General features: G+C 46.7%; 1 protein-coding gene across 4 annotated transcripts; it reads right to left on the bottom strand.

Annotated features, from left to right (window-relative positions):
* Positions 1–28,029: 28,029 nt before the first annotated feature.
* On the bottom strand, positions 28,030–65,806 carry BRPF3 (bromodomain and PHD finger containing 3). 4 transcript variants are annotated; one of them, XM_055406374.2, is made up of 13 exons: positions 65,663–65,806; positions 60,638–62,093; positions 57,151–57,307; positions 54,444–54,575; positions 52,566–52,694; positions 51,961–52,273; positions 50,956–51,258; positions 48,622–49,131; positions 45,217–45,310; positions 40,945–41,042; positions 38,047–38,144; positions 34,152–34,306; positions 28,030–32,898 (listed from the first exon to the last, which is right to left on the bottom strand). In XM_055406374.2, exons 2-13 carry the CDS (start codon positions 62,086–62,088, stop codon positions 32,715–32,717), a joined length of 3,624 nt encoding a protein of 1,207 aa, XP_055262349.2. In that variant the 5' UTR covers positions 62,089–62,093; positions 65,663–65,806; the 3' UTR covers positions 28,030–32,714. The 4 variants fall into 4 exon arrangements, with proteins under 4 accessions (XP_055262349.2, XP_055262345.2, XP_055262348.2 ...); XM_055406370.2 differs by having other exon boundaries at positions 60,638–62,114; positions 65,640–65,780; XM_055406373.2 differs by having other exon boundaries at positions 65,640–65,780.
* Between the last annotated feature and the right edge of the window lie 5,805 nt (positions 65,807–71,611).

Genomic DNA, 71,611 nt, shown 5'->3' with positions numbered 1-71,611 from the left:
AATGTTGCCAATTTGAAGGGTGGGCTTCCCAGGTGATTCAGTGGGAAAGAATCCACCTGCCAATGCAGGAGACGCAAGACACACGGGTTTGGTCCCTGGAGTAGGAAATGACACCCAACTCCAGTATTCTTGCCTGGAAAATTCCACGGGCAGAGAAGCCTGGCGGGCTTCAGTCCACAGGGCCTCAAAGAATCAGACATGGCTAAACGACTGAGCAACAATGATCTGAAGGGTGTGAACTCACTGTTGTTCCACTGATATTTTCCTGATTATTTATGAGACTAGGCATCATCTCATATTTCGTGTCCTTCCAGATTCCTCTTCTCTGAATTACTTATTCTTAGCCTTTCCCCACTGGGGTGAGGGCAGTTAATAATGTGTAGTCACGGATGCTAATATTAGCTCCACTAAATGCATTGCAAATATCCTTTCCCAGTTTGTGACCTGTCTTTTGACTTTTTTATGATGTCTCTATGGTACGAAATTTTAAAATTTTAATGTAGTAAAATGTATCATTCTTTCCCTTTATGGCTTGAGTGCTTGTATCTTTAAGTCATAAAGATGCCCTCTCATATTAAATAGAGTCTTGGTTATTTTAAATGATTTATGTATCAAGCCTAAGCTATTCATTTAATCTCCCTTGAAAAACTGCCTTCTGGTTTGTCGCCACAAGTTTTAAAATATTGGCTTGGCCTAAAATTTCCTTCAGTTTTTTAAGTAAAAATAAAAGACATACTTTGCATTTTCACCAAGAACTTTATTGAACAACAGGTTCACTGCTTTGTTCCACTCAGTTCAGTTCAGTTTAGTCGCTCAGTCTTGTCCGACTCTTAGACACCCCATGAACCACAGCACGCCAGGCCTCCCTGTCCATCACCAACTCCTGGAGTTCACTCAAACTCATGTCCATCGAGTCAGTGATGCCATCCAGCCATCTCATTCTCTGTCATCCCCATCTCCTCCCACCCCCAATCGCTCCCAGCATCAGAGTCTTTTCCAGTGAGTCAACTCGTCGCATGAGGTGGCTGAAGTATTGGAGTTTCAGCTTTAGCATAAGTCCTTCCAATGAACACCCAGGATTGATCTCTAGAATGGACTGGTTGGATCTCCTTGCAGTCCAAGGGACTCTCAAGAGTCTTCTCTAGCACCACAGTTCAAAAGCATCAATTCTTCGGCGATCAGCTTTCTTCACAGTCCAACTCTCACATCCATACATGACCACAGGAAAAACCATAGCCTTGACCTCGTGCCATTTTTCAGACAGCTTCATAAAAATTCCATCTTCCCAAAATGTCTTATCTTTTTTAAGCGAAGAATTGTTCCAAGTGCCTTTTTTCAGTCTTACAGGAACTGAAACATTTTCCATTAAGAAAATTGCATAAAGACTGAAATAAATGGACATGGGAATGAGGAATGCCTGGTGAATATGGCGGATGAATCAGAACTTTCCAGTCAAGCTAGTAACAGTTTTTGCCTGGTCATTAGAGAAACATGGAGTCTTGCATTATCCTTGTGGGAGATTATGCATTTTCTGTTGACTAATTCCAGAAGCTTTTCATGAAGTGCTATCTTTAGTTGGTCTAGTTGGAAGCAGTGGTGGTGGTGGTGGTGGTTGAGTTGCTAAGTCGTGTCCGACTCTTGTGACCCCATGGACTGTAGCCTGCCAGGCTCCTCTGTCCATGGGATTCTCCAGGCAAGAATACTGAAGTGGGTTGCCATTTCCTTCTCCAATTGGAAGCAGTACTTGTTGGAATTAATCGTTTGGTTTTCCAGAAGGAGCTCATAATAGAGCCCCCTTCCTATCCCACATAGAGACATCATCCTCTTCTTTGGATGAAGACTGGTCTTTGGTGTGGTTGGTGGTGGTTCATTTTGCTTGTCCCACAGTCTCTTCTGTTCCACATTATTGTACAATATCCACTTTTCATTGCCCATCACAATTTGTTTTAAAAATGGAACATTTTCATTATGTTTAAGTAGAGAATTGCATGTGGAAATATGATCAAGAAGGTCTTCATCTCTTATATGAAACTCAAACATCAAAGTGATGAAAATAACCAAGCTGGTGCAAATGATTTTCAGTGCTTGATTTGGATATTTTGAGCATGTCAGCTATCTCTCACATGGTAATAACGCTGATTGTTCTCAGTTAATGTTTCAATTTGCTTGCTATCTACTTCAACTGGTATACCTGTCTGTGGAGAATGGTCTAGTGAGATATCTCCAGCACAAAACTTCTCAAACTGCTTTGACACATTTCGTCAGTCACAGCACCTTTTCCATACACTGCACAAACATTTTCTTGCGTTTCAGTTGCGTTTTTACTTTTCTCATATAAAGCAAACTATGCTGAAAATGTTGCTTTTTTTCTTCTATCTTCAATATTAAAACGGCTACACAAAATTCACCAATTTTGATGATTTTTTAAAAATGCACACTGATAATGATAGCTGTCACAATACAATCTAACAAAACTTCAAGTTAAAGACAACTAAGCGCTACTACAGCCAACTTACGGAAAGAAATGAATGAATATTTTGACCAACCCAATAAACGCTTGCAGGGATTTATCCTGCAGACATACTGATAAGATTCCCTCCATCTCCTCAGTATATGCACAGGGTAGTTAAATAGAGCACCAATTGTAATAGCAAAAATCTAGAAAGTAACCTAAGTATCAGTGGAAACTAGTTAAATTAATTATAGTCAGTATTCATATATCACATAATGTAATTCTCTGCAGCCATAGAAAAGAATAAGGGAGATCTGGATGTACTCACATGGAAAGTTCTCCAAGATATATTGGTAAATAGAGAGCATTTAAAGAACAGAGGATCCAAAGAATAAATGTAATATGCTACCGTTTATGTCAAAAAGGGGGAAAAAAGATTTTCTATGTGTGCGCACGTAAAATTTCGGAAAGAAAACTACTGAGGGTGGCTACTTCTGAGGAGGCGGACCAGGGTTTGAGGGTGGGAGGGAAACCTATTTTTCATTGCCAGTCTTTTCTGTTTTCATTGTTACTTGCATTACGGTAAACAAAGAAGAATTGCCGTAGGTGGTGCCATTAGCTGTAAACTGCTATTTGTTTTGGCATTTGGAATATTCTGAGGTGAAGAGGGCCTTTTGTTCCAATAGCTGAGAAGAAATTGAATTATTAGAAATGGGGCAGGAGCCTGGGCATCATTAGGACAGTTTGATTACATGTGTTCTTTCTGCAGCTGGGTCTGAAGACATAAAGGGCAGTGCTTACAGCCACGTGCTGGTTGATGAGATCCAGGCTTGCCTTTGTCTGGGGGAGGGGGAGTTGTCTGGGAACCAAGGGGAAGTGTCTTAGGCGATGAGACGTTGTCTGTGGGATGGGCGTGGGGTTGGGGGGAGACAGAGGGAAAAGGACAGAAGGTTGTGAGGCAGCTGGACTTGCCCAGGTCCCTGCAGTCCTGGGACCAGCTGTCTGAGTTGCAGCCTGGGCCACGGAAGGCTCTGAATCCCCCAGCTGCAGAGTAGGAATAGGCTCCACACCCCTTCCCGAGGGGAGGAGGTGAGCCCCCACCTCAAAGGCATAGGCAGGCAATCCTCTGGAGAGGAGGAAAAGCTAGGCTCAACCTAGAAAAATTCTCACCCAATCAGTGGGAACTTTTTTTTTTTCAATCAGTGGGAATTAAAGGCACCCCAAGTTTACCCTTACTGAGATTTGAGAAGGGAAAGGGATTGGGTCAGCATCCACAGAACAAAGATAAAATGTACCCCAGGGTCAAGTCCAACAACCTTCCTTAAGGCAGCACAGTGTAGTTGGGCAGGGACCTGGGCTCTCTGGGTTCAAATCACTGCTGTGTCAATTCCAAGTTACTTAACATCTCAGTGCCTTAATTTTCTTATTCATAAAATGGGAAAATAATAGTCACCTCCTAGAGGGTGTCCTGGCTTACGTGCTTATGAAGTATTAACCTTCGTAATTCCCCATTTACCACCTCTGTAAATTCACTGTAGCTGGCGCCCAGGGCAGTGGCAGTCAGCATGTTGGGGGGTTGGGTCTGTATCTGAGGTGGATGCACGTTAACCAAACTCACAAACCTGACTAACAAGCTGTAACCAACTCGTTCATTCACACAGGCCAGGGCTTGTAGGAGGATCCATCATCACCTCGATCTTCACTCTTTTCCCCATGGGAGAGCCCAGACTATACTCAGAGGCCCCTTGAGGGAATGGGGACACTTCTATGCTCTTATTTATTTCTCTGGCTGCTCCCACTGCGTGACTGTCTGCCTCATAGGGGCGGGCACTTTAGTACATCAGAGGCTGGCAATTCATGGTTGTCAAATAAATACCTGCTGAATGAGTAAACGGTCAACACGTGTTCCCTGACATAACCAAACACTGGAAGCAACCTGAATGCCCAACAACAAGCTGTTATTAAATCGTGACCCAGTCACCCCACAAAACCAAAGAGTCATTGAAAAGGATGATTTTAGCGATTGTTTAAGATAGAGAAACGCTTGTGATGTAATCTTAGAAAAACAAAAGAAATCAAAATGGTCTGGGAGTGATGTGGTGATCTTGATATTTTGTTAAGTGAAAAAGCAAGATTCCAGAAAAGGAATATGATATGATGCCATTCGTGTGAAAATGGAGGCAAAGATTGTAAGACTTATCTTCTAACTGTAAGCACAAAATACTTCTGACCAACAAACCAAGTGACTGAAAACACCTGAGCCTCTAGGAAGGGGATGGAGAGGTGGACAGCTGGGAACAAGCCACTGACAACTTATGTACCCTCTGAATGTTGAAGCTGAGTGTGCTTCTGATTCAAAAAAATCAACTAATTTAAAATACTTTCTGGGGGACTCGCCTGGTGGCCCAGTAGTTAGGAATCCACCTTACAATGCAGGGGACAAGGGTTCGATCCCTGGCCAGGGAATTAACGTTCTGCATGCTCGCACGCTGCAACTACTGAGCCCATGTGCCCTAGAGCCCACATGCCACGACCACAGAGAGTGCAAGCGCTGCTGCAAAAAATCCTGCCTGACTCAATGAAGATCCCACCTGCTATTATACAACCAGGGCCTGACGCTGCCAAACAGACGAAAAAACCACTTTCTGGTACATACCAAAGTAAAATAGATCAACACATTTTTTTTTCCTACTATATTCCTCAACACTAAGGCACAGATCTTTTTTAAGCTTTTTTATTTATTTATTTTATTTCTGTCTGCGCTGGGTCATCATTCCTGCACGTGGGCTTTCTCTAGTTGCAGCGAGCGGGGTGCTACTCTCTAGTGGTAGGGTGCAGGCTTCCCACTGCAGTCTCTTGAGACTGTCGTGAGAGAATCACAACAAGTGGATTCTCTTGTTGTGGAGCACAGGCTCTAGGGTGTGAGGGCTCAGTGGTTGTGGAGCTCAGGCTTCATTGCTCCACGGCATGTGGAATCTTCCCGGATCAAGGATCGAATGTGTGTCCCCAGCATTAGCAGGCAGATTCTTATCCACTGTACCACCATGGAAGTCCTAAGGCACCATTCTAACTCACATTTTAAAGTTTCTGATGTCGGAATACATCTCAATCGGTGGGCATTCCTAACATGTTCTTGGGATGGGTTTTCCTGCCCCTAAAAAGGAGAGTGAAAGGTTGGCTTGAAGCTCAACATTCAGAAAACAAAGATCATGGCATCTGGTCCCATCACTTCATGGGAAATAGACGGGGAAACAGTGGAAACAGTGTCAGACTTTATTTTTGGGGGCTCCAAAATCACTGCGGATGCTGATTGCAGCCATGAAATTAAAAGATGCTTACTCCTTGGAAGGAAAGTTATGACCAACCTGCTGCTGCTGCTGCTAAGTCACTTCAGTCGTGTCCGACTCTGTGTGACCCCATAGATGGAAGCCCACCAGGCTCCCCCGTCCCTGGGATTTTCAAGGCAAGAACACTGGAGTGGCTTGCCATTGCCTTCTCCAACCTAGATAGTATACTAAAAAGCAGAGCCATTACTTTGCCAACCAAGGTCCGTCTAGTCAAGGCTGTGGTTTTTCCAGTGGTCATGTATGGATGTGAGAGTTGGACTGTGAAGAAGGCTGATCGCCGAAGAATTGATGCTTTTGAACTGTGGTGCTGGAGAAGACTCTTGAGAGTCCCTTGGACTGCAAGGAGATCCAACCAGTCCATTCTAAAGGAGATCAATCCTGTGTGTTCATTGGAAGGACTGATGCTAAAGCTGAAATTCCAATACTTTGGCCACCTCATGCGACGAGTTGACTCACTGGAAAAAGACTCTGATGCTGCAAAGGATTGGGGGCAGGAGGAGAAGGGGACGACAGAGAATGAGATGGCTGGATGGCATCACCGACTCGATGGACATGAGTTTGGGTGAACTCCGGGAGTTGGTGATAGACAGGGAGGCCTGGCGTGCTGTGATTCATGGGGTCGCGGAGAGTCAGACACGACTGAGCGACTGAGCTGAGCTGAGCTGAAAAAGCATTTACTAAATTAATATTGAGTTTTTAAATCAATGATATTTTAGGATCAAGGAAACACAGTATATAAAAACGTGTCATCTGGAACGAAACTGTAACAGTATAAACCATTGTGTGATGGTATGGTGGGGATCTTCCTTTCTCAAAATAGTCCTGACTGATACTTTACATCATCTTTTCAAAAGTTTTTTAAAAATACACTTTTTAACAGTTTTCAGGAGATAATCAATGGTTTTAGAGGGAGTGATCCCCCAGCACCAGGGTATAGATAACCCACTAAGCTGTTTAGTTCAGTTCAATCGCTCAGTTGTGTCTGACTCTTTGCAACCCCATGAACCTCAGCACGCCAGTCCTCCCTGTCCATCACCAATTCCCGGAGTCCACCCAAACCCTTGTTCGTCGAGTCGATCTCATCCTCTGTCGTCCCTTTCTCCTCCTGCCCTCAATCTTTCCCAGCATCAGGGTCTTTTCCAATGAGTCAGTTCTTCACATCAGGTGACCAAAGTACTGGAGTTTCAGCTTCAGCATCAGTCCTTCCAATGAACACCCAGGACTGATCTCCTTTAGAATGGACCGGTTGGATCTCCTTGCAGTCCAAGAGACTCTCAAGAGTCTTCTCCAACACCACAGTTCAAAAGCATCAATTCTTCAACGCTCAGCTTTCTTTATAGTCCAACTCTCACATGCATACATGACCACTGGAAAAACCATAGCCTTGACTAGACAGACCTTTGTGGACAAAGTAATGTCTCTGCTTTTTAATATGCTATCTAGTTGGTCATAACTTTCCTTCCAAGGAGTAAGCGTCTTTTAATTTCATGGCTGCAATCAGCATCTGCAGTGATTTTGGAGCCCCAAAAAATAAAGTCTGACACTGTTTCCACTATTTCCCCATCCATTTGCCACAAAGAGATGGGACTGGACACCATGATCTTAGTTTTCTGAATGTTGAGCTTCAAGCCAACATTTTCACTCTCCTCTTTCACTTTCATCTAGAGGCTTTTGAGTTCCTCTTCACTTTCTGCCATAAGAGTGGTGTCATCTGCATGTCTGAGGTTATTGATATTTCTCCCGGCAATCTTGATTCCAGCTTGTGCTTCTTCCAGCCCAGTGTTCCTCATGATGTACTCTGCATATAAGCTAAATAAGCAGGGTGACAATATACAGCCTTGACGTACTCTTTTTCCTATTTGGAACCAGTCTGTTGTTCCATGTCCAGTTCTAACTGTTGCTTCCTGACCTGCATACAGGTTTCTCAAGAGGCAGGTCAGGTGGTCTGGTATTCCCATCTCTTTCAGAATGTTCCACAGTTTATTGTGATCCACAAGTCAAAGGCTTTGGCATAGTCAATAAAGCAGAAATAGATGTTTTCTGGAACTCTCTTGCTTTTTCGATGACCCAATGGATGTTGGCAATTTGATCTCTGGTTCCTCTGCCTTTTCTAAAACCAGCTTGAACATCTGGAAGTTCACGGTTCACGTATTACTGAAGCCTGGCTTGGAGAATTTTAAGCATCACTTCACTAGCGTGTGAGATGAGTGCAATTGTGTGGTAGTTTGAGCATTCTTTGGCATTGCCTTTCTTTGGGATTGGAATAAAAACTGATTTTTTCCAATCCTGTGGCCACTGTTGAGTTTTCCAAATTTGCTGGCATATTGAATGCAGCACTTTCACAGCATCATCTTTTAGGATTTGAAATAGCTCAACTGGAATTCCATCACCTCCACTAGCTTTGTTTATAGTGATGCTTCCTAAGGCCCACTTGACTTCACATTCCAGGATGTCTGGCTCTAGGTGAGTGATCTCACCATAGTGATTATCTGGGTCGTGAAGATCTTTTTTGTGCAGTTCTTCTGTGTATTCTTGCCACCTCTTCTTAATATCTTGTGCTTCTCTTGGGTCCCTACCATTTCTGTCCTTTATTATAAACCTACAATAATTACCACTTCCTCAGCTTAGCTTAGTTTAAATAATTATCAGACAAAGCTCTGGGCCCTAACTCTATCTGTGGTGACAAGGAAAGACCAATTATCCTTGGACTTTTCCTGAGACGTCCATCTTCCAGGGATAGTTTGTCAAACCCGAGATAACACTTACTTGGCCACTGTGGGTATCTATTCCAACAATCAGTTCGGACCTTGAGTTTTGATCGTATGACATGTGGGATACACTAACAGCTGTCCAACTGATGATTTGAAGTCTGACAGGAACTGCCTCTTAGGAAATTTCATGTTTGCAAATTGCTACCAGCTTTTGTTACTCAAAGTGTGGTGTGTGAACAAGCAGCAGCGGTTCATACTTCAGACCTACTGAGTCTAAGGTCTGCTTTTAACAAGACTCCCAAGTGATTCAGATGCGCGTGAGAGTTTGAGACCTTCTGTAAGCCATCAAGTGCAATATAGATGTCAGCTGTACTTCATGAATAAAAACAAAGTCAATAATAATTTCTTAATCTGTTTTCAGAGATCCCCACATTATCACCTCATTTGGTTTTTATAGCAAAGTACTAAGAGAGTTTTAAAATCCTGATATATAGGATGGGAAACAAGATTCAAAGAATTAAAGTGAAACTTACTACATTGAGTTTTGATTAGCCCTTTAACTGGGCAAAGGGTTGCTAATTCATTGCTCAGGTACTCCTGTGGTTTTTCGATGATGCAGACATCTGATGTCTAGCCAAAATGGGAGGTAAGCCCCTCATATCCCTTTGAACATCCTTTTCCAGTCTCTGCTAGGATTGTGTTCCTTTCTCAACACCCAGGACTGTCCTTCCCTCAGGAGGAGACAGATGATAGTTTGTCCGGCCCCTCTTGCTGCTTATCTGGGGGCCCAGAGTGGTCTCAACCTGTGGAGGGTGGGAGAGGCAGGTAAGGGAGTCTGAGACCAAGGTTGAATGTTAAGTAGCCTCCACAGCCAGTATAACACGTTGCTGGCCTAGGAAGCCAGACAGGTCCTTACATCAGCCCTGTGAGGACTTTTGAATTTGAACTCCAATTAAAATGGCCTATTCTGGACTTCCCTGGTGGTGCGGCAGATAAGAATCCACCTGCAAAGGCAAGGGACGCAGGTTCGATCCCTGGTCCGGGAGGGTTTCACATGATGCAGAGCAACTAAAGCCCGTGTGCCACAACTACTGAGCCTGCATGCTAGAGCCCGAGAGCCTCAACTCCTGCGCCCGTGTGCTGCAACTCAGGAAGCCTGGAGCCTGTGCTCTGCACCAGAGAAGCCACTGCAACGGGAAGCCCGTGCACCTCCACGAAGAGTAGCCCCCGCTCCACGCAACTAGAAAAAGCCTGAGCACAGTAACAAAGACCCAGTGCAACCAAAAGTAAATTAATTTTTTAAAAAGGAAGAATGGTCCATTCTACTCAGAGGACCAAGACTTGGAGGAGATTAAGTTATGCTTGAAAATAATTCAGGATAGGTGAGAAAAGAGCAGAAACATTTATTTCTTAAGAAACCTAATTATTACTTAAACCTAAGTTTATTTTTTTAAATCATCACGTTGGATTATTGGCTATTTAATTGTTGCTTTGTTCAGCTGTTTGATGAGACATTGGAGTTTTGTTTCTAGAAAAGATGAGGAAACTGATTGCTTTCTAGCTCGTTAACTGTATCTCCAAATTAAGCCCTGTATTCAGACCACAGGAGCTCAGAACAGGAGCAGCCTGCCTGGACTGTTAGGAACCTAAGATGAAAAGAAGAGTCCTGAGGGCTAAGCTTACAAGGTGGAAATAGCCATAATATATACTAAGTTATTCCTGAGTCAGGCGATCCAATCTTCAGTCACGACTGAAGTGACTTGGCAGCAAAGTTCATCTGGCAGGGACTTCCCTAGTGGTCCTGTGGTTAAGACTGTGCTCCTGATGCCAGGACCCTGAGGTCGATCCCTGGTCAGGGAACTAGATGCTGCATGCTGCAACTAAGAGGCCACAGCCGTCAACCAAGATCCCAAGAGCCACAACTCAGAGCCGGAATGGCCAAAAAAAAAAGGATGTTTGACACTAAACTGCGTCCCTCTATTGCCTTTCATCTAATATGTGGAAATGGTTGAAATAAAGTTAAAAATGGAAGTCACAAGGCAAAGGTTATTATTAAAGTACTGCTGCTGCTGCTGCTAAGTCACTTCAGTCGTGTCCGACTCTGTGAGACCCCATAGACAACAGTCCACCAGTCTCCGCCGTTCCTGGGATTCTCCAGGCTAGCTATAAAATTTAGGGGCTTCCCTGGTGGCTCAGAGGTTAAAGCGTCTGCCTGCAATGCGGGAGATCTGGGTTCGATCCCTGGGTCGGGAAGATCCCCTGGAGAAGGAAACGGTAACCCACTCCAGTATTCTTGCCTGGAGAATCCCATGGACGGAGAAGCCTGGTAGGCTACAGTCCACGGGGTCGCATAGAGTCGGACACGACTGAGCGACTGAACGGAACGGAACTGCTGTTGCTGCTGCTAAGTCACTTCAGTTTTGTCCGACTCTGTGCGACCCCACAGACAACAGCCCACCAGTCTCCGCCGTTCCTGGGATTCTCCAGGCTAGCTATAAAATTTAGGGGCTTCCCTGGTGGCTCAGAGGTTAAAGCGTCTGCCTGCAATGCGGGAGATCTGGGTTCGATCCCTGGGTCGGGAAGATCCCCTGGAGAAGGAAATAGCAACCCACTCCAGTATTCTTGCCTGGAGAATCCCATGGACAGAGCCTGATGGGCTACAGTCCATGGGGTCGCAAAGAGTCGGATACGGCTGAGCGACTTCACTTCAGCTATAAAATTTGGTCTAAGATATATCAGGAAAGTCCTGCCTAGATGATCATAATCTCCTTTATCCATCCAAACCCACAGCCCAGCCATCCTTCAAGTCCGGGGCCAGCTCCCCATCCCTCCCTCCTCACAACTCCTACAGTACAGGTTGGCCCTTGGCATAGGCTGCTGTGTAGGTGCTTTCATTCAGAATGTATCTCTCTTGCTGGGATCCTTAATATCAGTGACTGGGTTTTAAACCTCTTTCATTCTACACAGCACACAGCTCAACCCCTGCACCCGATCAGTCACCCAGTCTTACTGACTTTACTTCCAAGCTTTCCTTAGCTCTATTCTTTCCTTTCTGTGCCTCCAATTAAGCCTCATTTCTCACATGGGTTCCTGCCATAATTGTAGCAACCAGTTCTGTATCAGTTATGGATGCATTAGGCTGCAAGTAACAGTAAAGAGTCGGACATGACTGAGCGACTGAACTGAACAGTAAAGTCAATCTGCAGTGATTAAACAATGAGGAAAGGGTATCTTTTTTTTTGGCTGTGCTGGGTCTTTGTTGCTGCGTGCAGGCTTTCTCTTGTTGTGATGAGCAGGGGCTACTCTCCAGTTGTGGCTTCTCATTGTGTTGGCTTCTCTTGCTGTAGAGCATAGACTGCAGTAGTTGCACCCCACAGGGTTAGTTGCCCTGAGGCATGTGGGATCTTAGTTCCTGGACCAGGCATTGAACCGGTGTCCTCTGCATTGCAAGGTGGATTTTTAACCACTGAACCATCAGGGAAGCCCAAGGCTGGTTTTTTTTTTATGTGTGAGAAAAGCCTTTTCCAGAAAGGGCTCCGGAAGACTCTCTCAGGGTCCACTAGCCAGCACTGGGTCATACGCTCATGCCTTAGCTGCAAGGAAGGCTGGGAAAGCCATCATTTGTCGTTTTCAGTCTCATTAGTGGGATGCAGACTCTGTCAGCAGGAAGAAGAAAAGAGTAAAGGGGCAGTTTCTGTTAGTGTAGGGAACCAATACACTTGATTTTAGCCCAAAGGCCAGGAAACAATGGTAGGGAACCAGTACTGTTAGCCCCAAACTTCCTGCCTTGGGTCTCCCCACTCTTTATTACATCCCCAACACTGCCACAACTTATTCATTCATTCATTTAACTAATGTTTAATTCATTGTATTTGTCAAGTTTGGCAAGTTTATATTCCAGCAACAAACAGCAAGGGGGAAGACAGAGCATAGAAATTGGCACCACCTTTTACCTACTTCCATCTGAAAGTGACATTTATCGATTCTGCTTACATTTCTTTGGTTAAAGCAAGTCCTGTGGCCACACCTAACTTCAAAAAGGCATGGAAGTGAGCTTATTCTTCAGTGCAGGGCAAGCAGCACTAACAGTTAACCAAATCCATTGACTATTTACTAAGAGAGGTGCTAGAGAGGTATTGGTGAGCAGAGTATCTATTTTGAAAGCATTTTCAAAAGACTAGGAGGAATCGTCTACCACTTCCATTATGCACTCAGGCTAACATCTGGAGACTTCAGTTGTACCACATCTTACATTTTTTTTTTTTATATCTAAAAAAGAATTTTATTAAAAAAGCACAAATGCAAAGAAATGAACAAAGGAAAATTTATGCGTCGAACCTGGACTGGTCACTTATGATAATATACATGCTACAATTCCATTCTCTCCAATCATTCCACCTTCACCCTCTCCCACAGAGTCCCAAAGACTGTTCTAAATGCCTATGTCTCTTTTGCAGTCTCTTATACAGGGTTCAGGTTACCATTTTTCTAAATTCCATATATATGCGTTAATATACGGTATTGATGTTCTTCTTTCTGGCTTACTTCACTCTGTATAATTGGCTCCAATTTCATCCACCTCATTAAAACTGATTCAAATGCATTCTTTTTGATGGCTGAGAAATACTCCATTGTGTATATGTACCAAAGCTTTCTTATCCATTTGTCTGCAGATGGACATCTAGGTTGCTTCCATGTCCTGGCTATTATAAACAGTGCTGCAATGAACATTGGAGTACATGTGTCTCTTTCAATTCTGGTTTCCTCGGTGTGTATGCCCAGGAGTGCGATCGCTGGATCATATGGCAGTTCTATTTCCAGTTTTCTGAGGAATCTCCACACTGTTCTCCATAGTGGCTGTACTAGTTTGCATTCCCACCAACAGTGTAAGAGGGTTCCCTTCTCTCCACACCCTCTCCAGCACTTATTGCATGTAGACTTTTGGATAGCAGCCATTCTGACTGGTGTGAAATGGTATCTCATTGTGGTTTTGATTTGCATTTCTCTGATGATGAGGGATGTTGAGCATTTTTTCATGTGTTTATTAGCCATCTTTATGTCTTCTTTGGAGAAATGTCTGTTTAGTTCTTTGGCCCATTTTTTGATTGGGTCACTTAGTTTTCTGGAATTAAGCTGCAGGAGCTGCTTGTATAATTTGGAGATTAATCCTTTATCAGTTGCTTCATTTGCTATTATTGTCTCCCATTCTGAAGGTTGTCTTCTCACCTTGCTTAGAGTTTCCTTTGCTGTGCAGAAGCTTTTGATTTTAATTAGGTCCCATTTGTTTATTTTTGCTTTTATTTCCAATATTCTGGGAGGTGGGTCTTGGAGGATCCTGCTGTGATTTATGTCGGAGAGTGTTTTGCCTACATTCTCCTCTAGGAGTTTTATAGTTTCTGGTCTTACATTTAGATCTTTAATCCATTTTGAGTTTATTTTGGTGTATGGTGTTAGGAAGTGTTCTAGTTTCATTCTTTTACAAGTGGCTGACCAGTTTTCCCAGCACCACTTGTTAAAGAGACTGTCTTTTCTCCATTTTATATTCTTGCCTCCTTTGGTGAAGATAAGGTGTCCATAGGAGCGTGGGTTTATCTCTGGGCTTTCTATTTTGTTCCATTGATCTATATTTCTGTCTTTATGCCAGTACCATACTGTCTTGATGACTGTGGCTTTGTAATAGAGCCTGAAGTCCGGCAGGTTAATTCCCCCAGTTCCATTCTTCTTCCTCAAGATTGCTTTGGCTATTCGAGGTTTTTTGTATTTCCATACAAATTGTGAGATTATTTGTTCTAGTTCTGTGAAAAATATTGTTGGTAGCTTGATAGGGATTGCATTGAATGTATAAATTACTTTGGGTAGTATACTCATTTTTACAATATTTATTCTTCCAATCCACGAACACGGTATATTTCTCCATCTATTCATGTCCTCTTTGATTACTTTCACTAGTGTTTTATAGTTTTCTATGTACAAGTCTTTTGTTTCCTTAGGTAGATATATTCCTAAGTATTTGATTGTTTTCATTGCAACAGTGAATGGAATAGTTTCCTTAATTTCTCTTTCTATTTTCTCATTATTAGTGTATAGGAATGCAAGGGATTTCTGTGTGTTGATTTTATATCCTGCAACTTTGCTGTAATCATTGATTAGCTCTAGTAGTTTTCTGGTAGAGTCTTTAGGGTTTTCTGTGTAGAGGATCATGTCACACATCTTACATTTTTATTGCATTAAAAAAAAAAAAAGCCTGTCTGCCTGAATAGGCTGTAAAACCTTAAGGATGTCTTATCCCTCACTGTAAACCTCATTCCTACAATTGTGTCTAGTACTAGTAGAAACATAATAAATGCTTGTTGAATGATGTATGAGATAGGATGGGCTCGGCTATGGAACAGGAAGCCCAGATGACAGTGGCTTAAACAAACAGGGTTTGTATTTTAACACAGTGGGAAGTCTAACAGCCAGCAGCTGCTGGTTTCCCGTTTGAGCAAAATCATCCAGGATCTAGACTCCAGCCTTACACTTTGATACATCTGGTTTGTTGGCTTTTCCTCCCTGTGATTGCGCTTCTTGATCACAAAGGTGTTGCCACTGCTCCACATAATGTATCTATTTTTAAGGCAAGAAAAATGAAGAAGAAGGGGCAGAACAGGGGGCTCTCCTCTGGTGTGATTGTACATTATAGCAGGGAACAAAAGCTTTCCTAGAAGCCACCCAGTAGCTTATGTCTCATGGCTAAAACATGGGTCACCCCAAGCTTCAAGCAAGTTCAGACTTTTATGATCTGGATCTTTATCGATTTTTCATAAAATAAAAGACCCTCATCACTACTGTGTCTAACCAGTATTGAGTGCATCTTTCATTCGTGCTGGCACTATAGAATTTTCTCATTCAGTCATTGCAACCCTGTGACAGATATATTATCAATCTATTTTACATATGAAGAAATTGAATCCCAGAGTAGCTTGTCTAACATGCTCACTTACCAGTTAGTGTCTGAGTCCAGAGCCTGTGATCCTATCCTAGAACTTGTGAACTTGCGGTCTAGAGGGGAACAGAATGCTCATCAGACATAAGCCTTTTATTTTGTAGTGCTGAGGCCCAGGATGGGAGGTAACCTGCTCAAGGTCACACAGCAAGCCCAAATCAGAGCCAGGTCCAGGACCCAGGAGTCCTGACCCCCAGCCCAGAGCTCTATCACACTGAGCTGCTGCTATTTAGAAATCTCATGTTAGTTCACTGATCTTTAAAAAGACAAAAATGCCAAGTGGGATTCTGTGGACAATTCAGTTACAAAAAAAATATATTTGACCTAAGGTTTGGCAAATTAGAACAAGTTGTTTCCTTTTTTGGAGTCAAAACTTTGTGATTAGTTGGTTCAAACTCTTTTATCCATCTCAGTGGAAAATCTGTTCTGTGCATAAATTTTTAGTTCTCAAGTGATAAAGAGAAAGGAAAGAATGTAATGGTCAGAGCCTCAGCTCGGCCTTACCAAGATTACTTTAAATTCCAAGCCCATGACCCAGAAATGCCTTGTTTGTGGTGTTTAAACACATCCTGTATAACACAGTCTTGGGAAGCCTCTTGATAGATGAAACATGTACAGCTGGAATCCCATTTCTACCACCAGCTAGTGTGGGAACCTGTGACCTAGGCCCATGGTGAGAACTGAGCATAGCTAATGTATAGAAAGCATCGGCGGTACAAGATGGGATAAACCAGGCCTCAGTTCCCCTCCCCTCTCATACTTCCCCTGCAGACTTGGGGCTGAAACACCTCTAAGCGTACAATTTGACAAGCAGCGTCTGCCTCACCACAGGGCTTCCTGTTTCAGATGGTCAGAGTTCCTTCTGTCGACAGGACTCAAAGCCTTCAAGGGAAAGTTTGCTTACATTGAAAAGTCATTTTGGTGTGACCTTTACGACCCTAGAGCATCGAGGTTATACACTTAGACTCTTGAATCGCACAGAGGCTCCGTCACTTCCTGAGTGTGAAGTTGTGTAGCCTCCTCGTGTCTCTGTTTCCTTCTCCATACAACGGGGGTAATAACGGTACCAATCGCAGGGGCCTGCTGTGGGGCTGAAATGAGGCAACCTATGTTGCTCTGTAAGCACATCATTTAGGTTCGCTGAAGCCTTATCGGATCCTTCCGTCTGAGACACTGCGACCTGTGACCCTCTACCAGAGCAACACAATACAAAGAAACTGTAAGGGACTGAAACATACCTCCAGGCACGCGCAGTCAGGGAAATTATCAACAATAAGATTCAAAAAGGCCACAAACCTTCTAGCCATTTCTGAGGTGCTAGGAGCCAAAGCAGGATGAGCCTTGAGCAGGATTCCTGTGCATGGGACCACCAAGAAGGTGGGCATACCCCCCAAGCCATCCCTGGCCCAGCCCATAATCCTCCCCTGAACTGAATTGAAGCCGCTCAGTCATGCCCAACTCTCTGCGACCCCATGGACTATAGCCTACCACGCTCCTCCATCCATGGGATTTTCCAGGCAAGAATACTGGAGTGGGTTGCCATTTCCTTCTCCAGAGTATCTTCCCAACCCAGGGATCGAACCTGGGTCTCCTGCATTGTAGGCAGACGCTTTACCGTCTGAGCCATCCTACCTCACCCTATTTAAGGAACAAGCCCACCCTTCCAGCAGAGCAAGCGAGGGAACCTGTCACTTGGTTTTGCTCCTTTGCCCTGTAGCATGAGTGCCAGTAAAGCTTTGCCTGAATTTCTCGTCTGGCTTCTTACCAGCTTCTGTTGATTAAAGAGTCCAAGGACTTGACCTGGTAACAAATCTCTTCCACGGCGTTTTTCATGAGTGTTCAGTGTGGGTTAGACAGCATGTTCCCTGGTTCTTTTAAGGGTAAGGACAACTGGGCAAATGACAAACTAGAAAGGAACAGAGAATTGATGACTGCAGTGCAGACCCCTGGGCCCACCGGGGCTCCGCTTCCAGCGCTCCCGCGTCCTTCTGTTCTCTGGGCTTCCGTTCTCTGATAATCATGGTTATTCAAACATCTTCTCAGAAGTCCTAAGTAACCAGCACCAGCAGGAAGCAACAGTTTAGTCAAGGTTTTAGAATTCTGTAATTTGGGCTGGAGAATGAAGAACTTTGTCAAGATCTTCTCCCAGAACAAGAAGAGGCAGTTAGGAAGGAACAGTGGCATTCTCCTTGCACAAACTTGAGCTTGCCTGTCCTTCTCGTCTTGCTCCCTCTGCTCTGTGCTTTCCTCGTCACACTGTGACTTCCATCCTCCACTTTTCCCCTGTGTGCTTAGTCACTCAGTTGTGTCCAGGCTCTCTGTGATCCCATGGACTGTAGCCCACCAGGGTCCTCTGTCCTTGGGAATTCTCCAGGCAAGAATACTGGAGTAGGTAGGCTTTCCCTTTTCCAGGGGATCTTCCCAGTCCAGCTCTCCCACATTGCAGGCAGATTCTTTACTGTCTGAGCCCCAGGGAAGCCCCACCATAAATGAGTTCTCAGATCCTTCTCCAACCTCTGAAAGAAATCCATGCAACAGACACACACATTCACTAACGTGCCTCCAGGGAACACAAGGCACTGGTCTGACCCTGGGACAGAGTGGACAATGAAGACACAGTCCCTGCCCTTCTGGGGCTGACATTCTTCTGGGCAGACAGGCGAGCCAAGTAAACAGGAGAATATACCGCGGAACAGGTAGAGCTGGATTTGACCGGGCCGGAGTTCTGCCAAGTGAATACAATCTAGCAAGTTTGAGGTAGAGGAGGGGAGTGTGTAGACAAGCGAGGAGTTGTAATAACTAACCATGGAGTCCAGGTGGGGAAAGGAGGGGAGAAGGGATCTGAAGGGGGCGGTGAAAGGTGGTGGACTATGGGGCCTGTGGGAGTAAAGGCTTGAAGAGCTAAAGAGAGGTTTGAACGTGGGATCTCAGGGTTAAGTGTGGGGCTGAATAGTGAGCCAGGGAGACGAGGTCACTGCAAGAGAGCAGGCCAAGGAAGAGGGAGGCCAAAGCAACAGGGGATGGGGTGAGTGGGTGGTGAGAGCACAGAGCACAGTGGCAAGACAAGGGACAGAGGACAGTGGGGGGAGTGAAAGCGACACTTCAGGACCCTGTGGGTGTGGAAGCACCCCCTCCTGGGTTCCCCATCTCTGTAAATGAACGACTTTGCTTCAGGCCTCCCCTCAGTCTCAAAAGTCTGGTTCAAGAGTTAATGATTAGGACATGTGAACTCATAGAAACAAAGAATAGCTGTTGGGCTGGGAAACTCATAACAATTTAGGCCATAAATCAGCTACATAGCAGTCACTGAACTCCCAGTTCCCTGAAAGATATAGATAACGATGTCTGACACACATTCCTAAATTGTTTTTATAGAAACCAGACACTCCTCCCACCTACCCCACCCTCTACCACCGATGAAAACTGCTGACCATAAGCACACACAGAATCTCAGGCTGGTTGGGACCAGAAGGTTTATGATGTTGACTCCTGAAACATTACCCCATTACCTCACCACTGACCAACAGACAGAGAGCTGATCAAGCACCTTGCGACCCACACCCCTAATATAGCCTTTAAAAACCCCTCCCTGAAAGCCACTGGGGAGTTTGGGTCTTTCGAGTATGAGCTGCCGATTCTCCTTGGTCAGTGACAGCAATAAACACTGGACATTCCTTCAGCACAGCCTGGTGTCAGCAGTTGGTTTTACTGTGCGAGGGGACCTGAAACAGGACGGGAGGGGGCAGGACACAGCCTTTAAAAGAGTGACCTAGCCTGAGGACACAGCATAGACTGAGGAGAACTGAACGTCCACTAGCCGTCGATCCTCGGTATAAGCTCACTGAAACACACCAGCAAGCTAAGTGACACACCCACAGGTGCCAAGACCAAGTTCAGTTCAGTTCAGTTCAGTCGCTCAGTCGTGTCCAACTCTCTGCGACCCCATGAATCACAGCACGCCAGGCCTCCCCGTCTGTCACCAGCTCCTGGAGTTCACTCAGACTCATGTCCATCGAGTCGGTGATGCCGTCCAGCCCAAGACCAAAACTGGACCCAATTCCTGGAAATCTCCACCTCTTTCCCAAAATGGTTGGAATAATTCTCCCACTCATTAGCCTGTGAAATTACCCAGCCCATAGAAGCTAACCACAGCACGTATGAGGTGGCCCCTTCCTTCTGAGGTGGCCCACACTGTCTATGGTCCACACTTGTCTCTCTCTAAATAGATCCACTTCTTACCTATCACTTTGTCTCTCACTGAATTCTTCCTCAATGAGACCAGAACCCGGGCTTCATTAGGTCCCAAAACCAGGTGTGTGATCTCAGTCGGAAAACCATGGATTTTGGCTACGTTCAAGTCCCAGACATGTAGGTTGAGTCCCAAACTGGGTTTTGGCTGGGTTGGAGTCCTGACACATGGTTTCAAGTCCCAATCTGAGGTGAACGGCATGCGTGTATGCTCAGTTACGTCTGAGTCTTTGCAACCGTACGGACTAGCCTTCCAGGCTTCTCTGTCAGCCTTCCAGTTTCCCCTGTCATGGGATTCTCCAGGCAATAATACTGGAGTGGGTTGCCATTTCCTCCTCCAAGAGATCTTCCCGACGCAGGGACTGAACCCGCGTCTCCTGCTTGGCAGGCAGATTCTTCTACCACTGAGCCAGCCACCTGGGAAGCTCTGAGGTGAATGGTTTCAGATCGGAATCCAGGTTTAGTAACAGGAGCTTAAGACCCTCAGATGATTCATAAAATAGTGATGGTGGTGAGAGGAGTTTGTAAAGTCATATTTAATAGTGTGATTTAATGTTACATTTGGGGAAAATCCCTTTTGCTTTTACTGTAAGAACTATAGAGAAGGAAGCTGTTCATGGCATGAAAAGCAGGCCTGAGCATTAGAAGGTTGAGCAAGACCTGGGAGTATCTTGTTTCATCGAAGATCAAAGCTGTCAGCCTAAGGGATATGGTTCTACTTGTGCAATAGTAAGCAGCAGGAAGGTATTTAGCTTTTTTTTTTCAATATTTATTTTATTATTTGGCTGCACCAGATCTTACTTGCAGCATGCAGGATCTTTTAGTTGTGGCATGCAAACTTGTAACTGTGATATGTGGGATCTAGTTCCCTGACCAGGGACTGAACCCAGGTCCCCTGCCTTGGGAGCATGGAGTCTTAGCCACTGGACCACCAGGGAAGTCTCAAGGTGTTTAGTTTTATAGGTGAAGGATCTTCCTCTTTTGTTTGTTGGCTTGTTTTTCACTGCTTGTCTTGTGGGATCATTAGTTCCCTAATCAGGTATTGAACCCAGGCCCTCAGCAGTGAAAGCTCAGAGTCCTAACCATTGGACTACCGTGGAATTTCCCCCAAGGACCTTCCTATCATCCCTAAAATACTAAGCAGAGAGCCATCATTTCAACAGTCTTAAAATGATATTATAATGACAATTTATTAGTGTCATATATTAAAAACCACTGATTGAGAGTCAGTGGTATAGACTAGTTAAGCAAGTGGGCTCTGCTTGGGCTTAAATCCCAGCTCTGCTACCCACCACTCATTTAACCTCATTTATATGAAGGGGATGGGGCCACTCAGGTGGCGCTGGTGGTAAAGAACCCATCTGCAAGAGACACAGAAGATGCTGGTTCAATCCCTGGGTTGGGAAGATCTGCTGGAGTAGGAAATGGTAACCCATTCCAGTATTCTTGCCTGGAAGATCCCCTGGCCAGAGGAGCCTGGAGGGCTACAGAGTCAGACTCAGCGGAAGCAGCTTAGTACACATATAAGGGGATAATAATCTCACCTGCTCCTTCAGCTTCTGAGAAATACATGCAGAGAGGTTCCCTAGAGTGTTTGCGAACTCAAAAATGTGGGGTAGATATTCTAATAATCTTTCTAATCTTTGTTGGCAAATAAATAAGAAAATAAAGCCTGGAAGGCCTTGGCCATTAGTCTTTCTGTGTATGGAGAAACGGTTGGAGAGTAAGACTGCAACAAGGCTCCAGCCTCAGAATGTGGCCCAGGGGGAGCGAGTCTGGGATGAAGGGGCCCTGGATTTCCATTCCTCCTCAGCCTGAGGCCAAGGCCAAGTATGGCCAAGGGCAAGACAAAGTGGCTCTGAATCTCGGTTTACCCACCTGTAAAGTGGGGATGATCATCCCGCCAGGCCCACATAAGGTTGTTTTGAGGACCAAATGAGGAGATGTTCCATAAAGTGAATGGTAACTCAGTTCCCGTGTGTTGAGTGCCCCACCTACTGTGTGCTGGGCACAGAGGTTTGGAATTCAGCCTACCCACTCCCCAAAAAAGTACCCAGAAGACAGGACATGTACCCAGATAGCCAGAGTCTATGGGAGAGAGTGCTAGGAAAGTCTAATTATGGAAGGGAGAAGTCTCTTTATGGTTGAATTGATGGGCAGATTCAGGGGAGGACGTACTGAATGGTGCCCGGCGCACTCAGTGTCTCCCCTTCTAGAGCCTCATCCAGCAGATGTATGTGCTCATGCCTGACGACCTGAGGTCAAGGCTGTTCACTGTTGGCTTTATAGCTGCACAAGTTCAGAAGCCTCCTGAAACGCCTACCAAAGAGAGTATACGAGGGCTTTATAGCAGAATAAGGAAAAGCTCCTTGTGAACCAACATGTTTCCTTCCCCTTCCTCTGGATGCTCTCAGGCTCTCAGACCCTCAACTTGCATCCACCACAGTCATTATCATGGCTTCCCTGAATGAGCTTCCCTAGATAACAAAGAAAGCTATGGCCTGCAGGGAAGTGAACACAGACCCCACTCCACCCCAAGCCCCAGAGAAGAGTACTGTCCTCTTTTTGTAAAGAGGCTTATGGGGCCTCCTTTGGCCCAGGCTTACTGGGGCAGCGCAGCCAACAGGTGCTGGGCTGGGATTTGTCCTCACACTTCCTCGTGGATTTATGTACCCGCCACCCTCTCCCCTTTGAGGCTATCCATTCTGTAAGGGTGGTGGTCAGTTTTCTTTTCCTTTCCTTGGTGAAAGTGTTAGCTACTCAGTCGTGTCCGACTCTTGGAGACCCCATGGACCATAGCCCGCCAGGCTGCTCTGTCCATGGGATTCTCCAGGCAAGTATACTGGGGATATTTCCCACCGAGGATTGAACCTGGGTCTCCTGCCTTGGTGGTGGACTCTTTCCCATCTGATCCACCAGGGATTTCTGGAGGCAGGGACGGTCATTAGAAGGAGATGCCAGGGTAGGCATCCCAAAGGAATCCGTGTGGGGGTGGGGTGGAGACGGGGTGGAGGAGAGCAGCAAACATGTTGGTTCTGGGTTGGTTCAGAGAGGAGGGGGGAGATACACAGCATCACCTGAGAGAAGAGGCGACAGGACAGACACAGCTCCATCTTCGGAACTCGGGAAATTAAGGGAATCTGCCAGAAACAGACGGACAAGAGGGCCATAGGGGAGCAAAAACTATCTTCCATTTTCATCTAAATGGCTCAGAAGTTTCCTGTGTAAGAAACCTACACACAGACTCCCTCACAGACGGACACACTGCCCCATCTCTATACAAAGCTATTCATTGCAAAACTGATGGTAAAACAGTGGAGATAACCCAACATCTATCAATAAGGAACTGGCTAGTCAGATTTTCATACGATGGGACACTCTTCAGTCCAAGAAAGAAGGAGGAAGTCTTTGCCGCTCTGATAAGGAACAATTCGTCAAAATATATTTTAAGCCAAAAAAAAAAAAAAGCAATGAGTATAATCAGGGAAATAAAAAGTTAAATCAGAATAAGCTATGTATCAGTCTGTAAAATTTTAAGAAATGAAAATTCCAAGCATCAGCAAGGGAGTGAAGCAAAGGGAACTCAATCAGCTGGCAAGTATGTGAACTGACACAGCCACTCTGGGAAATGGTATGCCTTTATCTATTTGAAGCTGACAGTGTGTTTTCCCTCAGCTCAGCTCAGTCACTTTGGTCATGTCCAACTCTGTGCGACCCTATGGACTGTAGCTTGCCAGGCTTCTCTGTCCATGGGACTTCCCAGGAAAGAATACTGGAGTGTGCTGCCATGCCCTCCTCTAGGGGCTCTTCCTAATCCAGGGATCAAACACATGTCTCCTGCGTCCCCTGCATTGCAGGCATATTCTTTACCAATGAGCCCCCTGGGAAGCCCCATGTGTGTTCCTTAGGCCCCTACATATGCCCCACAGAAATCCTTACCCCAACCACCCCCCTAAATGTACACCAGGAGAAACAATTAAGAACATTCATACCAGTGCTGATTCTAGTAGCAAAAATTGGAAGTAACCCAAATGTCCCTAAATAAGTGCAATGAAAAATTGTGGTATTTTCATATGATGGAATTCCATACCAGAGTGAAAATGACTGATATCACGTGACTGAACCTCAGGTCCTTTAATCTAATCATGGCTGGGATAAAAGCAAGCTGTAGAAGATTGCAAGCAATATGTGTCCTTCTTTTTAAAATCCCAAATGGTAAGACACTACACAATACTTATCACATGATGACATAAACATCTGGCAGGACTATAAAGGAAAAAAAGGCATGATAAGCCTAACATTCAGGATAGTATTTAGAAGAAGAAAAGGTGAAGGTGAGAAGGGCCACAGAGAGGATTTTAAAGAGCCTCCTTCCTTGTCTAGGAGAGGTAGGTAGGTACCCGGCGGTTTACTGTATCATGGGTTTTAAAAAATTATTTCTATAAATTGTATCCTGGAGAAGGACATGACTACCCACTCCAGTATTCTTGCCTGAGAATCCCATGGACAGAGGAGCCTGGCAGGCTACAGTCCATGGGGTCACACAGAGTCGGACACGACTGAGCACCCACATACATACTGTATAACTACTATTTTATACCTAATCAATATTTAATAAAACAATTCTAAAGCATGAGACTTGGGACTTCCCTGGTGGTCCCAAGTGGTTAAGAATCTGCCTGCCAATGCAGGGGGCACGGGTTTGATTCCTGGTCCGGGAAGATCCCACATGTTGCACAGCAGCTGAGCCCATGTGCCGCCAACTACTAAAGTCTGCGTGTGCTATGGCATACCGCAACGGACAGTAGCCCTCGCTTGCCACAACTAGAGAAAGCCTATGCACAGCAGCGAAGACCCAGAGCAGCCATAAATAAATAATTTTTTTAAAAAGATAAAGTTTTAAATAATGAGGCCTAGACCAATGAGAACAGTGTGCTACCATTTGTATAAAAGAGGAGACATACACACACACATGTGAACATACACCAATATTAAACTAGCTCTGGAAGGTTACACCTATAATCAGTAAAATTAGTTGCTTCTGGGAGGGGAACTAGGAGGCTGGGGAGAAGAAGGGAGACTTTCCCGAAGATTTAAGTTTGAATCCCATAGGTCGATTGGAGTTAAAAATAATAAGTAATAATAAAATTTGAAGGAAGACAGAGAGACAGAGAGAGGAGGGAGGAAGGGAAGGGAGGAGGGACAGGGGCAGGAGGAGGAATGAATGGCAGGGCTCTGGCGGCCAGAACCTTCCAAAACCTTGCGGTGTGCCCAAATCGCAAGCGGAGCCAGAAGCCCTGCCAAACAGCCCAGGGAGGCCCGACTCCTCATCCCCCAGGTTGGCCTACACCCCAACACGCTCTTGCACTTAAAAACAGGGCTGGCCTCCATGATTGCCCACATCAATTCAGCTCTGAAATCTTTTGTTTTCAGAGCTCTGTTTCCAAACAAGACTCCCTCCCCGAGACTCTTCCCCTGACCCTGCAGTCTTATCTCAGACCTTGGTCACCTGTGATCTGAGCAATTCCTCTGAAGTCGCTTCCGTAAGCCTTCATCCTGCTTGGCTCTGAAGCGTGCATCTGTGTCACCAAGGTCAGCCAAAAGCAAATGGGCCCTTTTCATCCCCTCTTTCATCCCCCTCTCAAGGACTCAGTGTCCTTTGCCTACCGCCTCATTGAGACCTGCTGGCAATTTTTTATCATGCTGGAATACCAATAACTCAGAGGAAACCAGGGTCACAGGTGTCCGTCCCCAAGGATCACAGCCTTGAGAGGTAAAGGCATGAAGTGCTAATGGAACTTCAGGCATCAGCCATTGCGGGGGAGGAAGGATTTGGATGCAGTGTGCCCGGGGTGAAGTACTGGTGGTGTGGGTCTGTAGGCGAGAGGCTCAGTCCCCCAGAGCCCAGTGGCCAGGGATGAGGACAAGGGTGCCAGGGAGGATTGTGTGACTCTGAACCAAGGAGGTCCTTATTCCCCAAAGAGCCAGTGCAGGGATCTGCGTGGCTCCGTAGTAGAGGCGGGTGCTAAGAGAAGACTGTGCCACAGGACAGGACTAGCTCTCCCACCTTACCCATCCCCTCAGTGAGGGGTTCTGTGGTTGCAAACACCTTAGCTGTTCATACCTCTGCCTTGGAAGCAAGGTGGTATCACAAAGGAAGAAGCCAGGCTGTATGATGGCACTCGGCTGAAGCTGTTCAGCAAGCAGGGCTAGCACCAACGTCATGGGCTGACAACATGAGCGTTGGTGACGATGTGGAGTGCCTAGATTCGCTTGCACGGCTATGGGAGTGTAATCATCCAACCAATGGAAAACTGGTAGAACCTTCTAAAGCAAGCAATTCTACCCCTGGGGATTTTCTAAAGAGAAGTGAGCACTGTGTCTACCAAAAGACCTATACGAGAATGTTCATAGCAGAGTTACTATGACCGCTCAACATGGAAACAAACCAGAGTCCACCAGCGGGAGGATGGATAAACACAGCGTGGTGGTTTTGTGCAAGAGAGTACTACCCTGAACAAGCACAGCTACATGCACAACACGGATGGAGCCCAGAGACATGATGCTGAGTCAGAGGAGCTGGACACGAGGGCACACACTGCACGATCCCACTTTACAAAGTCCTTCAACAGGCAACACTGATCTCTGCTGTGGCGTCCTGGAGAGTAGTTACCCTTGGCTGGGGGATTGGGCAGATATCGACTGGGATGGAACACGAGGAACTTTCCGGGAAGAAATGTTCTGTACTTGGGTCCTCTGGACTGTGAAGCTGGGATAGGTGGGGAGACTCTCCCCAGGGCCCCTATTTAACCTGCACTCTCGCCATCAATGTTACATCCCCAAACTATTTCTATGCCCCCTCAAAGGGGCCAATATAAAGAAGGAAGAGGAAGGAACTCAGCCATTGCTTCAGAAGTGAGGGGACTTAGACTGAAACCACTTCCAACCAGCCTTATAGGTGCCAAGGAACATGAGGAAAGGTTCTGTATTTTAATCTGGTTAAATCCGTGGCTTCATGGATGGAAACAAATATAAAGACTCAGAGATTAAAGTTTGTGTATCTTAATTACTATATGTAAAGTTATATCGAAAACAACAAAAATATTCTTGGTCTGCAGCTCCATTGCTCTGGCCCCCTGACCTGCCTACTCAGCAGCAGGGTGTGTCCACCTTGAAATGACCTTTCATGTCAGGCGCTGGTGCTGCACCAGAGAGTAGACAGAGGGAACTTCTCAGGCTGCAGAAGAAAGTATATGGCCATTTGGAAGCCACCTCGCTCACAGGTGTTTGAACATGGGGTGCAGTTTGGTCTAGGACTGATTTCCATAGAAATGTACCCCAATAAGAAAGTTCTTGGGATGGAGAACTATAGCTCTCATTTGATTTCAATTGTTAAGAGTCTACAGACATCTTAGCAAAATAAAGGGAACCAGCAAAACTTAACGGGCAATGGTTGGCATAAGCCAGCTCATGATACTCAGCAAGAGAGGGTAAGTTAAATTTGGGCAGATAAGTTGTTGGGCCTTGTGTTCCAGTCATGCTGAGCACTTCTGCAGTGACTGCAGACAGCTACCAGCTGACTTCCCAGCTACTCAATACAAAAAACTAAAACACATGCTCTATCTGGGCGGGGGCGGGGGGGAATGAGACTATAAGGGAATTACATTAAAATGGTGGAAATGGTTATTTCTGGTGGTTAAAATAGTCTTACTTTCTCCTTTCTACTTAGAAAAAAAATTTTCCCCAAATTATATAGCAACAATCTTATATTCTTCTGTGACCAGCTCAGATAAAATCCTTCATGGGTCCTCTGGACTGTGAGGCTGGGACAGGTGGGGAGACTCTCCTCAGGGCCCATATTTAACCCGCACTCTCGCCCACCGGGAGCCATCAATGTTACATCCCCAAACTATCTCTATGTCCGCTCAAAGTGGCCAATATAAAGAAGAGAAGAGGAAGGAACTCATCCATTGCTTCAGAAGTGAGGGGGGTTAGACTGAAACCACTTCCAACCAGCCTTATAGGTGCCAAGCAAAGGATATACCATGTTCTTTGAAATATTAACAATAACCTTTCTGAAATTTGGGGGACAACTGCCTTTTTCTATGTCATGTAGCCTGAGTCCTGGCCCTCTTAAGAATATTAAAATTGTAGACAATACTAAAGTATATATAGTATTGCATGCAATATGTGTGTGTATATATATATATATATTTGTCATTCTTTAAGGGAAAGAACAAAACGGAACCCCCAAGTGCCAAGGTCAAGTCAGAGCCCCGCTCCAGCTGTGGCCCAAACATGTATCTCTTTGGCCCCTCTTCCCCACCATACAGTGATGTGGAAACTTCTTCCTCATCTTTTGGAGAAACCATTTTCCTCCTCCAAAGACCTCCTCCCCTTATTCCTGGTAAAGGTCAGACTGACTGCAGTTGGCAGGACCAGATGTTCACACTCCTTGCCCTACAGACCCCATGGATAGCCTGCACAGCCAGGGGCAGACAAGGGCCCCCTACATTCCTGTTCCAGAGCCCAGCAGTCCTACCACCTATCCCGTCTTCTCTCAAAGCTCACAGCCTGGCCAGGTCAGGAGAGCCTGACAGGCAAATTCACACTCAAGTGTTAATGGCAACTGTGGCATTAACGAAAGTGAACAAGCTGACTAGGGTCTTGGCAAATGCTTTTAATATTTTTTAACTTGTTAGGAAAGAGAGATTTTTCTCTTCCTAGTCAGAGTGCCCTCACAAGCTCCAGTACCGTATTTCAGATTTGAGGCTATGAACTTTAATCATAGCACTGATAAAAATAAATCAAGGAAACTTCTACTCACCTCAAGGGCTCTGAAAACGTGGGCGTGACGACAGCAGAAAGTGCTAGGTTCTGGTCCAGCACTGCCTTTTCCTGCTCTGTGACGCTGAGCACGCCAGACCTGCCTCTCTCTGTGAAATGAGTTGTTGGGGGCTTGGGGGTGTGTGGCTAGATGACTCTTAGGGCTCAACACTGTGCGCGTGAGGCCCTCCTTGGGGACTGGACCCCTCTGAAGGCACTGTCTCCAACCTGTCCCCCAGCCCCAGTCTCTAGATACAACGGGCTTTTCTTCGCTCTGTCCTCCCCTCTCTCTCCTTGACCATTCTCCTAACTACCCTGATGGGCTTCAGGGACCACACATTTCTGTCATCTGCTCCTGTGTTCCTCTGGAACTCCAAGTCCAGTTCCACTTGTTTGCCAGGGGCTTTTCTCAGATGTCCCGCAGGCAACATAAACTTATCAACACCTACCCTTCCTTCCTCCTCACCCGCAAACCCACTGCTGGTCACTCGAGCCACACAATGACCCTGCATAACACTCCTTTTTGACTCTGATTATCAGTCTAATTAGTTGCCAAGTTTTAATCACGTTTCCTCCCTATTCAAATCTTTCAATGGCTGCTGCCACCTACCATGTACTACTGCCTCACCCTGGCTTTGGGGTCCTCTATTACATCAGTCTCAAGAGAGGTCCAGCACCATGCCTGAGATCACACAGCAAGTCAGTGAAAAGGCTGTTAATCCCAACACACTGTCTCACTCCGTAAGGGGATGGCGGTTATTAGAGCTGGAATACACACCAAACCTCCCAGAGGCCACCATTGAAGTTGCTTCTTCTGTTTACAATGACTTCCTTTTTATCCCCCTCTGCTAAAATCCTACTCATCTTTTTGTTTTTATTTGCATATGTTTTATAGGGTAAGCTTGTAATTTCTCTCTAAATTGCTTTTATAATTCAAAATAAAAATTTATGTATAGATATTTTTAACCCCAATTTTCAAGGCCTGAATTAACTGTTTCATTCTTCTGGAACCATTTTGAGAGTTGTCTGCAACGTTTATAAATCAGGTTGTTAGCATCCTGCACCCTAACATGTAATACAAGAGCTATCAGTACATTAGAGATATTCTGTTCATGTTATACCAGAGGGAGAACCTTTATACTTTAGTGACTTCAACGTTAAGAATTTCCAAAGCCCTGTGGAGTAGGGGACTCCTGTATCCTCCAGCCACACACTGAGACACGTAACTTGCAGCCAAGCAGAGCAGCCAGGCAGAACCAGAGGGAAAAACTATCCGAGGCCCAACAACAGAGCAGCTGGCCCCAGGGAACACTCCTGCTTCTGCTCAAGATACTGCTTTCCAGAAATGCTGGAGCCAGAGCCACAGAGAGGGGAAGGAGGTACAGAACAGGCCAGCGCAGCCAGATCCTTGTCCCAGGATTCTGCCATCGTTTCTTCGCTGGCTGATCTTGGATAAGTCTTTTAATTTTGCTGGTCTGTTTTCTTGTCTGCAAAATGAAGACTAGGTAAGCTCAAGGTTCCCTTCTAGTTGTAAAAGTAACCAGGATCCTGTTCTGCCTCTCTGAGTCCTGGCTCGCCCTCTATAGAAAGGGGACAGCAACAATGACAAAGGACGTGGGAACAGCCTAGAGTCTCCAATTCTGCAAGCCTGGTGAACAGGTGCCCAGTTTGACTAAAGGGCCATTTCTCCCGCTGAATGTGGAGCACATGCTCCTGAAGGAATGTGGCCACAGGGCAGCTGAGGTGTGGGAAGCAGGCTGGACCTTCCACAACTCCCCAAAGGCAGCGCTGCTAGGGAGGAAAACATCAGAAACCATCCTCGCACCTCTTCCAGGGGTCTGAGAGACAGACAGACAAGCAGACAGACAGAGAGAGCATTCTCCAGCTGGGAGTCTGCAATGGCTAGGCAACCCCATTCTTAATGTTAACCACTGATGGCCCTGGCCTCCTGAGGAGGGAGAGGGCTGCAGAGCTTAGGAAGAGAAGGGCAGGCCCCACTGACAACCATAAACACACACAGCGGCTGCTGCCCATTAGAACATTTATTTCTCAGAGAGAAAATAAGTTTAAGACAGTCATATTATAGTAGGTAAAATTAACTTTTGTATTCTTTACAAGCATAGATTTTTCTCTGTTTATTACCTCTCTTATACCATCTGTTATAAACAATTCTAGAAAGCAAATAAAGTTACTTTCTACAATAAATAGAGCATCGTGTGCTTCACAGCAGACGCGACTGAGACACATAGGCCCCATGCCACAGCAGGATCTGAGCCGTTTCCCGTTCTAAAAGAGCAGTTTTAAAAATGAGACTCAGAGATGGAAAGATTCAGAGACTGAGAAAAAGAAAAAAGGAGAGAGAGACTAAGAAAGAGAAAGTGTTGGGAGGAAGAGACACACAGAAAGAGAAAGCCCCAAGATCTTACAACACAGGTTGAGACAAAGGTCACAGAGTCCACAGCCGACCGACTACCTGGGGAGGGGGTACGTATTGGCTCCTTTAAATAAAACACACTGTGTGCATTTAAAATACTCAGCCACACAATGGAGGACTCCAGCAATGGAAACTATAGGCCTGAATAATTTAGAACAGTATTTTACAATTATATACACTATGTCCTTCCCTAGCCATAGGCATTGTAGTTTTATTATTGTACAAAATCCAAAACCCCGTCCTTTATTATGTTATAGAGAGTTTTGTTGGTTCCCTTTTAAACTCTGGCTCGTGTCCCAAATGTATAAGAAGTCGTGGCGATTGGTTGGTTGTATTTTTAAAAAGTCAAGTGCGTAAAAATGGCAGTGATCTCCCCAGTGACTTCGTTTTGTCCAAAACTCCCCTATGAAAAATTTAAAACAATTAAAAAGAACGTCAGGTTAAAAATCAACATGGCGATCAGTGGCCGGCAACCTGGCCCTGCAACTTTGGTGCTTAAGAGGTGAAAAGAAACATCAGAGAACAGACATTGAAGCCTCTGAAAGTTGTGTTGGTTTGTCAGTCAGCATTCCCCCATTTCACAGTTTTTTGTTTTTTGTTTTCCCTTCTGTTTTTGAGAAGGTAAAGGTGGAGAGGGGGTTGAAGGAAAAGAGGGAAGGGGACACAGAGTTTGAAAGAAAAGTGCTGCGTTCCCTGGAATTTGGATCAGCAGAGGCTGGGCAGGGCAGAGCACAGCATAGGAAGATGCTGGACTATAGGCCCCTCACCATCCCTGGTGGTAATGAGAGCCTAGAGGCTGCAGGGACAGAAAATGAAAACCCATGAGGAGGCTAGGAGGAGGAAAAGAGCAGACCCGGCCAAAGGGCACAGCTTCACCCCAACAGCCCGCAGAATCCACGTGGACAGATGGCCACGGGCACCAGAAGCCTGGTCTGCTGACGGGAGCCCACCCAGCCTGAGCCCACCTCTCTGCAAGGCACAGGCCCGAGGCCCCGCCTCAATCCAAGGAGGCAGCTCTCACAGTCTGGCCTCTGCTGTTTGCCTGCAGCACATACAAGGGGCGGGGAGGTATGCTGGTGAAAGGGTCACCCAAGTGGTAGCAGCAGCTGGCCTCAAAGGGAATGAGACATAAAAAGAAAAAAGATCAGTTTGGTGATGGTTTCTGTCAGTTTGGCACAAGAGAAAGCTGGGAAAGGAACACAGGAGAAAGAGAGGCTGGGCAGAAGATGGTTCAGGGAAGAGGTGGGAGGAGGGGTGATGGAGGGAGGGAGGGTGAGCTCTGTGAGATTCCCACAGGACCCGAGTGTATCCACAGCACCTCTGGGGTCAGCGTTAGAGCCTCGCTCACCCTGAGGTGTAGTTAGTTGGGAGTAGGTTGGAGGGCACCAGGCACACCCTTGAGCAAGCCCAAGACCTCTTGCTTTCCAGGGCCAGGTTTATCTCCGTGGCTGGACCCAAGCCTCACAGCTATTTCTACTTCTAACTGGTTCTTCAGTGGACCAGCCCCGGGGGAGCTCGGGTGGGAGTTTTTGGCACAGCAGGCCCACCAGGGGAACCATACAGTTAGTCAAAACTGGGGCCTTGCCCATGGGGAGGACACAGCCCAGTCCCTGGCCTGCCATGGGAGGGGGAAGCTGCCGGTCGTAAGCCTGGCTGGGGCCAGAAGAGGCTTCTCTGTGCCCTGCAGGACGGAGGCAGGGCGGGCCCCCCCTTACAGGTAGCTGGAGGTGACGAAGGAGTGGGGCCCCCGCACTCGGCTCAGGTGGATCATCGCGCGGTCGTAGGCCACCTGCACTGACTTGCGGATGCTGGTCTTGCGGCCTTCCAGCATCTTGAGCTTGTCCACAGTGTCTTCCACACCCAGGGGCAGGACTTTGTCCCTCGGAAGCCACTGCCTAAAATATAAGCATAGTAAGAGGCTTGGACCATGGTGGGTCCCACAGGAGGCTCCTCTGGACCCAACTGTCCATGACCAGCAAAGCCGGGGGAAGGGGAGAGGGAGGCAGACTGACACGCTGCGGGCAAGAGGCCACGAAGGGACTTATTTTGTAGCCAGGCCCTTACCTGGGCCCCATGACACTTGGCTTAGAAGGTTGTTGGAGGGAAGCCCATGTGCCCCTTGGGATACTAGCTAAGCCATCTGGAGGGCTCTGAGCCTTGCCCTGCCTTGGGGAGTCAGGCAGCTATGACGAAGAAGTGGAGTTGACGCCAGGAATCAATGAAATTATTTCTGGTGGGGCCTACACCTGGTGTTTTTAAAAGATCTCTGGGTGAATTAAACATATGGCTGAGAGCCCAGCCTCTGGAGCCAGATCCTTGTTTATATCCCAGTTCTAGCTATAGGTTCTTGGCTTTCTGAGCCTCAGCTTCCTCATCTGCAAAATGGACTGGGAAGGGATTAATGAAGATTTAAACGAGGATCAAATGAAACCACTCATGTAAAGCAATCTGTATAACGACATGGAGTAAATGTTCAACAGATTTTAGTCATTAGCTAGTCCTGCCTTCCCACTCTACAGAAGCCGGGGTGAAGGAATCCTCCTGCTGGCCTTTTTAAACCATGAGAAGACAAGTCCCTTGCAGTGCATTCTGCAGTTCCCACAACTCCCCACCCACCCAGGACTGAGACATGCATTCCCACAGCCACTGGGAGCAGCGGCAGATTATAGGCTCTCAAGTGAGTCTCTCTCCAGGAATCACCCCAACCAGGGACAGCCAGCATTCAAGGCCCCCATTTCTGACATCTCTAATGAGCTCAAACAGATCAGCTGTGGCCTCTGCAGCAGTTCAACTGCTTCCTCTGCCTAGGGCTGCACTCCTCACCCTTCACCCCCACAGCTCTTCCCAAGAAGCCTCCTAACACAAATCTCCATCTCAGAGTGCTTCTCAGAGACTCTAATCTACCAAACCCCTCAGTTACCATTAACACTATTCATCACTGTTATTCCTAACACTAAATTACTACTATCATGGCAAACGCAGAGACTAGCTGCTGGCAAGTAACCTTTCACTTTCAACTGAGCACAGAGGCAGGGTGGCTAAGTCCACAGGCCTGTGTACCCCCAGCACATCAGCATTAGAACAGCATCCCAGTCAGGCTCCCCAGCCTGCATCCTGGCGCACCCTCCCACTGGCAGCATGCACTCACCAGGTGCGTTTGTTGTCAAAGAAGAGGACAAGGAAGAGCTTCTCTCCAGCCTCGGCCTGTTTCTGCTCGCCCAGCTTCAGCACATCCAGGGGGGGAACAGGGATGGGAACACCATTGTGCAGGAGACCCTCTCGGGGCATCTTGGGGTCGATGATCTGAAACCAGAGGGGAGAGGATTCAGCAAGGGGCGGATGGGGTGAACCGTGCAGCCTGCTGCGGGACTAAGCACTGAGCCATCCTACACCAGAGCTATGCAGCGGGCTGGCCCTGCCTGACTTGGTGAGGGAGTGGCTGACCTCTTCCAAAGACCCTCAGTACCCCAAACATAAATCCTGATTCCGTTTCCCCAGACACTGTCCTAACCCTTTGGCTCTTTCCAATAAGACCTTCCAGTAAGAAAGCTTGCTCCATCAACTGTCAGGCCCCAAAGGTGAAAGAGAAGTTCTGGAAAGCCAGGATCCGGGATTATCAGAAGTGAATGGACCGTCTCTGATGTCCAGGTCAGATAGATAAACTCGTTCTTCCCAATGTCCCTTAGGGGAGAGGAGTAGAGGTCGTTTATTTCCCTGCCAATTTCCCTTTAGAACCTATATAATTCATTTCAAACTCTCAGGGGCCTTCCTAGACACCATGGCTGTGAAAAAGGTTTTGCCTCAGCTAGAGGGTCCACCCCCTCAGTTTCACCTAAACACGTCTTCTGGTTACCCACCACCTTCCTGTCTATTATCCTTCCTGGTGTGTAGACCAGATACAATTTTAACATCCCATGGTAAGATTTCAGAGAAGCCAAGAGAGTGAGCTCGGAGGGCTGCTGGAGAGGGGAGAATGATGTGGCTGGAAACAAGGGCCACTGGAAGAATCAGTCATTGAGGCTGCATGCTCCACAGGGGCAGGGGCTAGGCAAAATGCCTGGTGGCATCAACACAACAATAACTCACACCAGTCTACAAAGTACTGACACTGTTACTGAAGCTCCTAATTATTCACATGTCATCTTATTTCATTCTCTTGCTAATGCTGAGAAGGCTGCTGACAAGTATTAGCCTACAGAGGAAAATGCCAAGCACAGAAGGATGCAGCTGGCTGGGACAAAAACCAGGCACCTGGACTTGGGGCTCGACTGACCACTGCCTCCTGCACAGCCCTGGCTGACAGTCTCTGTGCACCACGGCCAGGGAGACTTGGAAACTTACCAAGGAAGCAGCTTTCCCCAGAGGTGGAAAAATCGTAATTCCTACACCCTGTCCCAGGGGGCCTCTTCTCATAATAATAAATTGCTCTATTTACTTCTGGGTGCCTGCCAGCTTCCTTACATCCGTCTCAAGATAAGCAGCTAAAAGCAGGTGCTCTGGTTAAGAGTTTACTCTAAGGAAGAACCACCCCTACCCTGTCCCCAGCTGTGTGATTTGATAAAACCTCTGAACTCCTAGCCTGTCTATCCCTCCTAGGACTGATGCTAAAAGTCTTAATGGGAACCACCGGACAAGCTCCCCTGAGCTTCCTCAGTCACCAACGGTGGGGCTAGTGCCTAGCTGGGTTAAGTGGGGGCAAACTGTGAAAAATGTCCCCCCCAAGGGCAGAAACAAGATGGGCAAGTCTCCCTCTTAAGGAGAGGTCGCCTCTCTTTTTAAAGAAGACAGAGGCAAATGTACTCCAAAATAATAAATAATGGGCCCCACTCACTCAAATGTTATGCAGATGTAAAATAACACGGAAATAAAGTTTATGATAACATGTAACATAGTACGTAATAAACATGTACACTCACTACTGTCATAGCTATAATATATAAACAATAAACAGAAGGAACAATACAAAATGCTTATAGATGATATGTCAGGATGCTGGAGGTTTGTGTTGTCTATACAAGCTTCTATAACGTAGATATGTAATTTTTACAGAAAAACTTTTTTTAAAGAACAAGAGTCCCAGAAAATTAAAAACCATAGTCACTATATGTGCAAGTACATGTTTAAGTATGTAGAGGAAAATGACTGGGAGAGTATAACCCAAAATAAAAACAAAGGTTGTGTTCAGGTGGTGGGGGTTTTCAGGTGGTGGCTGAATTTAATTGCAAAAGAAAATTAAAATTAAGAAGATAATTAAAAAGGAAAAAAAGAAACTAGCTTGAGACTGACTTTTTTGTATTAGGAGATTTAAAAAGATAAAACCAAACTTGCATAGCCTTAACCACTTCTTCAACAACTAACCTGGGGGTCTCATCGAGAGCAGAGAGCAGAGCCCGTGAAGGCAGCCCCAGGCCCAACCTCCCCAGCGCTGGCTCACAGTGTGGATTTCCCTCCTGCCCCTGCTAAGGAGCGGGGAGGCTGGCAGCATGGGTTCCGATATGACTCCAGCAAGTGGTATAACCTCCGGGAGCTACAGTTTCCTCACAAGCAGAGAAAAGATCAGCATTCTTGCACTTTCTTTACCTGAAGAAGCTGCTGTGAGACCAGAAAGAGCCATAGACTCAAACGAGCAAGGAGAGGCTCAGAGCTCTGTGTGCACACACAGGCTGGCAGGGTGGTTCTCAGCCCCCACAACAGATCACTGGGCAAGTTTTTTTAAAAACATATTCATGCTTGGGTCTGGTTTCAGGGTCTAATATGGTACTTCTGAGATGGGGCCTCAGTATCTACACTGTTTAAAAAATTCCCCAAGATGATTCTGCTATGTCTCAAAGGTTAGAATCAGTATTTACCGGGGCCAGATGGATATGACCTTCCCAATCAAGGTGGTAAAAATAGAATTTTTAGCTACTATTGGTGGGAGTATAAACTGGAAAGTGATAGTTTTAGTCGCTCATTGTATCCAACTCTCTGCGACCCCATGGACGGTAGCTCACCAGACTGCTCTGTTCATGAGATTCTCCAGGCAAGAATACTGGAGTTGGGTAGCCATTCCCTTCTCCAGGATATTGAACCTGGGTCCCCTGCATTGAAGGCAGATTCTCTGCTGGGCCACCAGGGAAGCCCCATATAAACAGGGGTTACCCCTAACTTTCTAGGGGGCAACTTGGCAATTTGTATCAGAATTTTGTATATGCCCCAAAGAAGACATTCCTAAGACTTCTTCACTGTAAAGAAATAATCATAATAGACGTGCACAAACATTAAACTCCAATGATGCTTACTGCTGGCTGTTTGTCATAGTGAAACATGGTTAAAATAAGCTACATGCACACAACTGAGGATGATGCAGCCGTGACGGTGCTGCCGATAAAGAACGTCTGAGGGCATGAGACGCACGCTCATGGCGTGCTGTTAAATGGAGGGAAGGTGAAACAGCACATGGTCTATTATTTATGCACTAAACAGCAACAAAAAAAAAACGGGGCTGATGGTATACATCAAGAGGTAATCTCTGAACAGATGGGACTGTGGGTGGTTTTGAACTCAGTGGCTCAAAACACAGGCTTTGACATCACACACTGTCAAATTCCAACCCTGCCACTTAAAAGTTAGATGACCACGGGTAACAGGTCTTCAGTGTTTTCCTCTACAAAATGAGAATAATCCTACCTTTCTCCATATTTCAAGGACTTAGCATAACAGACGTTTAGCCAAACAGCTAAGCATTATTAGAGTTTATAATTCTCTACAATGAGCACGTATAACTTTCATGCATAATAATAATGTTTCCATTTAGCAAATAAATATATTCTATTAAAACCCTAAGAGCCCTAGCCTCTGTCTGCACACTGTAACCTATTTTAAGTGCCTTAAGCCTAGCTGGTGTGACCCACCCAGGCTGGGATAAAACCTCCCTCCCTTCTTCAGCTAAAGGCACCTGACTCCCAACCACACTCTGCTGGCTTGATCCAATCAGATAAGCCCTCAAGGCAAGGTAGGGGCCAGAACCCCCCAGGGGAGGGAGAATGGAAGGGCAGACTCACCAAGGCAGGGTAGGAGGGGTAACCTCGGCACTTGGCCCACACCAGCTCCAGGGGCTCCAGGTCTCCGCGGTCTTCAAAGGGCATCAGGAGGCTTCTGCCTGGGGTTGGGGGAGGGGAGGAGACAGGGGGGCTTGGAATAGTGCCCAGGAGGCCTGCCTGGGGCCTCCATTTGACTGGAGCAGCCCAGAAATGAGTCAACAACATCCCCTCCACCCTTCCTCTTCCCTACCCTCTCCTGAGTTCTTAAGACTAGATTAGAGGTCAGCAAACTTGTTCTTTAAAAGGTCAAATAGTACATATTTTAGGTTTTATGTGCTACATGTCTCCACTGCAGCTACTCAACCCTGCCACTGTATCATGAAAGCGGTCACAGGTAATTCCTAAATGAATGAGCATTGCTGTGTCCCCATAAAACAATTTCTGGACACTGAAATTTGAATTGTGTATAAATTTTTGTATTACAAAATATTAATATCATTCTTCTTTTGATTTTCAGTGATTTGAAAAAAATGTAAAAACTACTCTTAGCTCATGAAAGTGAACGCATTAGTCACTCAGTTGTGTCCAACTCTTTGCAACTCCATGAACTGTAGCCTACCAGGCTCCTCTGTCCATAGAATTCTCCAGGCAAGAATACCGGAGTGGGTTGCCCTTTCCTTCTCCAGGGAATCTTCCCAACCCAGAGGTTGAACCTGGGTCTCCCGCATTGCAGGCAGACTTTTACCAAGTGAGCCAACAGGCAACAGGTTACAGTTTGCTGGCCTCTAAACTAGAACCCTAGGTTGATGTTCCTTGAAAAAATATAACTGCTTCATTACCAGGAATACAGACTATAATACAGCTTGGCAAAGCCACAGACTGCTCCCTGGGCCTCCGGATGACGGCTTCATGGAAAAAGATACCTAGGACAAACATCCCAGAAAAACTATCTGCTAAATGAGTTCTTTTCTGACAGGGCCACACCTGGCTACAGGTCACCTTGCTGCACAGCACTCAGCAGAGGTTCTCTCTGTGCCTGTTTTGTCAGAATCTTACACGGGTCCTGGGGCAGGCACGTCTTCAGCTTTCTTTGTTCGGCACCTAACGTACTAGCACACGATGGGTCCTTCACAAACATCTCTGAACACAAAGAGGAACCTCCCTTCCCCTTCCCAGCCTATAAACTAGCAATGGTGAGGGGACCACAGAGTAGAAATTATATTCCTAAGGAAACATTACCTCCCATGAATTTTTTAAAAAATGTATCACTGGTAATGAGGTCTTGTTTTCTACCTACTGAATCAATAGCAATAACCTCAAAAAGATAAAATCCAGCACGACTGAAGAGGCAGGCTGTGGGGACACTGGTGCAATCATATACTGCTGAGGAAATTGTGGACCAGTCTAATCCTTTCACAATATAATCTGGTGGCAAGTCTCAAGAGCCATAAAAAAAAAGTATGAACCATCTGTTCCAGTAAATGCTTTCCCTGGGAATTTGTTCTTAGAAAAATAACTTTTAAAACGACTGGGAGGCATTTGGACAAAAATATGGGTTCACTGTATTATATATAGTGTTAAAAGTTGGAAATAACCAAATGTCTAACAATGAAACAAGTAAGTAAATTATAATGTATTGACTGGAAAGTTAACATTGAAAAAAGGAAAATATGAAAGAGCATGAGTTCTGCTTTAGCATTCTGTTAAAAATGTGCCTGAAATAAATGGAAGGCAACGTAGAGAAATGAAGACAATGGTGTTAAGGTGATGGAACAGTGAAAGGTTGGTTTCCTTTTTAAATCTCCTTTGGCATCATTTTAATAATTACATGGTTCTTAAAATAAGAATAAAACGTCACTACCAGAAGCACAAAGTACATGCCAAATCCATTCCCAGTTATGCATTAGATACTATACAAGTTAATCCAGACATGAGCCCTGCCTTCTAGGCACTGACAGTCAGACAGCAATGAAATATGCAAGCATGCATTCATCAACACACATATGAAAAAAGAAATGGATGCTAAGGGAAAATAAAGCAGTTGGGAATAGGAAATGGGGAAGAGAAGCCCTGAAGCCTGTATGTTAGACGGAAGCTTCACAGACCGGGCATCCAGAGTGCATACCCTCCACGGGACGGCTCAGAGAACAGCTGCCCTGCACCACTCCACCTGAGCACCACCTAGTCCTCTCCTCTCGCCCTGCCCTTCATTCCCTCAGGCCAAGGAGATGACATCCAAGTGTTTTACCGTTTGGACCTGCTGGAATAGACTCTCTCAAGGGGAGAGGGGTGGAAGCACTGGATCACATGAAATTACAGGGTTATGTGTGAAATTCAGTAACATGGAGCAGACTGGAAATATCTGTCAAAAATACAAATGCATACTTCCTTCAATACAGCAGGAGTATATCTGTAGATATACTCCCCAGGGACACAAAATGAGCTTTGTACCTGGTTGCTCACTGCAACACTGACTGTGACAACTACATGAAAACAATCTAAACGTCCATCTGCAGAGGGCCAGCTGAGTATGCAGTAGCACTCCTATGTAGTGGGGCATTAGGCAGCCAATAAAAAGCACAGAAGAGTCTCCAAGATATATTATTAACTGAAAAAAGACATGATTTAGAGGAATGTGCAATGTTAGGCTTCCCTGTTCACTCTTAAATATATGCACAAGTTTTTGGCTTGTGTACGTATGGATTACACCTGGAAAGACACAAAAGAAACCACTAAACACTGGCTAGTTCTTACCTTTTTCACCAAAGCATGTGTCACTTATTCAAAATAAGATGAATTATTTAAGAGGAAGAGGTCATCTCCCTGCCCAGTGTCCCCGGGTCTGGAGGAGGTCAGGGTCTGGCTGTAGTTTTTCGGAAGGCCTGGTTCCCCCAGATGCACCTGTACAGCACTCCTTACCTGAGCTGTTGTAGTCAGAGTCTCCATTCACACCTTCCAGGAAGGGTACTCGAGACAGGGCCGGCTTCCCTCGGCTGCGTTTGGGAGGTGTCAGACCACTGCATATAGGGAGGGAGAGGGGAGTGAAATGAGCAGTTTAAATGACTAACACATCCACTTCTGCTCTCCCATCTCTGCTAGGGGCAGAGTTGCAACAACTCTTCAGGGAGAATGGTTTCTCACCTTCCTCTAAAAATTCACACAAACCCATGACATACTTCTGACCAAAATGTTCCCACGAGGCTTAAGGAAACATTTCACCCCTGTGGAAGGACTGAACTTGGAAAGAGAAGCCTGCTCCCCGGCCCAGGGACAGTGGATTTCACCCAGAGGGTAGGTCACCTCAGGCACTTGTCAATCCTTCCACAGTCTAAGCAGTCTGGCCACAAGGAGGGCCTGTTCTCATATCCACCCAGAATCCTTTACTCTGTGGTTCACATAGCCTAAGAAACCAATTTCTTTCTGAGGCACAAAAATCTGCCTCATTCCCAAATTTTCTATAATGGACATGCCTTACTTCCTTAATTAGGAAAGACATTTTTAAATTGGAAAAACAATCCACTTCTCACTTCTACTTTATGTGTGTGAAGTTTTTCTTAGACAGAGATGGATTTAACCAGCAAGCAGACAGGGTTTTTTTTTTTTTTTAATACGGTTACTGCAAGGAGAAAAAAAATCATGTATTAGATAAAGACTAGACGGTAATAGGCAAAAATGAGACTAGTAATACAAGAATAATGATATAAGTGGAACCCACATGCTACTGCTGCTGCTGCTAAGTCACTTCAGTCATGTCCAACTCTGTGTGACCCCATAGATGGCAGCCCACCAGGCTCCCCCGTCCCTGGGGTTCTCCAGGCAAGAACACTGGAGTGGGTTGCCATCTCCCTCTCCAATGTGTGAAAGTGAAAAGTGAAAGCGAAGTCGCTCAGTCATGTCTGACTCGTAGCCACCCCATGGACTGCAGCCTACCAGGCTCCTCTGTCCATGGGATTTTCTAGGCAAGAGTACTGGAGTGGCTTGCCATTGCCTTCTCTGGGAACCCACATAGGCACTAGTATTTTTAAATTGCTTCCAACGCAATTTCTAATGTACCACCATAGGTAGAAGCCTTTGGGCAAGAATGATGTGGCTATGGTTTTTTTTTCCAGTCAAACTTTAAAAACCATTATTGTTATATGCTGCTGCTGCTAAGCTGCTTCAGTCGTGTCCGACTCTGTGCGACCCCACAGATGGCAGCCCACCAGGCTCCACCGTCCCTGGGATTCTCCAGGCAAGAACACTGGAGTAGGTTGCCATTGCCTTCTCTGATTACTGCTATATAATTATTCCAATAACAAAAATGCTTAAGAGACAGGCCAACAACCTGTAGCAGAGCAGAAATGCTTAAGAAACCTCTAGTGGGATAAGAAGAGCTTGAGGTTAAGACTGGTTGGAGAGTGGAGTGGTACTGTTTTACTGAATCATAGCTGACTTTATCACAGTCTTACACAGAAAACCCAGCACAACCAGAGCCCAATCAATCATAATCCTTTACTAACTAGCAGGTTGGGAGCTTTCTTCCTGCAGGTCAGGACCTGTTGGGGGAAAAAAACAAAAGACCACCCAGTTCATATTCAGGATTCAGTTCCTATGCACCCTACAAAAATCTGTCACTGGGCTTAGAGAATCTGAGTCCCTATAAAAATGTAAGAAGTGGCAGTTCTATTAGGAAAGTCTCTCCAAGTTTATATCATGGATCCAGGGAGACATCTCCAAATACAACAGAGGAGGTCGCAACCAAGTGGCTGTGAGAGAAACTCTGGAGCCAGATACCTGGGTCAGAATCTGACTCTTCTCCTCATCCATTCTGTTACCCTGAGCAGTCACTTAACCTCTCTGAGGCGTGTGTCTCCCATGCGACACTATGAGGCTTTTAATGCGCTAACATACAGAAAGCACTCAGCACAGCACACTCTAAGTACTCAATAAATAGCAGGTATATAGTAAATATCGTTGTATGTGCAGGCTCAGTCGCTAAGTCGTATCCAACTCTTTGTGACTCCATGCACCAGACTCCATAGGACTCTCCAGGCAAGAATGCTGGAATGGGTTGCCATTTCCTCCCCCAGAGGATCTTCTCTACCCAGGGATGGAACCGAAGTTTCCTGAATCTCCTGCATTGGCAGGCTGATTCTTTACTACTGAGCCATCTGGGGAGCCCAAATATTATTATATAAAAGGTACTAAATTTTAATGTCTCACTTTAATATTATAAATTACTAATGTTATACTATAAGAGGAAGAGCTCTGAGAAGGATGAGCTCAATGGGATAGGACACAACACCAAAACTAGATCCCTATTTCCTTGTTTCACAGAAAAAAGCACAAGTGACTCAATTATGGCCGGCATTTCAACCCTCTCTCCAAATTACCCAGGCCTAAGCAGACAGCCCAATCTGTAAGTATTCTGTTTACTGGTTTAACATTTATCTCTCCTTTCTAGCAGATAAACTCCATGAGAACAGACATCTTTATCAGGGCTTAGAACAGTGCCTGGCTCAATTAATAATTGAGTAAACGACCCACAGAAGAGAGGGCAGCTCCAACCTGCTCAGAAAATCATTAGAAAAGATAAACCCAGAGATAGAAGGGGAAGGGGATGGGATTAGTAACCAGAAATTCTTTCAAGGTTCTTTATCGTGCAATCATATGATTCCAGTCTAATTAATAAGGAAAATCTTCCTTTATGTACTTACCACCACAATGTTAAGGAGGGAAGAGAGAAGGGAGGGAGAGAGAGAGAAAGACAAAAAACATTCTGTGGTTTAAGTTCTAACCTGTTTCAAACCCTGAAATTCTACTGAGAACCGCTGAGTTAAAGAGGAAATGCCTTCCAACGGCATTGTTTCCAGTGAGCAGGAACCCAGAGATATTGGTGGCTCTGGCACGCTCTGCAGAAAGGCAAGCAGTGTGAACGGGCAGGCTAGCCAGAACCTGGCCTGGCTTGCTCCTCTGGCTCACAGCTGGGAAGAGGGCCCTTTGTGGAGGGAGGAGCCCAACACACTTTCTACTTTTAGTCATGGGCTAAGCGGGGACAGTGTGATAACCCCAATCCTACCCTACCCCAATGAACTGAGTTTCCAGGCACCCTATCTTTGAAAGGAGTCAGGAATTTCAACCCAGGACCAGGCTAGCAGCATCCTGTAAGCTTCGGAAACCTCTGCTTCTTCTCTATGCCTAGCAACTGTGTTTACCCAGCCACTCCCCTTTTTACTCTAGGGCTGCAACGAGGAGGGAGAAAGCTAGGACATATCTGAGGCTTTGTGGGGAAAATCTCAAAGCGCCCACTGAAAGCTGGGCCTTGCTGTGGTAGGGGAGCAGCCCAGGACCAAGGGGCAGCGCCAGGGTTAAGCGAGAACCCAATAGAACCTACACCCAGCCTGCCTTGGAGGCAATTCAAACAAAGACACAGAGTTTTCTGGTGCTGTCCTGGGATCTCCTCCCCCTGCTCTGAAACCAGGATCCATGCAGTCACCATGTGGAGGGACCACGAGGTCAGCCTTCAGGATAAGTCGTTTTCCCTTTGTGGCACTGAGAGTCTCCCATTTCCAAGAGTCCCACACTCCCTTGTATCTTGCAGAGGACACCACGCAGAGCAGAGATTCAGTAAACTCTTAAACTTGGAAGATACTTGAAGGTTCTGCTCTCAGAAATCTTCCCTTTAAGTGAAAGAATGGGAAGAGAAACCCACCCCTTCCCAGATCAAGGATGGTAGAAGAGCTAGGGCCTCTGTCAGAATAAAGGCAACACCAACCTTCTTATCTGCTCATTTCTTACTCCCACACCACACTTCTAAAGAGGCCATCGCTATGACACCCCAAAAAGCAAAGGACAAAACCATCTATAACTGGGTTATCTATGGGCTGGGGAGTGGGTGGGGACTGGCTCAAATGTTAGCTTCCCTGGGCAACACAGTCCTGGCTGTCCCCACGCCCTGGAGCCCATTCAGCTCTACAAACCCTGTGAAGCATGAGCACCACTCCCCCACTGCAGTCAGATCAGGCCTGACAGTCAAGGGTCATGGCGTTCCCTAGGAGCTACCAGAATCACAGACAAGCGGCCTCAGGAAATAGCAGGGGTAGGGAAAGGAAAAACTGAGATCAGCGGGAGGAGGTTCAATCTGCAGCTGAAAGGAAATTAAATGGAGAGGTACCAGAGCTGCTGGCAAAGCTCTGGGACAAGGGTTCTTACCTGCAAGCTTCAAAGGCCAGTCCACTGCTGAGACCCAAACTACATTCTGAGTCAGATCCACTTTCGGTGTGTTTTCCAAAGCCGTTGGTCACGCCTGCCAAGGACACACAGAGTGAGCCTGAGTGCAGAAACCCCCACCCCCTGACACATACCGCAGTGTGAGGCAGCTGCCTCGGGAGGGCTCGGGGAGGAGGGGTGGAGAGGCCAGCAGGTCCCTTCTCTAGGGAAATGGGTCTTGGGTGGTGGAGGGAACCTGATAAAGTTGGGGGGAGATGGTTCGTAGCACAGGGAGCAGACACTGCATTTTCCTTCCCATCCTTCTGGGTATTCTGGAAGGAAAACAGCCCACAGCTCATTCTAGTTGCTGTCATTCGACTACAGTGGGAAACACCAAGACTTCTTCACTCCGGCTGGCTCACGAGACCCTGAATCTGCTTCTAATTTCAAGCCTCAATTATCAGGGAGTCTCCTCTGCCTCTTGGGGAGCCCACCCACCTTGCCTCTTCAGATAAACAGTCACACACCCTATCCATTACACGGCTGGCAACAACTAGCTTCATTCTTTTGGGATGGTGTCAGGGGAGGTTGGGACCGGATAAGGGCTGTGTCAGCCATACCCTGTGATATCTAGCAGAGTCAGTCAAAGTTGAGGATGGGGGAAACTTTTCAGCAGATCCAGAGAGATGAGACCTTCCCAGGATGGGGAGTCAGATTCCCTGGGTTCTACACTGGGCTCTGAAATATGGGTTCCTTTTCCTATTTAAGCCTTGGCTTCTCCTTTCCTAAATTGAAGGTAATACTTTTTTTATTAAGGATGTTATTAAGTATGAATAAGGGAAGGTCTGTTTACAGCAGGAAGCCCTTCAGAGGCAAATGAAGACTGATCAACCCAGGGACCTAACTTTCACCTGCTCTGAAATCTTCAACTCTCTATCTACCTATCCAATTCCCAACCACAATCCGTAATCCTACAAGTCTTGAGCCAAGTGCTCAAGAGCTCGGAGTCACATATACCTCAGCCAGAAAACTGAAGCAAGTCACACCTGTGAGAGGAGGTGTCTGAGCCAACACATCCGCGCCCTAACCTGGCTCTGCCTCTAACGTTACCACCTCAATTTAAATCACAAAAGCCAGCTGTGCCTCATTTGAAAAGGATCAACACCTGCTTTTGTGAGACTCCACTAAGGCTGTGCAAAAATATTCCTAGGTACCAGGTAGCTGAGACAGTGGAAGAGAAACAGACTTCAGCCCCAAGCAGTGGGCCCTCTCAGGCTGCATGAGCCTGGTACCAGATCTATTTCCCTATGGCAGGATCTTTCATTTTTAGTGCACAGAGCTGTTTGGCTGTGCCTGATATAGCTCAACAGATGACAACAATAACTGCTACCATCTACCGCTATATACCAAGTGCTTTATATAGGTTGCTTCCAATCCTTAAAGCCCTGCAAGGGAAGTACCATTAGCCTCATGTTAGAAATAAGGAATAGAATCAGAGAGGTTAACTGATATGCCCCAGGATACTCAGCTGGCAAGAAGATAGGATTTGAACTCAAGTCTGCCTAATTAACTTCGGGGCTTCCCAGGTGCCATAGTAGTAAAGAAACTGCCTGCCAATGCAGGAGATGTAAAAGATGCCAGTTCGATCCCTGGGTTGGAAGATCTCCTGGAAGAGGGCAAGGCAACCCGCTTCAGTATTCTTGCCTGGAAAATCACACGGATAAAGGAGCCTGGTGGGACACAACGACTGAAGCGACTTAGCACACATGCACACACACCCCCTATTTCAGGCTCAGGTTCCTGACTCTATATACCATCCTACAGCCCTAATACAGGCAACTTGGGCCAGATGGGAAGGGAAGGTATTGCTTGAAACAAAGTGTTAGGCAGGAAGCAAGCAAAACGGAGAAAAGCATGTGTTAACCACACAGTCCAAACCCACCACATAAAAGGACATGAGAAGCAAAACCCAGGGCTGGGCCCTCCCTGCCAAGTGAGCTGGGCTTCCATATCCCACCAGGACTAAACTGTCTGGTAATGGAGACCCTGCACGTTCAGGCCCACCTCGCCCAGTTTGTTGGTTCCTGACGCTTAGGGAAGCCCCTCTCCAAACTGTTCCTCACAGGCACTCTGTCCTTGGTTCCACATACCATGGCCTGAGCCCTTTGCTGCTTTTTACTCTGTCCTCATCCTTAGGGCCAGCTCAGGCACTGTCCCCTCATGAAGCCTTCCCAACCCTCTCAGCTCTCATTCCCTGAACACCTCCAGCAGTGCCGTCTTAACACGTAACCACACACTGTCCAGCACTGGGGCATCTCTGCACCTCAGGACACCATCTACTCTCCCCAGTGGGCCGTGAACTCTTTCAGTGCTGCTCCTGAGTCTGACTTATTTCTCTCAGTGAGCAACTTGAGCTGGACATGCAGTAAGGACTCCTTGGTGACAAGCCCTGAATACTATCTCCTATGATGCATTGGCTCATTTTGCTGTGGCCACAGGTTCTTGTTTCTCAGACATGCAAGCATGGTTCCACATGCAGGGCCCATGCACTTGCTGCTGCTGCTGCTGCTAAGTCGCTTCAGTCGTGTCTGATACTGTGTGACCCCATAGACGGTAGCCGACCAGGCTCCGCCATCCCTGGGATACTCCAGGCAAGAACACTAGAGTGGGTTGCCATTTCCTTCTCCAATGTGTGAAAGTGAAAGTGAAGTAGCTCAGTCGTGTCCGACTAGTAGCGACCCCATGGACTGCAGCCCACCAGGCTCCTCCGTCCATGTGGTTTTCTAGGCAAGAGTACTGGAGTGCACTTGCCATTTTTTTTAGAACATCCTTTTCCCAGATACCCAAAACGCTCACACCTCTGGCTCCTTCAGATCTTTACTCAAATGTCACGTCCTCAGAAAGCATTCCCTGGCCACCCTCTCTAATACCACCTCAGCATCCCCTATCCCCCTTCCCTGCTGGACTTTTCGCCACCGCTTCTAATATGAGATACAATTTACTTATTTGCTTTCAGTCTAACTCTTCTACAAGGGACTTATCTGTTTTATTTAATGATTCCCCCCTCACACACACATAGTAGTGCCTACAATAATGCTTGATATAAACATCTGATAAATGAACTAAACTGAAGGTAGGGACAATTTTATCACATACAGCTTTGTATTCCCCTAAGGGGCCAAGAGAGCCCCAGACACAAGCTGGCTCTCTCAAAACACTTGCTCCAAAGTCCGCTTCCCCAGGCCACTGCTCATGTGCCAGGCCCAACTGTGAGCTGTGGAGCCAGCCTCAATGCTACTACTAGCATCCACAGGGGCCACCATGGATACCGCTGACTGGGGGAGGTGCTAGCTGCCAAGCAAAGCAGGAAAGCATACGAGGAGTGAGAGAAGTCTCAGGCGAGGTCACCTGTCTCTTCCTCCTGCTGGGGGGACCTCTCCCCTTCACTTTGACTACAGCTCCTGCTCCTCGGCCGCTTCCGGGAGCGTTGTTCATCCTCGATGCTGGTGGGAGACACGGGAGAGTCCGCTGTGCCATGGTCCTCACCATTCTCCAGGGCCCTGTCTGGGCTCCTCTGGAGCTTAACCCCGTTCCTGGCCTTCTTGAAGAGGACTGATGTGCGGCGGCCCACGCCACTGAGTGAGGCGCCAGTGGGGGATGTGTCGGGGGCCATGAGGGACACTCTGTTGATGCCATTGTCACTGAGCAAGCGTTGCAAGGGCTCACTCCCTAGCTGCAGAGGTGATTTTTCCAAAAGCTCATCTTCTTCCACTTTTCTGGACTTGAGGAATCGGCTTGGAGGTTTGCTATCATTTATGGGTTTCAGAGTGGGGGGATCTGGAGGGGATTCTTGCTCAGACAAGGAAGGTGCAGGTCCAGTGGGTTCCAGGGTCGGTGGGGGAGGCATTTTGGAGTCATCTGTTAGAGAAAAAGAGAACCTGCTTGAACATTTTAGAAAAAGTCTCCCCCTACAAGTCAGATAATGACACTGACAACTAAGAACCAAAAGCATAGGCTGTCAGAACACTTGAGATGCATTCCAGGTCTCAGATTTGAGGTGAAGAAAAGGAAGGACTAAATTGTGTCCATGGGCTTCCCAGGTGGCTCAGTGGTAAAGAATCTGCCTGCCAAGTAGGGGATGTGGGTCCAATCCCTGGGTTGGGAAGATCCCCCAGAGAAGGAAATGGCAACCCACTCCAGAATTCTTGCCAGGAAAATTTCATGGACAGAGGAGCCTGGTGGGTTACACAGTCCATGGGGTCGCAAAAGAGATGGACATGACTTATCGACTAAACAGAAGCAGCAGTAAGTTTTGTCTACACTAGTAGCTCTAAACACTGGCTACGTATTAGCGTCACTTAGAAAGTTTCTTAAAAATTTCAATGCTGAGGTCCCACCTCAGACAAACTGAAACCAAATCGCTAAAGATGGAATTCTTTTTTTAAAAAAAAAAAAAGCTTTTACCAGGTGAGTCTGATGAAGATAGGGTTATAACCCCTACACCCAAGAAAGCCCAAAGCCCTCTGATTAATCAATAATTAGGTAAGTCTCAACCTCAAAAACTAAGGGTCTACAACTCTCTAGACCCAGGTATTTTCCCACCTGTCAATATATTTTGTTTCATGTCATGCAAGTGAAGCAAGCAGGACAAGCAGAAAGAATAAGCTTACAGATAGGAAAAATGAGAGCAAAGAATTTAAATTGGTGGCTCCCAAACATGTCTGTTCAACCTCTACCTTGAAACTTTTAAAAACTGAGACTTTTAAGACAGAGTTCAGATTTCCCTAATCTGAGTTTCTGGAACATGAAGCTGAGAAATTTTTGAAACCTCTGGAAGCTGTTGCAATTGGTCCACTGAGCATGACTCTGCACTGCCTCAGCCCAGAAGTGGGGATGGATACAAATGAGATGCTGACTGCCACACAGGGAGCTGGGAAAAGTTACAATGGACACAAAGCCCTCTAAGGGCTGAATCTGACCTCAGCCACATCCCCACTCTCTGCCAACCTAACACAGAATGGGCCACTCCCTGCAATTTGGCCCCTTTGCCTCTGAAGATAACGTCCAACTTTCTGGACTGTACGGATGACAGGCCCTCCTGAGTTGACAATTCTGCCCCCAGTGAAGTGGAGAGGATGGATAGCAACTCAGGTAAGGCACCTGGGTCTCTGAGAATCACTTTCCCCAGCGTCTTTTGTAATATGGGGCCTTCCTTCTTGGGATGGGCCTGTAGATTTGGCCAGTTGGAGTCAAAGCCATAAGCCCAGACCATCTTTAAGGTTCTTCTTTTCTATTCTACTACACCATAACGTAACCTGCTCCAAGAGCCTCTCTACATCATGGGTAAGTTGGGCTAATATTTAACTGGTATGTACAACACGGCCATACCAGGTGCAAAATACCAAAATACTTCTTACTGTTAGTAACAGCCACTGGACCTCAGTATCTGAAACTCCCTGAATCTGCTCACAATCCAGCAGCTGAAAATCCAAATCAGTGGCCCTCAGGAGCCCTCTCCAGGACAACAGCTAACATCTACTCTGACTGATGGATTTTAGTCTCAATGGATTATTAAGTATTTTGAATACCATCTCTGGGTGTGCATCAAAGTGTGACTCTTCCCAGGGCTTCTGCTTGCCCACTAGGGTCAGAATTAGGGAAGGGTGCTTCCACTGTGGGATTTCAGCTTAACCCTCTCTTTCCTGGGCCCCAGCCCCCTGCCTGCCCCTGACTGTCTCTCACCTCTGTCCCCGTTGTCTTCTGGCTCCTCCTGCGGGGCCTGCTCCAGCACAGCCACATCCCCCCGGGGCCCTGCTGGCAGCTCCCCACTGGACACAGTCTTGTTCAGTGACGGTGGTTGTGGAGGTGGCGGCTGCGCCAGCTTCTGCCGAAGAGCATTGATCTCCCGGCGTAGCAGGCGGACTCGGCGGGTCCGGGCCCCACTGGACCGCATGGCGCTCACCAGGTCCAATTTCTCCAGCAGTTCCTTCAGCTGCACTTCTGGGGACAAGTGGGCCCGGTTCTCTGGGATAAGGATGTTGTCCACTGCCAGGGAGAAAGGACAAAAGGGGCTGAACGACCTGCCCAGGCCAGGGCAAGGGGAAGGGGATTCCTTCAGATGCAAAATATTTTCCTGGAATGCCTGGGTCAGTGGATTCCAGCAGCGTCACTGTGGGGCCTTGGCCCCGCCACACTGCTGCCAGGAGGGCGGCCACAGGGATAAGGTCAGAATCTGGGAAACGTGCAGGAAGCAGTTCAGTCATGGTTACAGGCCTATGGAGCAGGAACAAGGCAGTCTGGCCATCCCCCAACCTGAGTGACTGGCTGCTGCCATCAAGAAGCAGAGAGCAGGGGCAGGCAGACTGGGGATTTCAGAGGCAATTCCACTTTTCTGATCCTCCACCTGCACTCTTCTGAAAAAGCCAGACACCACACTGCACTCCTGCTGCCCAGGCTCCAATGCCACACAGTGGGAGTCCAGGAGAGAAAGACCCCTTGTGAAGCTTTAGTTTTTAAATAGACAGCTAGTACTTGATTCCCATCCTACCATTCAAGAAGGGCCTGGTGAATAAAACTTTTAACTCCTGGAACAATTCTAGCACATGGACCTCAGCCTGTGCCTATCTCTAGTTTTATTCCCATAGTCTACCCGGTAGCCCCCAGGACCATTCTAACCCCCAGCTCTCCAGGCTTTTATACCTGTGCCTCTCCTGGCCCCTCTCCTCCCCACCCGTTCCAGCTTCTCACCGTCTTCCCAGGAGAAGCGGTAAAAGTCCTCCGATTTGGGTGACTCGGGCAGGTGGGTGCCCGTCTCAGGGTCATAGCCGATGTTCTCTGCCTGCCGCCGGGCGTGCCGCAGGATGGCCCCTCCCAGGTCCCGCAGGCGGACAGCTGCTCGGTGGAAAATTGTGTCTTTAGCATTATACTTCATGCAGTTGGTAACTATAAGGTTAAAGTCCTCCTCAAACTCCTCCAAGGTGTGGTACAGGTGGGACTCCAGCTTCCGCCTCATAGTAGAAAAATCCATTGGCTTGGATATGAATTCCAGGTAATCTGGAACCTAAACATATAAAACCTGTACAATTACAACAACCATTTACTAGCCAAACAGGCGCACCCTTCACCGGCACTCTTGCCACCCCGTTTTCTGGCTTGGCCATGCCAGACTCATTCATAGCCGCCGGGCCCTGGACCACCCTGCTCTGCTGAGCCATCACCATGAGCCAGTCTACTAGCCTTGCCAGACTCCCCTGGGTTTTGTACACCCTGTGCCCCAACCCTTTCCTGGCCTACTAAGACCCTATTTCCATTTCAGGCAGGGCTCACTGCTCAGAAAGTAGTGGGGAACTTGCCTCACTCAGGTTGACGGGCTCAGCGAAGATGTGTGCGGGATCCTTCTCCTGCAGCAAGTCCAGTGTTGTCCTCAGCAGAACGTTGAACGGCATCAGCTCCAGCTCCATGGCAGCTTGCTGGATCTTGATCTGTGGGAAAGGTGGGGAGAAATCAGGACATCCCCCCGAAAGAGGCATGGAACTTTTTCTTGATAACTTGATTTTCATCAGTCACGTAAAACAAAGTTTCACAAGACAGTAAGCTAATCAGTACTTGAGTTATCACTGTACGTAGCTTAGAAACGACGATACCAACAGCTACCATTTTGTGAACCTTTCCTATGTATTCAGCTCCATACCAAAACTTACCGTACTAATAGTTAATACTTTTATAGTCCAAATAACATTCAAGATAGGCACAAATGAAGTATTTTACAAAGAGGAAACAGGCACGGAAGGACTAAGTGACTGGCCTGAGGTCACACAGCTAATAAGGGACAGAGCTGGGATTCACAGTGCGTGCTTTTGACTACTATGCACACTGCCTTTCGACTTATATTGCCTCAGTTAAGCCTCACAACAACCTTGAAGGGGAAACTGTTATTATCTATGGTTTACACATATGGAATCTAAGGTTTGGCAGGAATACAATGAGGAGTTACTAACCCAAGGCCACCTGGCTAGAAAAGAACAGGGATGAGATTTAAACTGAGGTTTGACTTAGCCCAAGGGGCATACTGATGATATAAGATGTGCCTTGGGCCACAATTCCCACCAAATTGGCCCGTGGGACAGTTAGGTTGGCCTAGCCTCGAAGCTCAGCCCCTCAGGCAGCAAACAGCCAGACACATCTGCAGCAGTGTGCTGTACAAACGTTACTTTCCATGTGTGCCCTAGTGTGAAAAGGTTGGGAAGCCACAGACTAGGCTATGAGACGTTCCTGCCCCTTGACTACATTCAAACAGGCCTGCCTGTATCCCCTGCCTACTTCCTTTCCCCTTACATTTCTCTGGACCAGAAAAGGGAAGAGATGCTCAACTGGGGGACTAGGCCTGGGATGGCAGAGACAATTTGACTATAAGGACAAGATCCTGCGATATCCTCCATGCCCACCCATGCTTATGTATAGCAAAAGCTGCCAAGTGTCAGAGGTGGAAATTCAGGCTATTCAGCCCACAAGAGAAGGGTTTGTGCTGGGGCTGAACAGTGAAGTGGAGTCTGGAGAAAGAGAGAAAAAACATCTTTAACTTGGGCCTCTGAAGCATGGAAGTAACAGCTGCTATTCCTGGACCAGAAAGAACACTTCTGGCTCGTCATCCATTCAATTAATAGTTTTTGCTCACTGTCATATGCAGGGTGCTGCAACAGACACTTTAGGGAAGCAAAGGGTATCAATAATGATGCTAGCAGCTGATACTTCTATAGCCCTACTGTATGCCAGGCACTGTTCTAATCTCTTTATATACACTAAGTCATCTAATCCTCACAACCTAATGAGGTATGTTCTATTAATACTCTCCTTTTATAGTCAAGGAGAATTGAGGTATTAAAAAAAAAAGACTGTAAGTGTTTAAGGGTCAAATGAGAACCCTCAAGCTCTCAGTCAAAAGTGATACCCATCGGAATGGCCTGAGAAGCTCTTCAAAATAGTCAAAGACAGGTTCCTCCTGAGATTTCGGAAGTGAGAAACTCCAGGGATGGGCTGACATATAATATTAAGCTTATGCCTGAGGCTACCAGAAGCTAAAAGCTCCCCAAGTTTGAAGCCAGCAGCAGTGCCACACCCAATGCCTAGTAGGCAGGACTTGGAGCGCACAGTTCTGGGCAGGAAGGCGACAAGGCTGACACTGATGGGGGAAAAAACAATCGTGAACAAGAGCTCTGGGGGCTCCTCCTCACCTGCTCCCGCTTGAGCTTCTCTCTTTTCCGAATCAGTTCGATTAGCAGCCGTGCCCGTTCCAAATCGTGCCGCAGCTTCTGCCAGTATTTTAGCTCTTCCTTTACGGCACTTGTCTTCTCATCCTGCTCCCGCTGCAGGAGGGAAGGGAAAGGAATGAGGAGCCACAGGCTTCCCTCCTGCCCAAAGTCCTCTCAGGCACTCTGCAGCTAAGCGCCCCATGCCCTTCCTGGACCCTCGGCTCTGGAAAGCCCTTTCACCCTCTTCCATCACATGCCTTCCTCCTGTGCTTCCCCAGTCCTATGACAATGTCTCTTCACTACAGTACAACCACCACTGCTGGGGAGAGAGATGGGACTACCCCCTCCTACCCCCAGGGACACCAGAGAGCAGCTGTGAATCCTCAGGACTGGAAAGAATTTCAGAAGGAAACTAATAGACACCTCAGGGTGGAAAGAATTTCACCCTAGAGCTTCGACTTGGCTAGAAAACACAGCAAAGTTTTTACCATAAGCTTGCACTTACTTATTTCAACATACTTTAAAATACCACCACTACCACCATCATCAAACATGTGATTCTTGCCTAGAAAAACTACAATGTAATTGAGGCCCAGGGTTTGATACACAAGGGCACAGCAGCATAAAGACAACAAAAATTGATCTCATAAACTGAATATAAAATGCTGAGAAGATATAAAATAGAGAAGATCTCAATGTGTGGGGCTCAGGTCAGGGATTCCTGGGGTGAGCAAGCTTACTAGGATTTCACATGTAGTGATGGATGTGGATGAACAAAGTGGTAAGAAAGGCCTCTTTTGGAACTGAAGGGACCACAGAGCAGAAGTATGAAGGCACAATCAGTGATTCTTTGCTTGTTGAGAAAAATGGCCGGCCAGAGCAGAGGAACTGGAGAACCACACAAGCCAAGGAAGACCCAGGATCCAACTGGCAAGAAGTTTCAAATGCCAGGCAAAAAAGCTTAGCTGTAGCCTGCCTGAAGGGTAGGTGGGGAGGGGTGAATATACTCTGGAAAAAAAGAAATGACAGGATGGAAAATAGTTAAGTGAATAAGGCTGTACCAGTGGTGGAGCAAAGAAAGAATTAGAGTCTGGAGACCGACTAGAAAGCTACTGCTGAAATTAAGGGGGCATGGGTGCGACGAGTTGACTCACTGGAAAAGACTCTGATGCTGGGAAAGGTTGGGGGCGGGAGGAGAAGGGGACGACCGAGAATGAGATGGCTGGATGGCATCACCGACTCTGTGGACATGAGTTTGAGTGAACTCCAGGAGTTGGTGATGGACAGGGAGGCCTGGTGTGCTGTGATTCATGGGGTCACGGAGAGTCGGACACGACTGAGCGACTGAACTGAACTGAACTGGGTGAGCAGAGCAGTTGTAGAATGGAGATAAAGGGCCATACACTGATTAACCCCCTGAAACAGACTAAGGGATGATTAACTGTAGCTCCGAATGGGGGGAAGTGCCAAAAGTAACTTCAAGGTGGACAACATCTGAGGTCAGGAGGAAGGAGCTTTCATATCAACAACAGAAATACATTTATGGAGACAAAGGAAGATACTGAATCAAGTTTCCAATATCCGACGTACAGGAAACAACATATACACAGACACCTATAGTTCCTCTGCCCCAGACAGCCTGAGGGCAAAAAAAAAAAAAAGAGAGGGGACAAGACAAGAAACCTGCAGCTACAGCCACACAGTTATTGACAACTACAACAGTAGACAAGCTCTCCAAGCCAACAGGCAGACAGCAGAGCCCCTGGGAATATTACCACTAAGGAGTAAGAATTAGGATCAGCAGAGGGTGCCTTCAGTGGGGTAGAGGAGGTGGGAAATGGTGTCACAAAGAAGCTTTAAGACAAAGTGACTGTGGTGTCAAATATTGTCCAACAGTCTATAAGGTGAGAGAATATGAGGGAAGTCTTGCTGGACTGGAAGGGTATCACTATTGTTCTCGAAGAAGCTACAGGGGAGCAAGCAGACCATTTCAAGGAGAGAGCAAATATACACTTCTCTTTCAGGACTTTAGTTACAAAAGGCAAAAGTGAAATCAGACAGAACAGAGGGCAGCAGAGTCATGGGAAGGTTTGCTTTGTCTCTGGAGTAAAGGTGTAGAAATATTTAAAGGCAGAAGTAATGGAACAAGTGAAGAGAGAGAGCGAGAACTAAATAAGCTTTTAAAAAATCTCTCAGGGTGCCTCTACCATGTTGGAAAACACTGAACATGCAGCAACTCCAGCTGCTAATGTCTACAAGGCCACCCAACTGGGCAGGGCTGTGTGCTACACCTTAGACGGTTAATTTGTGTATTTCTTATGGAACATTTTTTTGGCAGATGGCAGTACAGTGTCTTAAGGAAAGTATGCCTTTTCCTAACTCATATATCATGGTCACCTAACTCACACTCAGCCCACTTCTTCCTTTCTGCAGTATCTAAAGGGGTTTCCCCATGTACAGGGAAAGTTGGGCCTGCTCTTCACTCTCCCCTAGAATTTGCTCCAAGCCAAGCCTCTCATCTAGGAGGAGTTGCTGTCTGGTCTAAAGAGCGCTACAATGCTGGAGGTCACTCCTGGGGTGTGAAGGCTACAGGCAAAGGCTCCAGAGGGATCAGGGAAAACTGCCCCACCATCTCTCTTTCATCACTCTACACCTCCCTCCACTGCCCTCAAATCACTGCTTCACCTACCTGCTCAGCATTCCTCTGAGACTGCAAGTGGGAGTGCAGGCGCCGGATGAGGGGGACACCATTCCGTGCCTGCCGCTTCAACAGCCAGTAGTTGTGAAGCCGTTGCATGAACTGGGTTTTCCTCTGAAAGGAGAGACCACTACAGATCTTGTTCAACCTTGAGTAGAGGCACAGGGAAGTGAAAGACAGGGTCAATGGGCAGCCCAGATTACAGCCTCCTATCAAGATCCCGTGGTTCATTTCTGAACTTGGTAGAGGAAGACAGAATAAAGTGGCCAAATGCCTCACCTCAGAGAAAGGCTTGAAAAGGACGGCAAAGTTAAGCAGCTCAGATTCAGCATGAGATATTTCACTTGATTTTCCACCTCCTGCCTTGCAGGTTCCAAAAGAACCCTCCCCCAGGAACCCAGACCCTTTAGTCCTGGACTCCTAAGACATAGGTCTGTGCCCCAATACCCTCACTCTTTACTTGATAAAGGCAGCAAAAGAGAACAGGAACTTGTATAAGCTGTGGGCAATGCAGTCACTATTTCCTGCCCCTCTGTGGCTAAGGGTCCCATCAGACCAGGGAGTAGTCCACAGCCAAGCTGGAAGGAAAATTAGTAGAAATATAGCAGGCTACTGCCCTCTGAACCCAAATGCAACCCTTTGGAGTTGTCTGACCTCTGGTTTTTCATTAAAAAACTCAGCAGCCTAAAAATGCCTAATTTTGAACCAAATTGAAAAAAAAAAAGAATATAAAGACATAAGAGGATGGAGAATCTGAAAATTTAGCTGGCTCCACAAAGAAAAATAAATAGTATACAATATCACTTATATGTGGAATCTAAAAACTATGAGAATATGAGAGAATTCCCTGGCGGTCCAGTGGTTAGGACTCAGTGCTTACACTGCGAGGGCCCAGGTTCAATCCCTGGTCAGGGAACTAAGGTACTGCAAGCTGTATGGCATGGCCAAAGAATATAAGTAAATACAAAATATAACAAACTACTAAACATAAAAGAAGCAGACTCCGAGAGAGCAAACTAGTGGTTCCCAGTGTGTGGGAAGGAGGGCAATACAGGGCCAGGGGAGTGGTAGGTATAAAATATCACGTATAAGATAGCTCAAGTATATACTACTGTACAACACAGGGAATACAGTCAATATTTTGTAATAATTCCAAGTAAAAAGTAATCTTTAAAAATTGTATGAAAATAAAATTTTAAAATTTAGCTGCTTAACTACCCCAAAAGAGAAGTCTGGAGGTCAGGGTTTAAGCCAATAACACATGAGGGGTGGGGGGAAGCAGTAGGAAAGGCATTAATGAGAGCTCATAATCTCTACAATAATGCTCAAACTGCAAGGTGGGTCACATTATTCCCATGTTTCAAATGATGGAAAGGCAGAAGGAGAACAGCCTCTGTTCTTGAGAACGGAGGCTGAATACATTGTTGAAGTCACTAACGCAGTTAATAAGATGGTGAAGTTGGGCAGGATTTGAACCCATGATCTCTCTGCTATACCATATTGTGTTCCCAAACTGATTACGCAAGGACTCAGTGCTCCTCTGGCTTTTCCTCTGCTTCTCGTCCTCTCACTTGCACACTTCCATTGAAAGGAAGATAACTGTGGCTAAACAAGAAGTTGGAACCTAAAAAGTATGTTCATGTTGGGCTGGACATTGCTCACCTAGGCCTTGCGCCTTTCCATGGTCAGACATCCCTGCCCCAAAGCCAAGCTGACAAAATCAAGGCCTAGGCCTTTCCCCAAAGAATAGATTCCCCCACCAATACCCATGCCAAGCACACCTGTCCAGATGCAGGCAGCCCCCTCCCTCTATAACCTCTTGGCCATGGAGGGTCCCAATAGCATTTGTGCAGGCGGGGAAAAGAGTAATAATAAAATAGCAGTAGCAGCAGCAGCCACCATTTATTGAGCACTTACTATTTGCCAGGCACTGTGTTGAGTGCTTTACTTATACTATCTTACTGATTTCTCCCAAAAACCCTTTGAGGTAGGCTCATTTACAAATAAATACACTAAGGCTGAAAGAAGTTAAGCGACTTGCCAAAGATCACACTGGTAGTGACAGAAGCTCAAGATTCAAATGCAGGTCTCTCTGGTTCTTAGTCAGCATGCAGTGCTGGACCCTGCAAGAAACCACCTACAAGAGCAGACCTGACAACCAGAAAGTCTAGCCCCAGGGCATAACCACCAGGGGACTAAGCATGGACCCAATCACCTAACAGAAGCGGGGAGCCTAGAACAGCTCTGTGACTAGAAGGCCCATTTCCTATTGACTAAATCTAACTCCAGTCATGGTTCACAAGAGCCTCTCCCTCTGGATCTTCTGTCTTCTTGTCTTCTTTCCAGACGGACAAGTCTGGCTGCCTGCTTCCCGCAAACAACTCACTCTCCTCTGCCCACCAGTACTTTCTTCCTGTCCCTTACACAAAGAGATACAGACAGACAACAGGAACAGAACCTAAAGGCGTCATGAGCCCCAGCTTGTGGTCTAGGGTCTGTCACTTTCCTGGTTCCGTCCAGCCCTTAGAACAGGACTTGGCATATAATAAGTGCTCAATAAACATCTCACTGAGTGAATAAAGGAATGAACAACTTTACCTCCCGTGGCCGCAGTTCTTCATCTGGGGGTGTGGGAGAATGTGCAAGGACTATGTTAGATGAATAATATCAAAGACTCCTTCCTGCTCTAATACTGTAGTCTTTTTAATGAACATCAACAATGAGATGAGCCTCCACTGGAAAATCTTCCCTGTCTCTTGCTTCTCTGCCAAGCTCCCATCCCTCCAACATCTCCAGATAACTCTCTGATGATTTAAAACCTCATTGGTGGGAGCCAAAGTTTCTTAGTTATACTGCAGAACTGATCTTTCCTCTAAATCTATAAGTTTCTTAGGAGGAGACATAACATATCTTCCCCACACAACAACCATCTTATGCAAAGTCCCCATCATTCCCGATGGAGCTTTCTGGACAGCAGATACCCATACTGACCCTTTCAAACAGAGGTTCTCATTTGGAAGCACTTCAATCTCCATAACGTTACTAGAAACATATGTGGGGAGCATCTGAGGTTGTCACAAAGATGAGGCAATTAGGGAGGGGATGCGAATGGCACTCACAGACCAGGGATGCTAAACATCAAGAAACGTATGGGATGGTCCTAATAACGAATTACCTCCTAACGAAAATGCCACTGGTGCCCTGTTGAAATATTACCTTAGACATCCTGTTGCTTGGGTTTCTAGGCAACTTAAGTGTGTGTCTCACCTTGAACCAAAGGAAATACATTGCTTTGAAGGGCACAATCAAAACCACAAACCAGACTGGGCGAGCCCAGGGTCCAAAGGAGAAGTCTAAATTTGAGAGCACAGAAGAGAACAGGAATTCACCAACATTAGGGAAGGAGGTCTGGCTCAGGGCCAACACCAGCCCAAGAAGAAACCATGCATCCCCAGGGAGACCTCCTGGGCAGGCTCACCTGTATGAGGGGATCCGTGGGACAGTGACCATGGGGACAGTGGAGGTTGTGTCTTGACCCACTTCCTCTGGCTCCTTCTTGATCCTTTGCTTCAAAGTCATCTTGTTCTTCTTGGACACTCCCTTGAGGGGGCCACCTACCCCACCCTGTCCTTCACCTTCCTCCTCCTCTTCGACCTCTTCCTTCTCTTCTTCCTCCTCACAGGCCTCCTTCAGCCCTTCCTCATCTCCTGCCTCACTGAGGCTTCCGGGAGACTCGCCCTTCCTCCTAGCAGCGGAAGCACCTGGCGGTGAGTGGGCCTCACAGTAGGCGGTCTTGCGCACTGTGAAGATGGTGCCGTTGAGGCTGGTCTCACGCATAGGCTCAATCTTCATGAAGAGCCCAGCCCGCTGTGCACACGTCACGTGGAAGGCCGTGTAGCAGTTCACCTTATGGCACTGGATGGCTGCACCCAGCCCCTTCTGCTTGCAGATATAGCAGGTTAGTTTCCAGCGGGCAGGTGGGATGTTGTCGATGCCCTCGATGGGCTCCAGGAACACGGTGTTAGCAAAGCAGACTTCAGGGATCCAGATGGCACACACTACATGGGCCCAGTGCCCATCACTGGTCTGTTTGAAGGCGCCACCCTTGTTGGGGCAGAGGACGCAATCCACAGGCCGGGAGGGAGACTGTAGGCAGCAGCGGCAGAGCCACTGGCCCTCAGGGATGTAAGGGACACCATAGCACTCCTGGTGTACAGCCAGGTTGCAGATGTCACAGAAGAGAATGACGTTGCTATTGTGGCACTCGTCATCCAGGCACACACAACAGAAAGCATCTTCATCAATGAGTGACTGCTGGGCCCCACTACTGCGACTTTCCAGGTACGACTCCTTCTCAAGCCGGTCTACCAGCAGCTCAAAGGTGTCTGCCGACACCAAACTGTACCCATCTACTCGCCGCTTCTCGTTTACCAGGTCCAGCCATGCGAGGTCCTCCTCATCCATGTCATACTCGACTTCTGCATCCAGATCTTCAGGTGACTTTTCAATGTAGCGGTAGTAAGCAGCAGGCAGTGGGGGTGCTTCTGGCTGACTGCCTGAGTCCACCATGCGAAAGCTGGGTTGCGGGAGGTGGAAGGAAGAGCCAGACGCATGCTTGGAGCAGGACTCCTTCTTTTTGCCCTTGGATGAGGATTTTTTGGACTTGCCAGGGAACTGAGGCTGCTCACTGTTTTCCTTGTTACTATTGCATTCGGTGATATCCTGGGCAGTCAACTCATCCTCTGTGATTATCTTGAGTGGATCATAGATGCTAATACGATGCAGGCGTCCATCGATGTCCACTTCCACAATCCGCTGGGCCTGGGCATATGTCAGGGTCTCCCGAGTGGGTGAGCACTTCAGACTATAGGGGGATGGGGAGCGCCGGCCCTCGGCATTTGGCCGCGACTTCCGGCGAGGCTTCCTCATGGCACCTGGGAACCAATGAGACAGACCTAAGGAGAGAAGGCCAGGAGACTGAGCTATATGGTTAGGCACGCATGGACTCATTCACCCTTCCTTCTGATCAGGTGGCCACTGAGCATACTGGCTATTTCCTCAGCCTGAACACCCTATCCCTCGGGCATCATTTACAATGGCTTGCTCCTTCACCTCTTCCAAGTATTCCCATAAACAGTGCTTCTCAGTGAGTCCCTCTCTGACCATTCTACCCAAAACTGCAAATCCCTTTCCCCCATCAGCCATCTTTCATTCTGCTTTGTTTTTCACTGTTACTTACACTCACCAATTTTTGCTATGCTATGTAATTTACCTATTTATCATGTACCTTTTCTTCCTTCCACTAGAGTGTGGGCTTTCCAGGTAGAACTAGTGGTAAAGAACCTGCCTGTCAATGCAGGAGATGTATGCAGGTTCGATCCTTGGGCTGGGATCGCCTAGAGAAGGACATGGCAACCCACTCCAGTATTCTTGCCTGGAGAATCCTGTGGACAGAGGAGCCTGGCATGGTACAGTCCATAGGGTCGCAAAGAGCCAGACACAACTGAAGTGACTTAGCCAAACACTACTGAAGTGACTTAGAACAGCACAGCACTAGAATGTAAGGTCCATGAGGAGAAGGATTTTTGCTTGTCTTGTTCCCTGTTGTATCTCCAACAAGTGTTAGCTGAATGAAACGAGAAACCAAACACACATGATCCCTACTCTTGAGCAGCTCTGTCTGATTGAAGGGACAGAAAAGTACAGATCACTACAGTGAAACATGGGGAGACAGCTAACGTTCTAATAACGTACATAAGGCTGAGGGACAGCTAACTACGAAAAAAGGGAATGGTGGTTAAAGCTTAGGAAAGGAGTAAACAAGAATAGCATCCACTTATAAGCTCTACACATGAACAGTGTAGAGCCATGCACAGTGGCCCCATGAGGGATCAAAAACCATAGGTCTAGAGCCCTTTCCCAATCGATCTTACCATGATCAGAAACCCTATCCCCTGATCACACTCAGGGATGAAGGGGGTGAAGGTACCTGAAATGTCTACTACATGTGGTCTAAGCACTTCAAACTACAATGTGCAGGGTATTCTCTGCAAAAGGCAGCATTCATGATGCATTGGCTAGTGCATCTCTAAGCAGAAACCCTGGAAGCTCTGGGAGTGGCCTCAAGCGGCCTTTATGGGACTCTCACTGGACCCAAGGCCAAGATAATGAAGGTAATATCTGACATAAACTCTCAATGTATCTGTTACCTCAAAGTCCCTCTCTCCCAAAATACATCGTCTATCCCTGTGCAACAAGGAAAAGGCTCTAAAATTTTCTCACATCGTTTTCTGGGATGGAGAGAATTGTCACAAGCTCAGAAGGAGCTATGGTTGCAATTACTGAGGCCATCAGTGCTAGAAAAGACCTTTGAGGATAAGATGCCCTGAGGTATAAGCAGAGACTTGGAAGGCTATGAACAAGGAGATGATTTTAAGGAGACAAAACAGAATCTGTCACTTTGGTTGCAAGATCTACCATCTTTATAAAGTGGAGATGGTGATGATAATGTAACACACTTTTCTACAAAGCCCTTTTGCTTTTAATACTGTTCACAACTATTTTGGAAGGTAGAACAGATATCCTCATCCCCATTTTACAGATGAAGAAACAGAAGCTCAGAAAGGCATCATTCCACGCAATGCTACTGCTGCTGCTGCTGCTAAGTCACTTCAGTCGTGTCCGACTCTGTGCGACCCCATAGACAGCAGCCCACCAGGCTTCTATCCCTGGGATTCTGAGGCAAGAACACTGGAGTAGGTTGCCATTTCCTTCTCCAATGCATGAAAGTGAAAAGGGAAAGTGAAGTCGCTCAGTCGTGTCCGACTCTTTGCGACCCCATGGACTGTAGCCTACCAGGCTTCTCCATCTATGGGATTTCCCAGGCAAGAGTACTGGAGTGGGGTGCCATTGCCTTCTCCCCCACGCAATGCTAGTAAATGATAAAGCTACAATTCAAACCCAGATCTTTTGATCTGCTCAACTAATCTCACTAGAACGTAAGTATACCACAGAGATGTCATGGTCTGGTACAAAAAGGCTCTGAGGCAGTCCAGATTCTAATCTTGGTCCAGTGTGACCCCCAAGAAAGTCACTGAATCGTTCTGTGCCCCTCTACTTCGTCAGTAAAATGAAATTAATAAAACGAATCTCTCAAGGGTTGCTACTTGTTAATAAAGTACTGTTACCATTCTTGCTCAAAATGCCTTTCAATCCCAAAGTGTGACTGAAACAAAAGCAAACAAAAAACAACTTTATTGAGGCACAGTGCCAGGCAAGCACAAACCGTATTTGAAACCAAAGGAAAGAGAATCATCACAGCAATTCTGTGCAGGTTCCAGAGACCCTTGGCCACTCCATGCCTTACAAATGCCAACTCCCTGAGGGGCAGCCCAGGCTAACGGACCGGCTTTATTACCCTCCCTCCTTCGAAGGCGTGGAGACCCCTGCAGAGTAAAACTCGACCTCAGTACTAACTCGAAATGGTCCAGAGAGCAGATGAAGCCCCTCCTTTGTCAAAGCCACGGTATATTCCCCCTCCCTAGCCGCTATCCGCTACCTCCTGGGCAGCTCGTAGCTCAGGTCTCTCTCAACCAGGCGGCAATACCTACAGAGACCTCTTCTGTCCTACCCAAGACGCTGAGGGGCAAACTCCAGAGGGGGAAGGGCTGCTGCTGAGGAAAAGGGAGTTTCGCCCGCAAGGAGCTTACAGTCTAGTTTTTTGGCGGGAGTTTCTCATCCCACACAGCCCTTCCCACACATACAGCTTCTAATACCTCCCAACACCCTCAGAGGTCTACCTGGCACCCCCTGAGCCCCGCCTCGCCCACTCCACACAGGTCCTCGAAGAACGAGCTTCTGCAACTCGACTGTTGCCCCTGCACCCCACACGAAATACTCATGAGACAAGGGAGAGCCCCTGCCAAGGCTCCCTGCCCCTTTAAAGGAGCACCTCTTCCAGAAGAATCTTGATCCTTCAGAGGAGAAAGGAGGGAAATAACATCTCCTCACCGGAGGGGAGGGGGCGAGCGCGCCACAGACTGACTGACGCGGAGTCCGACCCTCAGACAGAGAAAGCTAGCGCCTGCGAACGAGCGGGGCACAGAGGCGAGAGCCCATTGGCCGCCGCAGCTACCCGTCAAGAGGAACTGGGGGGCCAAGGGACGTTCAGGGGGTGGACATCTCCTCTGGTCTGACCAATTGGAGAGCGCGACGGGGGCGGGGCTCGGTGGCTTGGCTTCCAGGACCGGGGGGAAAACAAGATGGCGGCTGCGGGAGGGGGTCCTCGCTTTTCAGCTCCCCCCCTCACTCGCCGTCTCCTTCCCCGCCGCCACCCTGGCTCCAGGAGAGAGCTTTCGCGCCGCCCTCGTCCCTGTCGGGAAGCCCCTCGCTTCCCTCCCCCACCCCGCTCAGTCCCTGGTCTCCGTAGGCCCTGCTGCCCTCGCCCCCGCTCCGTCCGGCCCCGCTGCCGCCCCCGTTACCTCAGCCGCCGCCCCGGCCCTACCGTTCGGGACCCCTGGGCGCGGGCGGGCCAGCCGTCTAGCAGGTTGGCGCGGCCCGGGAAGCGGAGCGCGGCCTCCTCCCGCGCTGGCCTCCGCCGTGCCCCCTCCCGGCCCGCGCTGGGGCCCCGGCTCGGCCGCCGCCGCCGCTCCCGGGGGAGGAGGGGGAATGGAGCCGCCGCCGCCGCCGCCGCTGCCGCCACGGAGCCCGGCCGAGGGGAGGGAGGGATCAGCCCCCAGGCAGGATCCGCCCCTCCGGCCTCCCCCTCCCCCCGCCACCTCCACCCCTTCCCTCGCTCCCTCTGTGGCTCCGCGGGCTCTCCCGCTGAACGGGATCGAGAGCGCGAAAGAGAGGGGAAACAGGGGGGGAAAAAATCCCCCCGCCCGTACCCGGCGCGGCGGCGGCGGCGGCGGCGGCGGCTGGGGCGGTGCGGCGCGGAGCGCGGAGTCGCTGCCGCCACAGGGCACGGTCCCCCGCTCGGCCTCACGGTGGCGGTGCGGACGCGGCAGGGGCTCCGAGCAAAGGCGGGATCTGCGCTCGCCGCAGCCCCGGTTCACCCCGGCCCGGCTCGCCTCCTTCGGGGCGAGCCCGACCAGAGAGCTGGAGGACGTTCGGATCCAAATGGGAAAAACACAAGTCCCTAACTCGTCTTAGAGTGGTTGGTCATCCCCTTCCCCCAACCCTGCGGGGGAGGAGGCTAAGGTTTGGAGCGACAGCCCCTCTTCCCGAGCTAGAGGGTCTCTAAGCCAAGAGCAGTCACTGAAGACAAAATCGGTCTGCAGGGCTTTTTGCGGTGCAGGTGCTTGCACTACTTCTAGAAAGTCGTCCCCACCCCCACCCCCGTGTTCCAGTTCAGAGGACAAAGGTCTACCGAGGTCCATATCTTCCCCCAGTGAGGACAACCAGGGAAGACCTGCCTGCCTCTGTGTACAGGTGAGCGTCTTACTCCCCGCCAGATATCCTTTATAAAAATCAGACCTGACTTTTCGCTGTGCCCCGTCCTCCCCTTATGGGTTTTGAAAAGCGTAAACATAGAAGTTTGACAGTCTTACTTAAGGACGTCTGGAACTCGTTTGTCACCATAGACACGGGAAACACTCTCCTTATACCTGATTTGGCTAGGAGTCTGTTAATTTAATGCAAAAACGCTTTTCTAATAGATGTTCGGCAAATGGCAACTTCAAACTCGGGTTTCAATAATCAGCCCGGCTTTTGCTTTCGTAAATAAATTTAAGAAAAGGGCGCGTTTGCCACCCCTCTTTTGCTTATAAATTGGAAAGCTTACCGCATATGACTGAAGTCTTAAGCACCAATATTTAACGATGTTTATAAAGGATGTATGGATAGCCTGCCTTTAAATGTGAAGATGAATGACATGTTTTGAAAGCGATACCTCTGCCCAAGCTCGTGGTGTAGCTTGGTAAGACTCACAGTTTCTTGCTTGGTTCTGATGATCAGCAACACAGATTGTAGAGTCAGAGGATGAAGAATAAAGGCTTTAGGACCCAAATCTTCCAAATGTTTGAACTGAACAAACTGCTACTTTTGAAGTACAGGTGTTTGTCATTCTAAGGAATTTAAACATTGTGTTTCGAATTTGAAAGTTTGATTAAAAGTAAAGACACTCATTTGTTTAACAAAGATGTTTTCCTGATTACATGATAGCACCTTCTGGCAAAGTAATAGCAAAAATACTTCCTTAACCCTTCTTTTTTTTCTTTTCAAGAAAAAGGGAGTGGCTTGTGAAGCTAAGCAAGGGCAGGGCATTGTTTTGAAAGCTGTGAAGGTAAAATAGTATGAATTAACGTCAGGTGTTTTAAGGCTAGGGGGAATAATCATTTGGAGGGGAATGTGGAAGAAAAGATGATTAATTGTAGAAAGGAAAGCCCCAGAGACAAGAGAATATTACAATTACTTTTAGTTAAAGAATAAAGAAGGCTAATAGAAGCAAGAACACTGAATTTCATTCCTTGTTCTTTTAAAATATGAAATATAACCATTTCTATATATAACTAGTAACTTTTATTTCTTGATGGATGTTCTCAAATTTGATTTAGTACAATTCTCATTGTTGTGATTGGGAGATAACTTTTTCCACTAAAGTTAATGAAAAATACTTTGAGGAAATGTATTTAAATGATTTTAAATGCTGTTGAAAATGCACTGGTAAGCTGATGCATATAGTTTCCAGGTTTTTCTATTCAAAGATTTCATAGAAGACCTTATTCAGCCTAAATGTTTCTTTTCCATTTTCAACTTCCACTTTCTTAATGGTAACATTACAGTTGTCCTCACTTATATTTTTGACATTTGGAATTGGTTTCTGTTAGTATAACTGCATACATAACTAGTTCACTATGATGTAATTTTAAATGTAATGTGGGACAATTATGTCATTAAAAACAAATTTGGAACATGTATCAAAAATCCCAGAGGCACCAAATTTAATTCACTTTAATCTTTAGCTATTTTGAAGTGCTTAAATTCACCAGCCCTGGGCCTTTCCATTAAACCATACAGCAATTAAGTTCAACAGACAGAGGCACAGACCTTTGATTCCCAAAAGCAGTTTTTAAAATCCTCCATTTAAGTAGAGACTAACTTAATTTTGAGTAGGAGATTGTTTTACCACTTAGACCCAAAAAGAGAACATGAATACAAAAAGTTTCCCCTTAATTTTTTCTTCCAGCATTTCAGGATATATTTGTCAACAATTTACTATTATCATTAGTTTACTGAGGCAAGAAACCTCTGAAGGGTCAGATGCAATACCTACTGGATTAATGAAATATATCTGAATAAAAGAGAATAGACTTTGATTGTTAAATTATTTTTAATAAAATATTCTTTCTTTAGACCTTGGCCAAAAAATTCTAAAGCATAAGTAGGAAGAATCTGGGAGGTTGGAATCATTGTGATAGTCTTATGCTGTGATGAAAATGCTTTCTAAGTATATAGTTTGCTTAGAAAAAAAAATAGCTGTGCTAACAACAAGCTTTAAACTGAATACCACACCCTCTAAATGTAATTCCATTCATTTATTCCTATAACAGACATTTATTGGACACCTCCTTTGTATCCAACACTGTAAAAGCTGCTTTGGAAACTAATGACAAAATTTCAACCTATAAACGGCACAGTGATCATAGGTAAACATAGAGTCTGTTTTTTTTTTTCCGTTAAGTAGTATGCAATCAAGGTGGTAGCTAGAAATAATTAGAAAATATATGCAGGAGAAATTAGATAAAGCAGTGAACAGTGTAGGGCTTCAGTTCAGTTCAGTTGCTCAGTCGTGTCCGACTCTCCGCGACCCCATGAATCACAGCACGCCAGGCCTCCCTGTCCATCACCAACTCCCGGAGTTCACTCAAACTCATGTCCACAGAGTCGGTGATGCCATTCAGCCATCTCATTCTCTGTCATCCCCTTCTCCTCCCGCCCCCATTGGAGACTTCTTTTAACCTGGTTCTAAATAGTGATGGATGTGACTTGGTGAAAAGAATATAAAATGACATTATTAGATTGGTGCCAGGGCAGCCCAGGCAAAGGGACAATATGCAGGAAATAATAAGGAAATTATCCTTGCTGGTCTGTATGGGGAAAATGTTAAGAGAGAAAAAGTTGAATTGGATATGAGATATGGCAAGGGTATAGGGATAATAAAAATAATACCTAACACTTACTTGCAAGGTACTGTGCTTAGTGCTTTACATACATATTATTTAATATCTTCATTGAACTTAGAAAACAAACTAGTTTAATTAGTAAAGGAAATCTATTGATTCTCATAACCAGAAACTCCAGGGGGGCACCTGGTTTTAGGTAAGGTCAAGTCAAGAAATTCAGATTATGTTAGTGTGACATAGTCTCTTGCAGTCTCTCGGCTAGCCTGAACTAATAGCTGTGGCCAAAGGACATGATACTCTTGAGGCTGTGGTCATTGTTCACTACCAGAACCAGAGGACGTAGGCACGAGATAATTCTCCAAAGAGATAGTGGCCACTTTTAGAAAATAGGTCCGGTATGCTTGCTGTATCTCATTTATCAATCTGTAACTCTGTGAAATTATTATCATGGGCCCCGACACACAAAATAAACTAGAGCAGGCAAAGTATTAGGTAAACTAGGAGGGATTTACTGTAGATAATTAGGTGGTGTGAAAATAAAAGGATTCTAACCAGAGTGGTGGAAGAGATGGTAGAAAAAGAGAAGGGAAAGGAAGGGTCAAATCAGAAGACAGATAGACAGTTTTTTTGAATGATTGGAATAGGAACAAAGGAGAAGATCAAAGATGAATCTAAGAGAAAAAAGGAGGAATTTAAACTCAAATTTAGGAGGTTTTGACAATGCTGGTAGGGTCATTGCAAAGTAAGAGGTGGCAAAGTGTTACTCAGGAGTTCCTTTTGTGTCTAAGGGTCTGAGGATTGAGGAAATGATGTCAGCTCAAGTTCTCTGGAGCCTCTTTTAGTGACACTAAAATACATATTCATTCAGTAATTATCTGTGAGCTGCAGGTAAGGTTCTATTTTGTGCCTGTGAAGAGTACAGAGGTGAAAAGGCTACACTCTCACTCTTGAAGTCACTTAAAGTCTAATCACAGGAATAAAACAAGTACATTAATAACCAGAGCATGCAATAACATGTAAACTCCTCAGGTGAGATGCAAGCAAAGTGGCCTGAGAGTTAGATATGAGAGAGGAGAGGGGAAGGCACTATGAAAAAGGTACCAATTGAGCTCGACCTTAAAGCTCAGGTTCAGCGTTAACTGGGAGGATGGTAGAGGGAGTGTGATCCAGACCAAACACCAGCATGAGCAGAGAAAGGTGAGATACGACAATATTGATTCAGGGAACAGTGGGTTACCCCGATTGACCAAAAATGGGTGGTATGACCGTAAAGACTGGAAGGATAAAACAAAATCAGAACAGAGAGTCCGTTATGTAGGAAACTGGATGTCAGGGGCAGTGGTTCCTCATGATTTTTAGAACAAGGAAATGGTTTGACTAATTCATGCTTTAAGATCCAGTCGGGCAAGAGAGTGTGATACAATATGGTTTAGATTATCCAGCTGGTATCGCACACATTATCCTCTAGACTTGAATTCTGGCTGGAACATTTTACCGTATACTTAGTGAAATACTAAACCACAAACCTGGAAGTAAAAAGTATGTGGCAAGTGTAAATTGTTCAGCCTGATTTAATGTCCTTTGATTAGCATTTCTGTTAAGTCCTAAACGTTGTTTAAATTTTAACGTACTTGTGTTTGGCTGTGCTGGGTCTTCGTTGCTGTGTGTGGGCTTTCTGTAGCTGCGGTGAGAGTAGAGGGCTACTTTCTAGTTGCAGTGTGTGGGCTTCTCATTGCAGTGAGACCACGTTTCTCTTGCAGAGCATGGGCTCTAGGCGTGCAGCCCCAGTAGTTGTGGCTCACGGGCTTAGTTGCTCTGCAGCATGTGGCATCTTCCTGGAGCAGGGATTGAACCCCTGCGTTGGCAGGCAAACTCCCAACCACTGGACCACCAGGGAAGCCCAGGTCCTAAACTTTTAATCATGTGTGAAGTCAGGACACCATAAAATATGTTATTTCCGCATTTTAACAAAAGAAAAGAGTCAATACTCTGCAAGTAGCCACCTACTTGGTATAATTTTACTAAAGAGAGAAAATACACAAAAATAATAGCTCTTAAATAATAGTAATAACAATAGCGTCTACCAAACCATAATCTACATTTTAACAAAATCCCTCTAGCTGATTCATATGTGTGATGATTAATTTTGTGTGTCCACTTAATTGAGCTAATGGATAACTGGTAAAACATTATTACTGGTTGTCTGTGAAGGTGTTTCTGGAAGAGATCAGCATTTTAATTGCTAGACTGAGTAAAGAAGATCACCCCTACTAAAGGGGGTGGGCATCACCTAATCTGTTGAGGGCCTGACTAGGACTGAAAGATAA

This window comes from Moschus berezovskii, chromosome 23 (assembly GCF_049115385.1).
Source record: "Moschus berezovskii isolate FMDL1 chromosome 23, NW_MosBer_1.0, whole genome shotgun sequence".
NCBI classification, from domain to species: Eukaryota; Metazoa; Chordata; class Mammalia; order Artiodactyla; family Moschidae; genus Moschus; species Moschus berezovskii.
This window is presented reverse-complemented; position numbering and strand designations above follow the sequence as displayed.

Excerpts from the sequence above, each read along its gene's own strand:
- BRPF3 (XM_055406374.2), bottom strand. The coding sequence starts at position 62,088 with ATGAGGAAGCCTCGCCGGAAGTCGCGGCCAAATGCCGAGGGCCGGCGC. Across the intron at positions 52,274-52,565 it reads AGCCCGTCAACCTGAGTGAG|GTTCCAGATTACCTGGAATT; the intron begins GCAAGTTCCCCA and ends TTATATGTTTAG. Across the intron at positions 41,043-45,216 it reads CTGGCCTTTGAAGCTTGCAG|TGGTCTGACACCTCCCAAAC; the intron begins GTAAGAACCCTT and ends CCCTATATGCAG.